Source organism: Vicia villosa, unplaced genomic scaffold (genome assembly GCF_029867415.1).
Source record: "Vicia villosa cultivar HV-30 ecotype Madison, WI unplaced genomic scaffold, Vvil1.0 ctg.000530F_1_1_3, whole genome shotgun sequence".
Classification (NCBI taxonomy): Eukaryota; Viridiplantae; Streptophyta; class Magnoliopsida; order Fabales; family Fabaceae; genus Vicia; species Vicia villosa.
In genome coordinates this window covers 263,573-335,661 of record NW_026705245.1, presented here as the reverse complement: position 1 = coordinate 335,661, position 72,089 = coordinate 263,573, and the positions used below count along the sequence as shown (strand labels likewise).

The 72,089-nt window shown below is 36.3% G+C and overlaps 3 protein-coding genes and 1 long non-coding RNA gene across 5 annotated transcripts; 1 reads left to right on the top strand and 3 right to left on the bottom strand.

Moving 5' to 3' along the window:
• The first annotated feature begins 14,207 nt into the window (after positions 1–14,207).
• LOC131629165 (uncharacterized) lies at positions 14,208–15,998 on the top strand. Its single transcript, XM_058899960.1, has one exon. It carries the CDS (start codon positions 14,208–14,210, stop codon positions 15,996–15,998), a length of 1,791 nt encoding a protein of 596 aa, XP_058755943.1.
• Positions 15,999–54,192: 38,194 nt separating this feature from the next.
• Positions 54,193–56,921, bottom strand: LOC131629170 (uncharacterized). The gene is made up of 6 exons (XR_009291986.1): positions 56,504–56,921; positions 56,234–56,370; positions 56,032–56,127; positions 55,020–55,419; positions 54,481–54,793; positions 54,193–54,393 (listed from the first exon to the last, which is right to left on the bottom strand). It is a non-coding gene; the product is annotated as an uncharacterized LOC131629170 (long non-coding RNA).
• Positions 56,922–57,003: 82 nt separating this feature from the next.
• Positions 57,004–59,088, bottom strand: LOC131629169 (phosphoenolpyruvate carboxylase 4-like). 2 transcript variants are annotated; one of them, XM_058899963.1, is made up of 6 exons: positions 58,717–59,088; positions 58,319–58,387; positions 58,152–58,230; positions 57,986–58,062; positions 57,666–57,896; positions 57,004–57,579 (listed from the first exon to the last, which is right to left on the bottom strand). In XM_058899963.1, exons 2-6 carry the CDS (start codon positions 58,334–58,336, stop codon positions 57,493–57,495), a joined length of 492 nt encoding a protein of 163 aa, XP_058755946.1. In that variant the 5' UTR covers positions 58,337–58,387; positions 58,717–59,088; the 3' UTR covers positions 57,004–57,492. The 2 variants fall into 2 exon arrangements, with proteins under 2 accessions (XP_058755946.1, XP_058755947.1); XM_058899964.1 differs by having other exon boundaries at positions 57,666–57,733.
• Positions 59,089–61,650: 2,562 nt separating this feature from the next.
• LOC131629164 (uncharacterized) lies at positions 61,651–63,231 on the bottom strand. The gene is made up of 3 exons (XM_058899958.1): positions 62,336–63,231; positions 61,993–62,236; positions 61,651–61,818 (listed from the first exon to the last, which is right to left on the bottom strand). The coding sequence occupies exons 1-3, from the start codon at positions 63,229–63,231 to the stop codon at positions 61,651–61,653; spliced, it is 1,308 nt and encodes a 435-aa protein (XP_058755941.1).
• Between the last annotated feature and the right edge of the window lie 8,858 nt (positions 63,232–72,089).

The window sequence follows — 72,089 nt, the reverse complement described above, 5'->3', positions numbered from 1 at the left end:
TGTCCTTTTGAAAAAAGTGTCTTTTTGTTGACTTTGAAAATGACCTGTAATGTCTTTGATCATATTTTTCAAATGGTGAATCCAATGACCATGGGATCAATGGCATTTGAAAGATAATTGAATTTCCTTCAAAATGAGCTTTGTTTTGAATTTTTTGGATGAAGGATGAGAGAGTTATGATCAGTCAAAGTTGAGTTGACTTTTCAGGCAAACACCCTAATTTTGAATCTTAGGGTTTTGTTGATTTTTGATCTTTCCTTGATGAATTATGATCATCCAATGATCAAATGATGAATCCTTTGACAAAATATGGACTTTGACAAAAAATTTCATTTTTGACTGTCTGTTGACTTTTTGGGTCAAACGGGTCGTCTGTTGACTGTTTGAGCTGCTGACGGTGCGTCTGAGTGAATTGAAGTTTGAAAATTTGTATGATGGTACTTTGAGATATATGGATGTGTATGAAAGCCATTTGAGCTCTCAAAAACTTGTTTCTCCTGTAAAAACAAGAAAACCCTAGTCAGGGACTGTTTGTGTAGGAGACAGTTAAGCGTACCTGATTTTTGTGCAGTGTTGAGTTTCTGCTAATCGCGTGATATTCAGAAGACTTCTAGAACAAAAATCTTGGAATTTGGAATTGTGAAAGATTGATTTGATTAATGGTACAAAACACTGAGAATTGTACTGCCAGCAGTTTGGCTGTCAACTGACTGTCTAGGTATTGACGTAGCAGTTAGAGTGAAAAATCAACAGTCAAAGTTAATTTTCTTTTTTGTTGTTTTTTGTTTTATGTTTTATGTGAAAAATGAAAGTTTATTTACATGACTTGTTAGAAAAACACAGACATAATAAATAACTAATATTTACTGTATGCAGGCAAAATTACCGATAATAACCCTGAAAATCATTTAATGCACAGAAATAGGAATATTTGACTGGCAGAAAACACACAAAATATTATCTTAGTAATTAAGCAATATTATGACAAATAGTACAACATTTAATACTGACAGTACAAATATTACATACTATATTGAACAGTACGACGAATAAACGGTACATTTAAGAAATAAGAAATACGGCAAATTTCAGGAATGACGATTAATGACCCATGCTATGAACAATAACATGTAGATGATTGGGAGTGCAACCATTGCAGGTCCACACTCTTCAGGACTATGCAGGCAGAAGAAAGTCATGATCACCGTAGCAATGGTGATGACTGTAAGAGACAGTGTCTCTATCCACTTTGCCATTCTTGTCAGGGAAGAAGAAAGGATGGATTATGAAGTGGAAATTTGAGAGATGAATTAGAATTTGATGTGAGATTTTATGGAAGAAAATGGGAGGTATTTATAGAATGGAAAGAAGGATAGAGACGTTGGGGAATGATGTGATTCCGTACAAAAGGAAAATTTGAGTGGAAGTAAGATTTGAAAGAAAGTGGAGATAGCGTTGGGAAAAAGAGAGATTTGATTTTTGAAAAAGAGATTTGAAAAGATTTTTGAAAATAATGGAATATAGTACAAAAATTAGTGGGAAACAAAAGATAATAATAATCTACTTGTTACCAGTACAGTCTGAGTTTCCTGATTCTGCGCCTGCAAAAAGATTTAACTCTGTACCAATTGTGTCAGTACTATTTATCTGTAAATAAATAAATAGCATGTGTGAAGTAATAAACAGCATTTGGCGTTTGCGTAAGAATAAATTCAACTGCAAGCCAAATTACTGTATAAGAAAAATTCTAAAAACTAAGTGTTTCATATGTCAGGATATTTGTTGAAATAAAAATCCATGATTATATGAGACTTTTAATTTTCAGATTGGAGTTTTCTTGAAAAAAGATGTGGGCAAATTTTGGGGTATAACAACATGGTTTCCTCATTCAAGGGTCTTTACCAAGAATGATTGTCTTTGATTAGACCAATTTCAAGGTCTCCTTGATGCTAAGTGTTGATTTGAGTGTGAAGCAGATGCTTTTCAAAATGAGTCATGCATTTCGGTCGCATCCTGACGGACAATGATTTGCTGAGTACTCAGAATGAGATGATGTCTTCTATAAGACTACCTGAAGAGGTCCTTGGAAAGAATGGGAAATTGTCTTAAACAAGATTGCGCTTCAAACAAAGCTCAAAGGGATGTGTTTGTGCAGAGGGTCAAAAATATTCCTATAGAGGATAAAGACTGTTTTAAGGAATGTGGGGTTTTACACAAAACTTAGGAAAAACATCTTGAAGAAGATCACCCTAGAAAGGATGGTGAACTGTCTTAGAAAAGACTCTGTACTTTAAACAAAGTTTGACAAGGTTCTTGAAAGCATAAGAGAAGTTTGAATATGTCTTAAAAAGACTAACTGAAAAAGTTAAGAGATATCTTACAGAAGACTACCTAGAAAAGGCTCTTAGAAAGGAAAATGTCTTAGAGAAGACTATCTGAAAGGGTTTGAAAATGGAAAGGATAAAAGGATGGGTCTTAAAAAGACTATCTGGAAAAGGCTCCTAGAAAGCGTAAGAAGTATTTGAACATGTCTTAAAGAAGACTATATGGACAGGTTGAGAAATATCCTATAAAGGTTCCTGGAAAGGATGTGAGAGTGGCATTAATGCCATCTGATACTGAGTGACCTTTGCAACATGCCCCCAGGTAATGGGCTTGCCCCATGGGCTATTCAGTGTCCTTGAGAGATTCCATGGATCTTGATTAGATTGCCCCATGTAAATGGGATAATGACGGGTTATGCCCCGTGTACACATTAGCCATCCCAGTCATGCGTAAGAGATGTTTCTTCTTTTGACAAACTTTTAAAGCTACTTCGTCAGTCAGTAGGATTTTTAGCCATTAGCCATGCCCCATGCAACTTCTCCCTGATGTTTAAACATCTGAATCCACATAGACAAGTGTACTTTGTAATGAAATTCATAAGATGCGAATGCATATGTCTGTCTTGAAAGTTTAAAAACATTTTTGAGTAAAAACGAAGTTTTTTTTTTGTAAGAAAGTGATATCAACTCAAGAGTTATAGTAGACCTTAAGGAGTCGGGATACCTTTAGTAACGATATGCTTTCGAACTAACAATGCTTCAGTTAGGACTTTTAAGGGTTGTAACGTGGCCTGGTTCACGGTTTAAAGAAACAAAAGATAGAGGCTCGAAGTTTATTTGTACCCATCCCCATCTTCGTGATGTTCTCCAGTCCTATGCTCAGTTGGCTATGTGTTTAAGCTCCAAAAAGACTTTGGGAATATTGATATTTTTGATGGTTCAAAAACCAAAGGTTTATCTGCAAAGGCAGTCATTCTCCTTTTTTGTAATATCTTCCTTTTGTCGAGGGTATGTGGTGACCTCTTTTCTACTTTGTTATCCCTAACTTTTGCCTGAACTGTTCGTTTTAAAACTACAGTCAGCGGGATGCCCCAATTTTATCTAAGTCTCCTTAATAGGTTTTGACTTAGCAGGCCCTTGTATTGCTTTTTCTTTGCGGACATTGACTGCCGGGCTTAATGATGACGGGGAACCATCGGTGATTATGTTCAAAGGAACAACTTGGAATAATTAAGTTAACTGAGCAACTACCCTACCCCAGGTTATGTATTAAGGGTTTTATTTTATATGAAGGAAAACTCCTACTTCTTTAGGCTCAAAGGGGTTGACAAGGGATTAACATCCTTATATCTCCGTTATTTAGGAATTAAAACAATGCATGTACATCGTCAACACGGTCTGTTCGAAAGCGTAGTGTATGAAATTGTGGTATCGTTTTCGTCATTCTCCCTCTAAAGGTGTACGACTCTTAACGAGAGTTGAATATCACAAATGAGAAAACCGAGTAAAAACACAGTTTTAAGTATAGTGAGAACACTAGGAGTAAATCAAGACAAACGTAAGCAATGCATTAATGATTATTGTAAAGTACACAGCACATGTCGTAAGACTAATGTTTAAACAAACGGAAAGAAATTGCGAATGAAAACAAAACTACTGATCTAAGAAATCCTCCTTCTAGCCACCTATGGCACTAGACTTGTGAGGATCTTCGAACTCAATGAGCCCTTCTTCAATCAAATCTTGGATCTTGTGCTTTAACGGCCCACAATCCTCTGTATCATGACCAGGACTATCTGAATGATAAGCGCACCTAGCATGATGCTTGTACCCAGGAGCGGGGTTAGTTGGAGCTGAGTATGGAGGTAGCAGAGTTACCAAGTTCTGACTGAGCAAACGTTGCAAAGCTTGAGACAGTGGCATGTACAACGGGGTGAACGATCGTTTTGGCTTGGGCCTCCAGGTACGTTGGCCACCCTGTTGCTTTTATTGATCCCTTTGCTGCGATACTGGGGTCTGATTACCCATGATTGCCCCCACAGTGTTGGATTCCTTTTTTCCGTCATACGACTTCTTTGTGTGATAGGAACTTGAGGGTGCCCCTTGTATCTTCCCATTTTTGATTCCATCTTCAATTCTCTCACCAATGACTACCAAGTCCGAGAATCCTGAAGATGTGCTTCCGACCATCTTGTCGTAGTACGGTCCTTGCAAAGTGCTCATAAATATGTCCACCAGTTCTTTTTCCATTAGGGGAGGTTGGACTCGAGAAGCCATTTCCCTCCACCTTTGGGCATACTCTTTGAATGATTCATCCTTCTTCTATGACATGTTTTGTAATTGCATCCGATTGGGTGCCATGTCCAAGTTGTACTTGTATTGCTTCAAGAATGTGTTAGCCAGATCATTCTAGCTTCTGATATAGGATTTCTCCAATTGCATATACCAGTCAATAGATGCTCCGCTTAAACTCTCTTGGAAGAAGTGTATCATCAGCTTTTGATCGTGAGCATAAGCAGCCATTTTTCGCACATACATGCGCAAGTGATTTCTCGGACACGTGAGCCCTTTGTATTTTTCGAAGTCTGGAATCTTGAATTTGTGTGGGATAGTCAAGTCTGAGACTAAGCTCATTTCGAAGGCATCCACATCGAAGACATCGTATCCTTCTACCACTTTTAGTCTCTCTTCCAGCGCCTTGATTTGTTCACTATCCTTGGAGTCTTCCCTAGAGTTGGGATTAGCCTGTTGTGTCTGAGGTGCTTGGTCTGTGTTGTCCACCTCTTGCACTCCGTATTGTAGATCCAGGTAATCATCATCCCTAGGGATATTGCTAGCAGGAATGCGAACTGTGCGGGTTGTCCCTTTCGTTTGTGGTGTGGCGACAAATCCTTCTTGGGAGGCCTCTCCTTTCTCTTGGAACTGGATAGCTCTCCTGACAGATCGGGCCTGAGATTTGTCCTTAGCTGGGCCAAAGCCTGAAACAAATCCTAGCAACGGGTTTTCATCGTTAGGGATCTCTTTTGCTGAAACCTTGTTTGATAAGACGATCGGGATGTTAGGTTATCCTTCCCAATGGTCCCTTGTTCTGGAGATAGAAGAGAAATCTTCTCTTAATGCCATGAAAATGATGTGTATGCCATGCATGATGTGCATGATATCCTTTTTTTCTTTCTTTTATTTTTTTGAATAAAATATGATGCAAGAATGCCCATGATGTATGATGAATGGAAAAAGAAATAATAAAAAATAATGATCAACACATATATATACATATATCACATAATCACATAAGTTCATAGGTTCGACGTAGCGGCTCTTGGGAGCCAACCTTTTTATAGGGGGTTCTAGAAGGTCTCATGGGGTCGTTCGTAGCCTCTGAGACTTTTTGTCTCTTCGGATTTTAGAACAACTCGTTTTATCCATGAGGTTCGAATTTTTGGGGTAGGTTCTCGGAGAGATCAGCCAAGTATCCAGTCCTGCCCTCAACAAAGTCAAGCCTCGTTATGGACATTTCCGAATACTCAACCCACTCCGAGTGGAGTTATCAATGAGACTCGTAGGCGATTCATGTCCCCTATTGATCTCAAAATTAACTCCCACACTTAGGGTTTTAACACGACATAATATCCAGCAGTGCATATAAAAATATAAATATATTCACATAAGCGATTAGATATAAACATATCCTAAATAATTAAATATTTTTAGATAAAAATAAATAAATAAATAAACAAAATTTAAAAAAAAAATAAAAATAATTACAAACCCTGAAAAAAAGCACGTTAGCCAAACCCTAAAAAAAAAGTTGTCAAACCTAAACCCTGCCAAAACCTAAAACCTATAGGAGCATAGTATTCACCATTTAAGTTATCCCCAGCAGAGTCGCCAGCTGTAGCAACCTGCCCTAAAAATTTAATGTTTAGAGTCGCCACCTATTCAGAAGGCGAATAGGAAACCTCGCGCAGTTAAGAGATCAGGGTAAGATACTATATTCAGGTCAAGGGAAGGTGTTAGGCACCCTCAACCCTTTCATATGGTTTGTATTTTAATGATCAGGGTTTGTGGCAAAAGATAAAGAAAGATGACAGACAGTAAATAGAGTTAAAGGCTAATTATTTGAACATGATTAGAGTTTGGAAGAGGGGGACTCGCCTTGTTGCCAAGTGCCTACGTACCTCCTTACGGAGGATCAGAGTCTACGTAGTTCGGGAAAGGGTTGTACGCCCTTAAGGTTTGAAATTTTATTTGAGATGGTTTGAAGGCTTTTGAGTAGCCTATCGTAGTTTTGAATGAGGATGAAAATCCGTAGTTTGATATTGAGGTTTTGAAAGGTTTGAAAAGTGTTTTGAGGTTTGGGCGTACAACCCTGATTTGATTTAGCACTATTAACCGCAACAATCGATTGATTCCATTACCATAGTTAACAGATTAATAGTTGTATCATTACCGATTCTAATCGATCGATTCGATTATCACTAATAATGAATTAAAATATTTTTTAATAATTTTATGAATTGATTTGCATTGTTACCCCTCGCAATCGATTGATTCGATTAAAAAGAATAACAAATTTGAAGTTAGAGAAAAAAAAGAAAGGATTAATCATCACAACTAATAAGATAGTTGCAACCATTTAACCAAATATAATTTAATTGCATTTTAATTAAATAGCATTTTAATTAAAATCATTGTTGACCATAGCGATTAATCGATTTAATCGGCACGAACAACAAATTGAAACTTTTAATATAAATATCATATAATAATTCATCTTTTAAAAAAACAATTGTTATTATATTAATAAATATATTTAAAAGTATTTTAATTTAAACAAATAAATAATTAAAATTATTTAGTTTAATATGGTTATGATTTAATAAGGTTGGTTTGAGGGTATATGGTATAGGGATTAAATCTGGGGCGTTAGATCTGGCTGGATGGATAATCAATGGTGAGATCTTGAGGGACTATGATGGTTTGACGCTAGGTACACGCACTGGATCCCTGAACAAGTAATTCACATAAAAAATATATGGGAGCGAGGGATCGAACCCTCGCCCCTTCTCTCAATCACGCCTTTTGGTTACTAACTCAACCAAGCAATCCATCTGAAATATACACGCGCCCCTAACAATATATAAAATAAGTAACCCTGAATGAAAGAAAACGCGCGCAATTTTAAACCCACGAACCAGATGATGACAGCACATCATCTTCCCCAAAACACCTGCAAAAACCCTGTAACTTTTGCTACGATTTAACTACAGAATCCATTCATGGCTACCAGACTTGGAAAATAGCGAATACAACATGCTCGCGTATAAATCCTTCGCGACCTATCTACCCTACTCGTATGAATCACACGAACCCAACCCTGTGGTTAATTTGCTCCAATTTTATCCCTAATTAAAACCCCCAATTTGAAACCCTAAAACTCAAAACAACCTCTAATGGCGGAATACGATTAAGACACCCAAACTCCAAACAATTAATTCAGCAACGATCAGAACAACAAGGCAAATCCAAATATGCATTCAAGTTTCTATGTAAGTGCATGAATCATTCAGATCGAACAAGTTTTTAGAATGACCAACCTGAGTTAAATGGAGAGAGTTCTGGGGTTGCTGATGACGCGTGAGTATCCAAACACGTTCAGAATTCTCCAAGGAAGAGTTTGCAATCTTCAAATCCTTTTGAAACGCCCTAAATCCTTGAAACCGAGTTTGAGCTTTGTGAGGAAATTTTTGTTCTCCAATGCCTTTGCTCTGCCCAGACTTTCTAACCCTTATTCATGTGCGTAGCTTCACTTACTTATAGACTTCTATTAGGTCACGAATTGGAGGCCCATTGATCAATAGAATCTCTTTTGCCAATCTTCCAAATTTGATTTATTTCTTGATCTTTAAGTTACTAAGCTTGGCATATATTGCATCAATTATTTCTATTTAATTATGCACGAAAATATGATTATATTTAATCATAAATTTTGATTGAAAACAATCAAAATATATCTTTCTACCAAAATATTTGATTTTCCACTTAATTAAATCATTAAAAATCAATTTTAAATGAAATAAAAATTATGTAAAATCAAATAAAATGATATAATTCGTGGCATATGTTTTGGATAACTTGTGGACCAAGTTTAAGTCATAAAAGTATGGGCCTATTTGCAAGAAATCCAATTTGAACCTTCTTTTTTCACATTTTGCCTCCAAAAATCACCCAACTTTGATCAATCATATCTCACTCAATTTTTAAGCTATGAGGGAGTTCTAGGACTTTTTGGAAACCTCAAGAGGTCCTCTACAAGCCACTTTGGAACATATTTTTCATTTGGAGCTTTTATCTTGATCATATCCTCGTTGACAAAAAAACAGCTTTTGAGGGATGCCTGAAAATGACCTGTAATCTTTTGCACCATACCTCTCAAATGAAGCACTTCTAGCCCTGGCTTGTGAGAGGCAAAGTTGTAGAGAATCCAATTTCCTTCAAAATAGGCTTTGAGTGGGGAATTTTTTATGTTCCATGTGAAAGTTATGCCCAGTCAAAGTTGGGTTGACTTTCTCCTAAGAAACCCTAATTTGAACCTTTTTGTATTTGTTCATCTCTGAGTTTCTATTAATGGAATCATGATCATTCTTTGATTAAATGATGGTTATGCACCTCTATACTTGATGTTTGACCAATGATCATAGGTTTGAATCATGCTTTGATTGTAGTAGGCCTTTAGGATTGGATCAGTTGACTGTGGATCTATGGATTGTTTGAGCAAAGCTTTGGAATTGAATCTTGAACTTTGAATCATTGTAAAAGGAATATGGAAGGCAAATTTTGGGGTATGACAGCCTGTTTTGTAGGTGATGATGAATGTGGACCGATGGGTGCTTTTAGTTGTGAGGATTTGCTTATAAGTGTTAACTTTGTTTCAATTTGTGTGTGTTTCGTTTGTTTAAATTGTGCAGGTATGGCATCTATTTTGAAAAGGAAGAAGGCTGGTTCTAGTGAGGGATCTTCCTCACAAGCTGCTAGGTTTGATAGGTCAAAATTTCAAGGACTGGATCAAGAGGCTAGGTACCATGAGCTTGAAAGCCGTGTCGTGTGGAGCGAGTGCATGGTAGTTCCTATTGACCACGGCCACTTCCAAAGGGCGTGGACTGCTTTGGCTGAAACTTGCTGGGACAAGTTGTTCCCTCCAGGGCAATTCTATCAGGTGGAAACTGTCAGAGAATTATATGCGAACACCTTGCCTCCTAGCAATTAGGTGGGCACTGAGGCTTACCCGTTTAAAACATGGGTGAGAGGTAAGGCTATTGACTTTAGCAAAGATGCAATTTTTTATTTTCTTGACAATCCTCTTGCTTTGGTGGAAGAATGTGAGTACCATCCCAAATTGAATAGAGGAAATTGGGATGTGGAGAGTATTAGGGAGAGGATTTGTCGTCCTGGTTTTACTTATACTCTGACTAGGGTTGGGCTACCGAAGACTTTTATTCGTAGTAAGTTGACGGAGGACGCTCAGTTGGTGACCTCGGTGGTCCTTTACAACATAAGGCCACGAAGTCACACTTCCTCCATCACCATTGATATTGCAGGCCTGGTTCAGTCTATCTTGAATGGCGATAATGTTGATGTGTCGAGGATTGTGGCGAATGAGCTGAAGAGAGTCGCCCTGAGTGGGACTCGTCATGGCGATGGGGTAAAGTGTAGATTGATTTTTCCTGGTCTGATAATGGGTTTGTGCAGGAAAGCTGGAGTCCGGTTTCCATCTGGGGGAATGATTCCCATGGATGGCATTATAGATGATATTTTTGCTAACATGTACTGTCTGCCTGGTGGCCGTCCTCATGGTGTTGCTGCAAATGCACCTGACCTTCCTGATGCTGCTCGAGCTGTTCCGGTTGTTGCTGCACCACCCGCTGGTCCTCAGTATGGTGATACAGGTGATTGGAACTATCAGATGCACATGGCACATCAAAGAGCATTTATGTTTTTACAGGATTCTATCCGGCAGTTGTCTCTGTAGCAGCCTATTGGTTCCAGGGATGATTTGTCTGCTTATGCTTCATGGCCTGAGGGCAGGCCAGATCCTGAGGAGGGGATGGAGCAGGATGATCCGGAGAGTTCCGATGAGGAGTAGATTTTATTGTTTTATGTTTTATTGTTTTTAGTTTTATGTTAGAACAAATTTTAGTTGCTTTTAGTTGCTTTGCTTTAATTTTGTTCCATCCTTTTGGATGAGGTACTTTGAAAGGCTAAGTTTACGCCTTTGGATAGTTAACACCGTTTGGTGTGGTTTTTTTTATATATATAAGTTCAGTTTATTTTATTATCGCATTTAAAGTTAAGTAGTTTTATTTTAGCGTTTATGTTGAAGAAATAATAATGGTTTTTGATAGTTGTCCTGATGATTAATTAGCTGGAACACGAATTTTTGATGTCACGATGAGTGTGAGTGATGCAATACAATTTGAGTGGTGATGATATAAGTTGAAAACTGTACGTGCAAGGTACATCCTTTATCATTTTATTTATCAAGTACCTCTGATTCTGATGCTTTTAATTGTACAAATTAGTTGTCATTAATTCCTGTTGGTAAAATTAGTTCAATTGTGAATCACTTTAGTCCAGATATAGTTGTGAGGAGACTTTCCACTGTATATATATAATTGTGCTGGATACCATAAATGTGCGTTTTAACTCGTTTTTCTTATGATTAATCTTACATTTTTATTAAATTGTGTAAAGCATGAAAGTGATCAAAGCATTTTGTTTCACATTACGAGTATAACTTCTCTACCAAATATAACCTACCCGGTGAGTGTGTGAGTATGCTAACCACTTTGAGCCGCTTTTCCAAGATTCAATCGGTATCATTTCCTTATTTATAATTGCCGAGTTTTGATCTGAATCTTGATGACTTTCTTTTAAACCTTAAAGAGTACCATGAAACGTGGTTAGGATTGATTCCTTTTCACCTTAGAATAGGGAGCATTCGTGATTATGTGGTGGTAATATTTAAGGTGGGGAGAATAAAAAATTTTGGTTGTATTGGTGTGGAGAAAAGAATGAGTGATTGCTCAAGAGAGAAAAGAAAAAGAAAAGAAAAAGAAAAAGAAAAAGAAAAGAGCTTTGTATATAGCTAGTTTCCCTTAAAATAAAAGGGTGAACTCTTGAGCAATAAAAGTGTGTGATCGGTTGATAGGGATGTGTGGATGCAAATGTGATATTGAATGCTCTCTTAGGTATTGACCCTTTCGTTTCAATGGCCTTGAGAAATGACACTTCCTTGTTAACCAAGCCAAGCTACAACCCTAAAGTCTTTGTGATTCTTGCTTTTACGCTTTTTATATATCTTTTGTTTAGATAAGTCATAATCAATTCTGGATGTTTGCGTCATTGTCTGGTGAGTGTTAGGATCCTCCATTTTTGTTCTCTCAGTAGAGAAGTGCGTAGGTGTGATTGATTCTTGAACTTCTTTTAAATGTGGAATTTCTGACATAGAATTTGTATATAGGATTAGCATTGTTATCATGGTACTTTGATTGAAATTGGTAAGGATTGATCTTTGTGTACTTTTGGAATTTGAACCATTCAATTGTTCTTGTTTCTACTTGGTTGTTTCATTTGTGATATTTTGTGTTCCCGGTAATTTATCATTGTTTTGTTTGAGGACAAACAAGAGATTAAATTGGGGAGAGTTGTTAGGTGCCAAATTGTGTTGATATTTAGTTTAATTAGTGGCACCTTTCGACCGTTTTAATCAAGTATTCGTACAATACCCTGAAGTTTTAGATAATTATTTATAGTTTATAATTTTTAGCTTTCATTTTATGTTAATATGTGTTTTAGTTATGATTTTCTAGGTTTTAGCTCATTTTGGGAAGTTATTGAGCAAGTTTTGGCCTTGATTGAAGCCTGCTGGGCAGATGTTTGCGCGCGTCGCGCGGTGATATGGGCGCGTCGCGCAGTGATATGGGCGCGTCGCGCAGTGATATGGGCGCGTCGCGCCCTGGGCAAGATATTTTGTGAAGCTTCCAGCAGAGTGTTGCACGCGTCACACGTTTGGGCGGTTTAACTTTTGAGTGTATTTGCGCGACGCGCCCTGGACAGAGAACAGAATTACTATATATAGTGCAAATCAGATATTTTACTTCTTCTTGATCATTTTAAGAGCTCAAGGAACCCTAACTACTGTAGCAAACTGAAGAATTGGAGAATCTAAGCTTTGATCATCGATTAATCGCCGTAGATGCTTGTCATTCTTCATCCTTACATTATTGAGCAAGCTACCATTTTCATGGATAGCTAAATCTCTTTTGTATCAAGATAAGATGTGATCCTCCTATACTTTTGTATGTTTTTCTTGTGAATATAGTATGTATGAACAAGTGATTATCAATATAGATGGTTTAATTTGTTTATAAAAGCTTTTCTATGGTATAAGTGTTTGAGACATCAATGTTTGTACCTTGATCTAATTTCATCATCTATCAAACTATAAGTTGTAGACATGGATTTAGCGTTTGATGTTTACTTAGTATCGGTTTTAAAACGTTATTTGTATTGTTTAAACGGTGGAGAAATCGTCGGTTAAACAATACGGTAAATCTAACTATATCGTTGCGGACACGGACGGTATAGACGTCGATACGTAATTATATTGATTGTTAACGAGTTCATATACATATATTTATAAGGAGACATACAAAGTTAGGTCGATGAAATCTAATCTTGATACATTTTCTTTAAATTAGAACTTTCATTAATTTACTCCTTGCTACTACAAGTATTGAATGAACTTTTGCAAACTCAAAACCAAAGTAACATTAACTCAAGACAAAATAGGCTATAGAACGGCGGTGATATCACAATAATCCCTGTGGATACGATATAAACGAAAAGTACTCCAGTATACTCTTTCAACAGTAGCACACACCTCTCTAAGAATGCCTTCCAAAAAAGATTGGTACCTTGACAGTGGTTGCTCAAATCATATGACTGGGAGAAAGAACTCACTAGTAAACCTCATACTTGAGGGAACCAACTATGTGACTTTTGGTGATGGAGAAATAAGAGAAGTCAAAGGTGTTGGCAAGACTGAAGGTCAAGGTGTTCCTAATCTACATAACGTTCTACTTGTACAAAGACTGGCTGCAAATCTTATAAGCATTATCCAACTATGTGATGAATGATTCAATGCCAGGTTCACTCAAGAGGAATGTATTGTCACTAATGAAGCAAATGAAGAAGTCATAAAGGGATTTAGGTCTAAAGATAATTGCTACCTATGGAAGCCTAACACTCTAAACTACCCCTCTGACTACTCCATGATCAGAGAGGAAATAAAAGTTGACTGCCAAGAATTTGATGAATCTTATGAATCTGATGAAGAATCATATGTTGGAGAACTCACCATAAGTAAACTAGCTGCTGGTTTTAATGAGACTTGTCTAATGAATGAGAAACTATGTGCTAAAGTAAGGGAGTACAGAAGTATCAATAGATTCCTGCTAGAAGAAAGAGTAAGCCTTATGATAGACATTACTGATCGGGAAAGAAAACTAAATAAGTCAAATATGAGCAAGGATTCTAAAAGTCTATCTGAAAGTAATGTCACAGAGAATGTTTTAACAACATCTGAAGATATTGTAAAGGTAAAGGGTATGTTAGGTATTTGTAACCTAAACATATTATAGCCATTAACCTATGTGGGGGAATATTTTTTGGGCTTTCTAAATATCCACGTTTTGAGACTTCCCTCACTCAGTGTGCATATAAAGCTCCCGCGCTCTCATATTCTTCTACAAACGGCAAACATACCTGTTGGTTCTTCTCGCTACTTGTTAAGATTGAATTTCTCGAATTCTTTTCACAAGCATGACACAAATTTTGTCTCAAGGAGTTCTAGTATGTCTCAGCAATCGGGTGATGCATCTCCCGTGTCTGACTCAGAAACACCGGAAGAGTCCTCTAACCCGGATTCTGAAGGCAGTACCTTTAAGGACGATTAGCTGTGACGAAGTAAAGGCCACAAAGCCTAAAACACCACATGCAAAACGGCCCAAGGAGGGTATTCGTAACAAGGGCGCCAAACCCTCTTCATCCAATACCTTAGAGGAACTTACTAAAGAAGGAACCAGATATGTCGATAAAGCAATTACCAGGACTGTTACATGCATTATAAAGGAAAATCATCAAATGCCTGGGATATTTGTTCCTCTTCAAACCATAATGCCTGATCCCATCAAGAACACCAGTAAATCTGAAGCTGCTCACACTTCTGGTTGTGATCCAGCTGCAGAGGAAATCAACAAGGATGGACAAGGAATTGCTGAGAATACCAATGTCATTGAGGGTGTCAATGACATCGAAGATAGTGAGCACACTAAGGTCAATACTAAAACAGGTACCAATGTGGTAGACTTAGATGAGTATTCTAACGACGAGTTACTTGTCTCCCTAAATCCAAGTGTAGCCAACAGGCTAATGACTAGAAGAAAAGGAAAAGCTGTTTCCCAAAGTTCTTCTAAAAAGAGTGCACAAGTGAAAAGCCCTGTCAAAGATGTTGTCAAGAAGAAAAGTACTTCTGCTGGTCCTATCAAGAGCAGAGTTGTGGCTAAGAGTACAGGGGTTGGTCCTTCAAAATCCTGGAGTAAGGTTGTTCCAAAGAAAAGAAAGGAGCGGGAAATTGTTGAATCTGAGTCTGATGTAGAAGTGAATGTTCATGATATTCCATCAAGGAAGAAGCCTACAACCAGCAAGCTTGCTACAAGTACTCCCGAAGTTCCTATTGACAATGTGTCATTCCACTATGCCTCTAGTTCCAGCAGGTGGAAATATGTGCTCCAAAAGAGACTAGATCTTGAAAGGGAATTGGCTCCGAATTCTCTTGAGAACAAGGAGATCTTAGAGCTAATTCAGGAAGCTGGACTATTGAAGACTATTTGCAATCTTCCCAAGTGTTATGAGAAGCTGGTCAAAGAATTTGTGGTGAACCTATCTGAAGATTGTGGAAATAGCAGGAGTGTGGACTTCAGAAAGGTGTTTGTGAGAGGTAAGTGTGTATCATTCTCTCCTTCTGTGATTAATAAATTCTTGGAAAGAACAGATGAAGCTCAACCTAAGCTTGAAGTGACAGATAACAAGGTTTGTCAAGTGATCACAGCCAAGCAGGTAAACAGCTGGCCCCTAAAAGAGAAACTAACTGCAAGTAAGCTGAGCATCAAGTATGCAATGCTTCACAAGATAGGAGCAGCTAATTGGGTACCAACGAATCACAAGTCCACTATTTCAACTATTCTTGGCAGATTTCTGTATGTTGTAGGAACAAAGGCAAAGTTTGACTATGGAACATATATTTTCGACCAAACTATGAAGCATGTTGGAAGCTTCAGTGTTAAGGGACCAATTGCCTTTCCATCTCTCTTATGTGGCATAATTCTGACTCAGTATCCCAACATTCTTAATGAGCATGATGTAGTATGCAAAAGAGAAAGCCCTTTGGCTTTCCACTATAAACTGTTTCAGGGTACGCATGTTCCAGACATTGTCATGACATCGACCGAAACATCTAAGTCTAGAGCATCGGCCAGCAAAGAAGAATTCATAGCAATGTTAAAAGAGACCTGCAAAGAGCTGGAAGCTAAGAAGATATCTCTTAAAAGATGATAAACACTTTGGAAATGGATAAGAATGAGGAATTTGCAGATGCTGTAGAGATGGCAGATGAAGATGTGGAAGAAGAGAGTACCAGTCCTACTGATGGCTATGAGGAAAGAAGCTATGCTGACACCTCAAGTGGGTATGACTCTGCGCAGTAAATGCAGTCGGAGTTCTGTTTGTTTTTGTTTTATTTGTTTTGTTTGTTGTTTTGCTCTCTTTCGGTTAGTTTTGTTTGCATTTTATTCTCTTTAGTTCAGTTTAAGTTTTATCTGAACCTATTTGAATTTGGTGAGAAGACAGTGGTTTGCTTTGGCAACTTTTGTGGCCAAAAAGGGGGAGAAGTAGTAATGTCACCCCAGAACAACAAGTATGGTGGTTGTGTGATCAACAAATCGTGATAGTCCATAGCCCTACAACCATGAGGATCGACCTGCTCTGATACCAACTGTAACACCCCACACATATATGTCTAGAATAATATGCATAAAGTATTAAATATGGTTCATAAGACAACGATTACATAATGTTTGCAGCGGAAATAGAAGTACACAAATACATAAGCCGAATGTATCATGGCCAAAATATAAGTACATCATAAGAGTACATGTCCAAAATATAAGAACTAGTAAGCACGATAAGGAACTAAAAGAAACATCCAAGCATCGCCAAAAGATCTAATCCATCTTTCCCTTACCACGATCTTGTCTCGAACCACCTGAAAAAAATATAATTGGAATGGGATGAGATTACTAAATCTCAGTGAGTCCGCCTATCCTATTAGTCCACTCGGGTCTAAAGGGAACATACAAAAATGAACGAATCCACCATTGATTCGGGGTTATTCTTACTTCCCGTACAAATACGGAGAAAATAATCAATTCATCCTCCATTGGATGAATAATGCAAATATACAATTATATAAGCAACCAAGTATGCAAAACCCGCATCCATATACGGGGAATCCAGAAACGCGTTAATGCCTCGACTAGGTTATAAAACACACCCTCGATGAATCACGCCCAAGCCTATTGTCAAGAGACTTGTACAAGCACACCGCAAGATGATTAGACGGGTTCGCACAAACCTAAATGGCCGCGAGATGACTTTATCCTAATTGGTGTCATTGTCCCATTAATCATCTTCACGCACGTGTGTTAACGCCGAGTACAATACGCCATCTTGACACATGGGTCCACCAGGCGAAAGCCTAGTGATGTAGCCTACATGGCATCACTAGAGATGGTTTACCTGTTATGCGTAGGCCTACTTAGCCGCATAACGCCACCATACCGAGCACGCAAGTGTGTTAACGCCAAGTGGGAAAATGCCTCAAGACCCTCACAAGCGCACTGCAACGGTAGCTCAGGTGTGAGCCCAAGATCACATGATCGGGGCTGTCCCATTGATCACAAATCCCGGGACATAACGCAACCTAGCCCCCGGACCGTTTCGATTCAAGCATACACACATATCAATCGCCAATCACACAGGCACACAATCCCAATTGTATAAACGAAACAACGGGCATGAACAATATATTCATGTCTCATCACAATATAGCATTCACATGTAAACATAATGTAACAATTATGTGCAATGAGATTAATTTATTCTAATCACATAATTCACATATTAAAATTACCACATCCATGATCATATATGACATTAGCATGTTTAAATACCAATTAAACAAGTCTCACATGACTAAGGAGACATTCGGTTCTCTTTACGGAACGAAACTGTTCTCAGGGGAAATAGCAACATTCAATTTCACTCGACGTGACACACTAAGTGGGGTTCAAATATAATTAAATCTAGCATTCTGGTTTGGGGACCAATTTTATTAGAAAGTACACGTCACTAGCTTTCCAACGATATAAAGTTTGCGCGAAACAGACTTACGACGCAAAAGTTACGAATTTCCGAAGTTTGCTGATTTTTTCCCTTGCGCCCAGGGTAACCAATTACCCAAACTCAGTAACCGATTACTGGCACTAAAAATAGTCCAAAGTTGCATTTTTAACAGAGTAATCGGTTACCCAAAGACCTGTAACCGAATACTCTGTAGCAGAATCAATTTTCTGCGTTTTAAAAGCTCTAAACAAGCTCCAAACACCCTATAATTGATTCCCTACACTTGCAAAACAGTCCCAACGAAATTGCATCATATAAATACATTTAGGAACATCAGCATTCAAGTATTATATCACAACAACATAGTTATCATCATTGATTCATGGTTTACTCACAATCCCTAAATCACAATTAAATTCCCATATGCAAAACCCCATGGTTGCTAACTAGGGACTCACCTTAGGAGGAGATGAAGATGATGATAGAGCTGAAAGCAAGATGGAGATGATGATAGGAGCAAGGCTTGGACAGAGTCTGCTGCATGCAAGTAGGAAGCTTGGACCAAGTTTGGAACTTTTCTACTCTTCCTCTCTTCCCACGTTTCCTTCTCTCTTCTATTCTTACCCAAAATTCTGTTTTTGATCTAAGGTTAGAGATATAGGAAAGCCAAATAATGCCCTAACTTATTCTAAGAGAGGAAAAGATTATAATTCCTTGACACACATACATTTAGTTTAATTTCTCAATATAACTAAATATTAACATAATCCCAAAAGCCCTCTACTTTTAAAATAAGTAATAGACTTTTAGGAAATATTAATACCGGGTATTACAAATTGACACTGTAGTGAATGCTAACTTAACCCTATTTTGACCCTAACTCTTATTTTCTAGCCAACCAAACTTTTCCTTCCCCTAAAAAAAATCTTTTTGACGGTACTCAAATAACCCTGTAATTTTTTCTCACAATCCTCACACATAGTACAGTACACAAACAAATACACATTCTAACACCACTTTTCTAGGCTTTGATTCAACTTATTATGTTGATATGAAAACGTGGATTGTTATTACCTTTTGTGTGTTTATATCAATTTTTAACTTGTACGTAATGGCAATTCATGATATTCTTATTAGAATTTTCTTGGTAAATATATGATGTCCCTATTTGTGTTACTGCTTTGCTTCAGTTCATACATCAGTATTACTCTAACTTTTGATTTTGATATACTATTAATGCTGTTGCAAACTAACATATTGAAGGAGTTTATTGTGAACAAGATGGATGCTATCTCTACTACGCTTTGATTCATACTTTACCCAACGATCACGCAAGCGGAAGCAACAACATTAGATTCGAAACCGAAGAAAACCGTAAAGAATAACAACTTCATCATCATCACATCAGAAACAATATTAATATAGGAAGTTTGTTTTTGCAGGAAAAAAGAGAAAAGAAGAAGCACACCATCAAATCCTAAACAAGTTCACAGATCCGAAACCACATCTTGAACGTGAGACACCGCCGGCGGCAAATTGAAGCTCCTAACGAAGAGCACGCAATCATGACTTGCATCCGCCGCCACCGCGAAACCGGCCACACCCTCCATCCGGTTCCGTCCGCCGCCCATTCACCACCGATCCCAGCTCCCTTCGATCACCTGCTTCATCTCTTCTGAGCGATCTCCGATTCTGTTCGGAAGTTAAACAACACAACAACCCAACAATCGAAAAACCTTTCTACGCCGCAAGAACGCCGTTCAGCTTCAACACGCGAGACGCAACCCGCTTCGACAACAACATCTCACCGGTTCCGCCGCTCGCGAACCAACACCATCAGCGTGAAGCATCACCTCGAAGCCATGCCCGATCGTGACCTCACTTCGCAATCCTCAAATCACCAACGTAAAAATCTTCTTCCGCCGTTCACGACTCCACATCAGCCACCGGCCAACCCCTCGAATCAGAGCCACCGCGTGCAGCCGTGATGCATCCATCACCTTCGAGATCTCCGGTCCACCTCGGCTCCACCCATCAACGTTGCCTCGTGATCCCAGGTATTCATGTGTACTTCATTATCTATGTGTGATTTGTGTTTGGCTTTGTGGATCTTTGGCAAATTTGAAAGAAAAGAAAGATGAAGGTTTGTTATGTTCACTGGAAGAAAATAAAGTTGTGAGGATCACGTTTTGGTACTATGCATATCTATCACTTGGGTTCTTAGTTTCTTATTTATTTATTATTTTACATATGCGTCGCCACTTGTCTTCATTATACTGGTTGGGAAAATGTTTGAAAAGTCAAAACATTTTTTATACTTTTACTTAAAGTGAATAAAAGGGGGCGCCCCCCACCTATAGCTTTTATGGATTTTTTTAATTTCATTTTATTTAGTTTAATTAAGTCTTAGTTTAATTAGGATTAGGTTTGCTCTGATCGGTTTCGTCAATCGTTTGATTACGATGATTAGCGACTAAGTAACCTATTTTAGCTAATTTAGGTTAGGATCAGAGTATTAGGGTTTGCCCAATCCCACTGACCACTTGGCCAAAGTTTTAGGATTTAATTTATTATTCGTTCCGACTAAATCTATTGGTCGCAATGGTTAATAATCGATTAATTTAATTAATAAAATCCGATGATAAAATACATTTATTTTGCTAAATGGTTCTAACCAAATCCATTGGTTACAATGATTAGTATACTCAATTCGTTATCGTGTAATAATCAAATCTATTGATTATGAGGGATAACGATAAATTAATAATTATTTAAAATACACTCATTTGCTATTCGTGATAATCGAATCTATCGATTAGAATGGTTAGCAATCCTTCTTTCAATCCGTTAACTATGGTGATCAAACCTATTGATCATCGCAACTAACGATAACATATTAAATCAGGGCTGTACGCCCAAATCTTAAAACACTCATTCAAACTATGGATTTTCATCACCTCGATCAGGCAACTCAAAATGCCTTTCAAATCACAAATTCAAAACTACGATAGGTCATTCAAAAAGCCTTCAAACCATATCATATCAAATTCAAAGGCGTACAACCCTGTCCCCGAACTACGTTGACTCTGATTCTCCCTAAGGAGATACGTAGGCACTTGGCAACAAGGCGAGTCCCCTTCCCCAAAATTCTAATTAGGTTCGAATCTTACCGTTCACCCTTTTCATTTCTTTAGCTATTAATCTAATTATTTTAACCATAAACCTCTGCCTCTAAATTCAGAACCTTAGGAAAGGGTTGAGGGTGCCTAACACCTTCCCTCGACCTGATTATAATAATCTTACCCCGATCTCTTAACTGCGTAGGGTTTCCTATTCGCCCTGGTAGAATAGGTGGCGACTCTAAATCTTTTATTTTTAGGGAAGGTTGCTACAGCTGGCGACTCTGCTGGGGACAAGTGATAACAAAATTGTAAATTATTATGCCCCTATAGGTTTTGGCAGGGTTTAGGTTTTTGGCAAACTATTTAGATTTTTGGCAAATTTTTTAGGGTTTGGCTAATTCGCCATTTTAGGGTTTATTTATTTTTATAAATATTTAAATTTTATTTATTTATTTATTTATAATTTCATCTATTTACATCAGTTTAAATAAATATCGGTTTATTTAAATATTTGCTGTTCTACTGTATTTTTTGAACTAGCGCCAGCCGGATTTCGAGGTTAGTTTTTAAATATTTAAATTTAATTTAATTTATTTATTTACTTATTTATAAGTTCATTTATTTCAAAGCAATTTAGTTAAATATTTGTTTATGTGAATATTTGCTATTTTATCGCATCTTTTGGGTTATATAAAATTTCGTTAAAACCTAAGTGTGGGAATTATCCTTAAGACCAGGGGGACTTGAATCGCCTACGAGTCTTATTGATAATTCCACTCAGAGTGGGTTGAATATCTGGAAGTATCCAATACGAGGCTTGACTTTGTTGAGGGCAGGACTTGGTATTTGGCTGATCTCTCTGGGAACCTACCCCAAAAACTCGAACCTCATGGATAAATGAGTTATTCTAAAATCCAAAGAGACAAAAAGTCTCGGAGGCTACGAACGACCCCATGAGACCCTTGTTTAGAACATACCAATGGGAAGGGTAGCCTCCCTGCGCCGTCATGCCGAACCTATGAACTTAGGACTTTTGTGCTTTTGTGCTTGTTATATGTTTGCGATTTATATGCTACGAATATATGCGTTTCAGTTTTCCAGGTATTCCTACGCGTTCCCTGGCCTGCAAGGACTCTATTTCTAAGACCACGTCCTTCCCACGAAGGAAATCTTTATTAATGCACGTCGATTGGCCTCTCGATGGCCATGAGACCTAGTGACTGTCTTGAACAGTCACCCCGCATCTGCATCTACGCACTCCCTAGCCTGTAAAGGGTTTCTTCTTATATCTTTGTATTCTTACAACTATGTGTCCTTCGTACGAAGGACATCTTCGTTTACGCACGTCAATTGGCCTCTCGATGACCATGAGACCTAGTGGCTGTCTTGAACGGTCACCCCGTGCTTGCTCCTACGAACTCCCTAGCCTATAGGGATTTTCTTTTACATCCATGTGTTTTTACAACGACTCCGTCCTTCCCCTGAAGGACATCCCCATTAACGCACGTCGATTGGCTTCACGATGGCCATGAGATCTAGTAACTGTCTTGAACGGTCACCCCGTGCTTATTCCCGCGCACCCTCTCACTTGTAGGGTTTGGATTTCCATTTATGCATCTTTCAATCCCTAGCCTGTAGGAATTCCACTTCGTCCGATATCGTCCTTAGATAGGTTGTGTTCCGCATAGAGAACCTTCCCACGAGGGACAACTTTATTGGTACACGTCGAACGGCCTCTCGATGGCCATGAGATTTGGTGACTTTTTTGAACGGTCACCAGCTTCTACCTTCTACTCCCAAATCTAAGGGATTTCCATTAGTGTGTCATAACATCTATCTTTCAAGGATTTCACTAAGGTCTAACGTCACCTCAAGATCCGCATAGGCTATCCTTAGGAATATATATGTCGCACGTCTGCATGGCATTACATACAAGGAGTTATAATACATAAAAAAGGGAGTTCTGTGCATACGTATGCATTCGCATTTTCATGCATTCATACATCTACATTGGCATTTCTATCTTCGCCCGCATCCATACTTACCGTGCTAGCCGGTTTCTCGAAACTCTCAAAGAAATTAAAAGGATCACGAGTTATGGAGAAAGGAGGATAAAATATTGAGAATGATCTTGGTCTTGCTAAAAAAAAGGATGTTTTTCACCATGCCGACTACATGTCCATGCCTTTTCGTAACGGGATTGAAAATTCAATATAAGTTATCATCGAGCAAGAATTAGTTCAGCAAAGAAGTTCCCTCATAGATACACTCAAGGGGTATCTAGTCATAAAGGGGTTCATCTACGAACATAGCAAACTTACAAGGACGCTCTACGATAATTTGGGGGCAAGAGTCAGTCCAGCTGGGGAAATACCCTGAACAAAGATGCATAGCTACGATGGAGGGAAGGCGACATGTGTTAACTCCATACCAAGGGGCAAAAGGGTCACAGGTTTTCTCTATCAATCTACAAACTCTGAAGGTTGCAAATGGGGTGGTATTATCCTTAAAAAAATGCAAAAGAGGTTCAGTCAAAGGAAACTCATGAAGTTCCAATACGACGAAAACCCACCGCTAACAATTTATTCCCGACAGGTTTGACATGCCCAAGGAGAATTCGAGATTACCCTTTTACTTCTACAAGTCCATGAACTAAGGAGTAAAACAAAGTCAACATATTTACCAAGGAGATTGTCCCTAGGATCAATGGGTTTTGTCATGATCAGAATTTCAACCCCTACAATCGCTAAGTGTCACTCAGGATAAAAGTTGTACCTTCGGATTAGCAATTCTAATGGGATGACCATGCAGGTTTTGGAGTCAATTCATTCACTCACTACTACGACTCCACTCGCACACTTCTATTTTGAATTTCAAATTATTAACAAACTTAAGGGAGAATGACGGATTCAATTAACTATATCTTGCTAAACGTATGCTTTCGAGGTAAGACCGAGCCGACGATGTACAGGCATTGTTTCAATTCCTAAAAAGTGGAGATATAAGGATGTTAATCCCTCGTCACCCCCTCCAGCCAGGAGTTGGAGTTTGTTTCTACTTTTCAAATAAACCTTGATTTCAACCAGGGGCAGAGTAGACTTCGATTAATTCAATGGTGTATTTTGGTTGTCAAGAGAATCAGTCAATCCAAGCAAGGATCAAGCAAAGGTTCAAGCATATCTTCAATAGAGATAACATTCACAACATCTTCTTCCTTAACACATCATTCAAGATCGAGGAAGTGTCAAAGGCGAAGCTTACAAATCAAAGCCAACATGGCAGTCACAATATTCAAAATCCAAGGATCAATGTTTCCAAAAGGAGCATTCAAAAAAAAGCGAAAAGCGCCCGCTAAGTCAAAATGGAAAATTTCATGAAAGAAAACAAAAACGACTTAGGCAAAAATAAGGGATAAAAACAAAACAAAGGAAAAATACAAAGGATAATCTTACGACTGCTAAATCATCGAAGCTTCCCATCAATGCTTGGATCTACGACATTTTTCATTGGTGCTTGGATCTTCACTAATGCTTCCGCTCAACATCAGAACTAAAACGATTCTCTTGCAAACAAAGCACAATCATTGGATTAGGCGAATTCTTAGGATTTGGAGAACATCAAGGAGAAAGGGATGGGTTAAATAAATTTTGAGCCTTATATCCGCTGTTTCTTGAACCATGAACCAAGCCAAGTTACAACATTTAAAAGTCCTAATTGAGGCAAGGTTAACCACGAAAGCACACTAAGTAGGATTTTGTTACACCGACTCCTAGGGTTGTTAAAACTATTTCTAACCACTGCGCTTCTTCAAGCATTCAATTCTAATCATCCAGTCCTACTTCATAACGAACTTCGATTTCAAAACTTGCGTACACATTGAATTGGAGTTACTTCTCAGAGGGTACAACATCATCTACGAACAAACACTTAACACTCAAGGAGATCTCAAAATTGGTTTAACCAAAGACGATCATTTCTGATAAAGACTCTTGAATGGGGAAACCACGTCCAGAGGGTTTTCCTAAACAGGGGAAAAATATCAAGGATTAAAAGGGCATACAATCAAAGATGCTATTTACTAGGGGCATTCTTCCTAAGGTCCCACCAACTTGGGTCATGTCTCGAAGCAATAATAATCAGGGGCATGTTAAACATGGGAGAAATTCAAAAGGATAGAACACTATGGATAGCCCTCCATGTCCTGGAGATCAAGAGCATACCCTTCAATCTAAAGTCGAAGCATATGACAAGGTTATTTCTCGGGGCATTTTCTTCATGGCTTGAAGATCATAGGCATCTTTTCCACTAAACATCGGGGCATTGGATATCAAATCCACAAAACGCACAACAAAAGGAAAAGGCATTCTCACACTTTACAACTTCGAACAAATCTTTCTCCTAACTACGATCTTCAAAGTTCAAAAAATAGGTATTGGGGAATCGCGCTAGCATCCAACAACCTTACGACATTAGCGAACTATATACGCTTTGGTTATCAACAACCTATTATTAAAGCATCGGGTAAATACATATAAATCATGCGTTACATACATTGGTTGATACGTAACACTAGAACCTTTTTAGGTAGTCTTTTTTAAGACATCTTTCAGCCTTTTCCAGGTAGTCTTCTTTAAGACATTCCTTATCCTTTGCTAAGAACTTTTTCAGGTAGTCTTCTTCAAGACGAATGTTCATATCCATTCCGGAAACCTTTTCAGGTAGTCTTATAGAAGACATTATTTCATTTCACTCGTTACATCAATCAACATATGCATGAGCATAAGCATTATCCCATACATCAAAACATCCAAGTCATTACTCTGGTGCTAAACCACATTGTCCGCCTGCTTCCCGGTAACCTTACCGATGACAGTAACCTTGCTGTTGGTTTATTTCCAATAACCTGATTGACGTATCCCGGTAACCTTATCGATGATAGTAACCTTATTGTCTGTTTATTTCCAATCACCTGATTGACGTATCCTGGTAACCTTACCGATGACAGTAACCTTGTTGTTGGGTTATTTCCAATCACCTGATTGACGTATCCCGGTAACCTTACCAATGACAGTAACCTTATTGCTTGTTTATTTCCAATCACCTGATTGACGTATCCCGGTAACCTTACCGATGGCGGTAACCTTACTGTTTGTTTATCCCCAATCACCTGATTGATGTATCCCGGTAACCTTACCGATGATAGCAACCTTGCAGTTGATTTCACTCATAAAACATATACATAGGCATTAGCATATACATATCATCTAGCGCATTCACATACTACAAAAAGCCCAGTTTCCAACCCCCGTGTTGTGATATGTGTGTTTTCCGACCCTCGAGTCGTGAGTTTCCAACCCTCGTGTTGTGATAGGTGTGTATTCCGACCCTCGAGTCATGAGTTTCCAGTCCACATGTTGTGATAGGTGTGTTTTCCGACCCTCGAGTCGTGATCTTCCAACCCTCGTGTTGTGATTGGTTAGTTTTCCGACCCCCGAGTCGTGAATATCCGACCCTCGAGTCGTGAGTTTCTAAACATATCGTTTTCTTTTCGACCCTCGAGTCGTGAATATTTGACATGATATTTTTTACGACCCTCGAGTCGTGAGTCCCCAAGTAAGTGAATTTTTTTTCATACAGGCAAACAATCTTCTATGCAGGTAAACTTGTCCCAACTGGGGCAAGTGGGTCCCATCGGTGCGGGTGAGCTTGCTAGAGCTATGGCAAGTGATCCTTTTGGGGATTAATCAAAACTACGATAGTAAGCAGGTATGGCTAACTGCGACGACTTACTAGAACTATAGTAAGTGGGTCATACCATCTACGATAAGCTTACTCCAACTACGATAATGAGTAGGTATGGCTAACTGCGACGAATTACTAGAGCGATAGTAAGTGGGTCATACCATCTACGATAAACTCACTCCAGCTACGATAGTAAGTGGGTCATACCATCTACGATAAACTCACTCCCGCTACGATAGTAAGTGGGTGTGACCGACCGCGACGACTTACCAGAGCTATGGTAAGTGGGCCACACCATCTACGATAAGCTTACTCTAACTACGATAGTAAGTAGGTGTGACTAACTGCGACGACTTACTAGAATGATAGTAAGTGGGCCACACCATCTACGATAAACTTACTGAAACTACGATAGTAAGTAGGTATGACCAACTGCGACGACTTACTAGAGCTATAGTAAGTGGGTCATACCATCTACGACAGACTTACTCTAACTACGATAGTGAGTAGGTATGACCAACTGCGACGACTTACTAGAGCTATAGTAAGTGGGTCATACCATCTGCGACAGACTTATTCAAACTACGATAGTGAGTGGGTATACCAACGGCGATGACTTACTAGAACTATAGTAAGTAGGTTACCTACAAACTGCAAGAGCTTGCTAGCACCATAGCAAGTTAACTATCTCCTACACAGCAAACGGCGAACCCTCGCTATTGCTAGCTACATTTATTCATCACGTGAGCCCCCTGGCAGTGATATAAAGCTACGTCTCTTTGCAAATAGGGATTTATTTTCCCTGATCACAAGGTTTTTCAAAGGGTTCCTCAATTGGGTTTATCGCGTTAGTCCCTTGGCAGTGATCTTCTTCAAAACTTCACCAACGCAAAGGTTTTATTTTTCTATTCCAAAGTTACTAACATACTTTGACTAACATAGTTAAAAGTCATGCATCATTCAACTGCATACCTCATTCATTCATGACGCATATATATACATTGCTCTCATTTATTTTGAGAAGCTCACCACATCATACATTACATGCATCATAACATTGAATAAAATAAAGGTTGCCTTTTTTGGCCAAGCTACAATCAAAACACGTGGTTCCTCCCAAAAAGCATCTGGTTCACATTCAAAAAAGAGGGGTATTTACCTTGGGTGGCATCTTTAAGCCCATTTCCCACAGAACTTTTTCCCGACAAATGCAAATTTCAGGGCATTTCAGTGTTCAATCGTCTTCTACCTTTAGATCACGATAGGCAGACGTGCCTATCTGACTCTTCAGGTTTAAGAAGATTGAACAGGGGCAACTGTCATACCCCTAAATCTGCCTGATTAAATCCGCGTCTTTTAATTCATCAAGGGCCGAATTAAGAGTCATGGAGTTTGACATCCCTATTGTCAAACCCACCCTCTTATAAAATACCCTGAGTTAAGACGCGGGCTAAGGTTAGAAGGTGCTTAAGCCCAGTCAGCTGACCCATCTGTTCCATTTTCGAGGTTTTTTATCCGTTTCACAATTGATCATATGACTTATGATTTTTTGTTTAATTATTAATTTCAATATTTGGTTTAATCATTTTTATTATTAACTATTATTATTTATAAATATTACTATTGTTAGGATTAATATTATTAGGATTATTAGTGTTAATTTAAATATCAATATTATTTTATAATTATTAAGTTAATTGGGTAATAGGCCCATTAGGTATAGAAAAAACCCAATTTAACTAATATAAATAGGACTAATTCTAACAATTAAGGGGGGACCAATTGACACTATACAGAATGCTAACTTAACCCTATTTTGACCCTAACTCTTATTTTCTGGCCGACCAAACTTTTCCTTCCCCTAAATAAAATCTTTTTGACGGTACTCAAATAACCCTGTAATTTTTTCTCACAATCCTCACACATGGTACAGTACACAAACAAATACACATTTTAACACCACTTTTCTAGGCTTTGATTCAACTTATTATGTTGATATGAAAACATGGATTGTTATTACCTTTTGTGTGTTTATATCAATTTTTAACTTGTACGTGATGGTAATTCATGATATTTTTATTAGAATTTTCTTGGTAAATATATGATGTCCCTATTTGTGTTACTGCTTTGCTTCAGTTCATACATCAGTATTACTCTAAATTTTGATTTTGATATACTATTCCTGCTGTTGCAAACTAACACATTGAAGGAGTTTATTGTGAACAAGGTGGATGCTATCTCTACTACGCTTTGATTCATACTTTACCCAACGATCACGCAAGCGGAAGCAACAACATTAGATTCGAAACCGAAGAAAACCGTAAAGAATAACAACTTCATCATCATCACATCAGAAATTACATTAACATAGGAAGTTTGTTTTTGCAGGAAAAAAAAGAAAAGAAGAAGCACACGATCAGATTCTAAACAAGTTCACAAATCCAAAACCACATCTTGAACGTGAGACACCGCCGGCGACAAATTGAAGCTCCTAACGAAGAGCACGCAATCATGACTTGCAACCGCTGCCACCACGAAACCGGCCACACCCTCCGTCTGGTTCCGTCTGCCGCTCTTTCACCACCGATCCCAGCTCCCTTTGATCACCTGCTTCATCTCTTCTGAGCAATCTCCAATTCTGTTCGGAAGTTGAAGAACACAACAACCCAACAATCGAAAAACCTTTCTCCGCCGCAAGAACGCCGTTTAGCTTCAACACGTGAGACGCAAACCCGCTTCGGCAACAACATCTCACCGGTTCCGCCGCTTGCGAACCAACACCATCAGCGTGAGGCATCACCTCGAAGCCACACCCGATCGTGACCTCACTTCGCAATCCTCAAATCACCAACGTAAAAATCTTCTTCCGCCATTCACGACTCCGCATCAGCCACCGGCCAACCCCTCGAATCAGAGCCACCGCGTGCAGCCGTGATGCATCCATCACCTTCGAGATCTGATAGAAGGGTAATTTATGAATTATTAGTAGTATTGTTATTGTTAGAAGGGTAATAATAGAACTTATATTATTAGTATGGTTATTGGGAATTTAGTAGTGTTTGGGCTTTTATATTATTAGTATCCATTTAGAATGTTATATAATGTAGTCTCATAGAGACATTGAGAATCAATCAAAGAAATCAAAGTTTATGTTTATCTTTTATTTTAAGTCCTTTAATTTTAGTGTTCTTCCCCTTTTCTATTACAAACCCTAGATTATAGTTTTGATAGGATTAACTTCCTATCAATTGGTGCTTTCATCCATGTACTCAATTTCTCCTATGGATTACCCTTATCTTACACCTTCATCTCAACAATGGAGCATTCCTCCTACCTATCCCACAAATCCCTCTTTCACAACTCCTACCACACCTTCATTTCCATCCTTTCCATGGGAAATTTTCTCATCTTATTCCTCAAATCCACATGTTACAACCCCATATTTGTATTTTAATCATGGGTATACACCACCTCCACCTAATCCATATGCATCCTATTCATCATCTCATTATCCTTTCTACTACAATAATCATCATCAACCACTGCAACTAACAAAAACCTTTTACACAGTTAGAAAAGATTTTGAGAAGCATTTACAAGTGTCTCATCCTTGTTTTAAGAAAAGAACCAAAAAAACCTCTCAAAAAGTCCAGTTCGGCAACTATTTGGAACATGATGTTGGGAATAGGAATCAAGTAAACAAAAACTTCGCTTACTCTCTTCTCTTTTCCGTTCCGCCTTCAGATTCATTCACCATGTACAGGAACGTTTCTTCGCGCCTCAGAACCATTAGGGCTAGTTCGTGCAATAAGGTGCCTTCTAGTCCTAGATTTGCGAGTTCGAGTTCTGTTGCGGCAAAACAATCTTCTTTTGTGCCGCTCGATTTCCGGCTTCCTGGTGTTGTACTTCCGTCTCCTTTGCCCGCTCATGTTGCGCCTGGGAAAACGATTATTCCTACACTCCCGAATGGAGCTAAAGTCGCGTCTGAAACATCACCGTCTCCTGTTGCTTCGATAGGGTTATATGTGGATTCTGGTTCAATCTATGAGACCCCGTTAACTTTTGGGGCTACACACCTGCTTGAACGGATGGCTTTCAAGAGTACTGTAAACAGGAGTCACTTTCGAGTGGTTCGTGAAGTAGAGGCGATTGGTGGCAATGTGCAGGCTTCGGCTTCTAGAGAGCAAATGGGTTACACTTTTGATGCTTTGAAGACTTATGTTCCTGAAATGGTGGAGTTGCTTGTTGATATTGTGAGGAACCCTGCGTTTCTTGATTGGGAGGTCAATGAGCAGCTTCTGAAAGTGAAGGTTGAGATTGGTGAAGCTTCCAAAAACCCTCATGACTTGCTATTGGAAGCAATTCATTCTGCTGGTTTTTCTGGTGCCTTGGCTAATCCTCTTTTAGCTTCAGAATCAGCACTGGGTAGACTAAATGGTGCACTTCTGGAAGAATTTGCATATAAGGTGTTTGATAAAATACCTCTCCATGTTTCTGATGAGCTTGCGTTGGAAGATAGTGGTTCCATTGTTTCTATTAAAGCTGAGAATGACGAGGAAAAGATTGTGGATGGACAAGGTCTTCAAATTAGAGTAGATTGTGATGGATACTCTACTGCTAGTTCAATTGATTATGAGGGTTTTAGTGACAGCGTGAGGCAGCACCGTTCCCAACAACCACCGTTCCAAGGGGAGTCAGATTTGGAGTTGCAGCAAGGTTTCACTTTGAAAATCATAGCGAAACCTCCACGACCTCCTGAACCTCTAGTTGAGTTGAATGCCTCAGTAGGCTCATATATTAGCGCCGAGACAAAATCTATATGTTGTGATTTTTCTGCAACATTATCACCAAAAGTCCCTTTGACTTCTCAAGAATTCACACCTTCACCAGCAGTAGAATCAAGTTTTGAACCCCCGGGTCAGATCAATTCACAAACAGAAATAGAAGAAGGCGAGGAATATCTTGAGGTTCAGAATTGTGGCGTGGAAACAAATGATCATCCACACGCAATCTCTTTGGAGTTGCACGACCCTACCGGTTCTACGACTAACAACAAAACCGAAATTATGAATTTTGATTCTGCGGCAATAGAAATAGTTATAGAATCACTGATATCAGCATGGCCAAATTTTATGATGAACACAAACGCACTGAGAAAGATACATTTTGTTATTTTGGCTCTGCTTAGTGCTTCTCTAGTTCAAGCTGAAGATGGTCTAAATGATTTTCAAAGCTACAAGATTTACATTGATGAAAAATTGCATGGAAAAGCTACTACTGTTCGATTCAACCATGGCGTGTTTCATGATGTTGCTGATCTTGCGATTCCACGTAAACCACCTGATTCACCACTTCCGAGCGTTTACAATACAGTTATTGGAATAACAGTTAGTGGCGACGTAAACTTCAGAATGTTGAAAGGAGCTGAAAGATATGATGAGGGACGAACAGAAAATAAGGGACACGTTGAATCGGAAATTGGAGTTGTTGCAGCTGATGATACTCAGTGTTCGGCTGTTGGTGTTTCAATGCTTAGGCTTGGTGGGCATGTTGTCCATGCTGAAGTGGCTGCTACGTTACGCGCTGGTGTTATTTTTCAGGCTTCAAGTGACATAGGAGGTGGTTCTTTCATGGTTGTGAAATCATCTTCTAGCTCTAATGCAGAAGCTTTTGATATGAGAGAAATTGCTCCTATTGTTGCTGCACAGAGTATGTATCAGAGCAATCCCGAGGCAAAGGTCTTTGGTGCCTTGTCAGTCGAAGTTTCTGGTGAGTTGGCCGACCTTCATGCATCATGGGTGAAACATGGAAGATTACCATGGATGACCTTATTACAACCAGCCATGGAAGCTTGGATAGTTACGATTTTTCAGTTTAAGCAATAGGATCCGGGAGTAATTTTGGAACCTTGAGGACAAGGTTCAAGTGAACCCCGCGGCAATGATAGAAGGGTAATTTATGAATTATTAGTAGTATTGTTATTGTTAGAAGGGTAATAATAGAACTTATATTATTAGTATGGTTATTGGGCATTTAGTAGTGTTTGGGCTTTTATATTATTAGTATACATTTAGAATGTTATATAATGTAGTCTCATAGAGACATTGAGAATCAATCAAAGAAATCAAAGTTTATGTTTATCTTTTATTTTAAGTCCTTTAATTTTAGTGTTCTTCCCCTTTTCTATTACAAACCCTAGATTATAGTTTTGATAGGATTAACTTCCTATCAATTGGTTTCTAGGGTTTGTAATAGAAAAGGGGAAGAACACTAAAATTAAATGACTTAAAATAAAAGATAAACATAAACTTTGATTTCTTTGATTGATTCTCAATGTCTCTATGAGACTACATTATATAACATTCTAAATGGATACTAATAATATAAAAGCCCAAACACTACTAAATGCCCAATAACCATACTAATAATATAAGTTCTATTATTACCCTTCTAACAATAACAATACTACTAATAATTCATAAATTACCCTTCTATCAAGATCTCCGGTCCACCTCGGCTCCACCCATCAAAGTTGCCTCTTGATCCCAGGTATTCATGTGTACTTCATTATCTTTGTGTGATTTGTGTTTGGCTTTGTGGATCTTTGGCAAATTTGAAAGAAAAGAAATATGAAGGTTTGTTATGTTCACTGGAAGAAAATACAGTTGTGAGGATCACATTTCGGTACTATGCATATCTATCACTTGGGTTCTTAGTTTCTTATTTATTTATTATTTTACATAAGCGTCGCCACTTGTCTTCATTATACTGGTAGGGAAAATGTTTGAAAAGTCAAAACATTTTTTATACTTTTACTGAAAGTAAATAAAAGGGGGCGCCCCCCACCTATAGATTTTATGGATTTTTTTAATTTCATTTTATTTAGTTTAATTAAGTCTTAGTTTAATTAGGATTAGGTTTTCTCTGATCGGTTTCGTCAATCGTTTGATTACGATGATTAGTGACTAAGTAACCTATTTTAGCTAATTTAGTGCATGTTTGGATTGGCTTCTACAAGCTCCAAAAGCACTTCTAGTCCACTTCAACTTTATAATTGGTTTTTTTTCTTGTTTGGATACTTTTTCAAAATCAATTCTCCTCCTCCAAAAGCAATTCTAGTAGAAGCTACAATTCCTAGCTTTTGAGTTTAGTAGAATCAATTCTACATTTATTATATATTATTTATTACAACTCTTTTAAATTTTCCTACTTTACCCTCTTTAATTTTCATCAATTACTTCTTTTCTTTTTGATTTGTACTAGAATTTATTACCAATTTGGTAATTATACAATTCAAAATCAATTTTGTTAAAACTATCCAAACAACATTAATTGATAACAATCACTTCTATATTATTGTATCCAAACATAAATCAATTCTTGTAAACTCAATTCTATTAAAATCAATTCTACCAAACTCAATTCTCTCAGAATCAATTCTATTCACCGCCAATCCAAACACACCCTTAGGCTAGGATCAGAGTATTAGGGTTTGCCCAATCCCATTGGCCACTTGGCCAAAGTTTTAGGATTTAATTTATTATTCGTTCCGACTAAATCTGTTGGTCGCAATGGTTAATAATCGATTAATTTAATTAATCAAATCCGATAATAAAATACATTTATTTTGCTAAATAGTTCTAACCAAATCCATTGGTTACAATGATTAGTATACTCAATTTGTTATCGTGTAATAATCAAATCTATTGATTATGAGGGATAACGATAAATTAATAATTATTTAAAACACACTCATTTGCTATTCGTGATAATCGAATCTATCGATTAGAATGGTTAGCAATCCTTCTTTCAATCCGTTAACTATGGTGATCAAACCTATTGATCATCGCAACTAACGGTAACATATTAAATCAGGGTTGTACGCCCAACTCTTAAAACACTCATTCAAACTACGGATTTTCATCACCTCGATCAGGCAACTCAAAATGCCTTTCAAATCACAAATTCAAAACTACGATAGGCCATTCAAAAAGCCTTCAAACCATATCATATCAAATTCAAAGGCGTACAACCCTGTCCCCGAACTACGTTGACTCTGATTCTCTCTAAGGAGATACATAGGCACTTGGCAACAAGGCGAGTCCCCTTCCCCAAAATTTTAATCAGGTTCGAATCTTACCGTTCACCTTTTTCATTTCTTTAGCTATTAATCTAATTGTTTTAACCATAAACCTCCGCCTCTAAATTCAGAACCTTAGGAAAGGGTTGAGGGTGCCTAACACCTTCCCTCGGCCTGATTATAATAATCTTACCCCGATCTCTTAACTGCGTAGGGTTTCCTATTCGCCCTGGTAGAATAGGTGGCGACTCTAAATCTTTTATTTTTAGGGCAGGTTGCTACACTTGTACTCAAAGCCATTGTATTTAATGATTGCGTTGGAATAGGTTGTTTGTGTTAATTGTCACTCTAAGCTTTTAATCACGAGTGTGTGTCTCTTTATTGAAGCTTTTAAGCAGATCAAGGTATGTTTTTGAAGTGTGTCTTCTCTCTGATTTTATGTAATGTTTATTTATAATCACTGCTGTGATTGAGGGGGAGTGACTGGAGATACTCAGGTCTAGGAATTGGTTGGAATTGCATTGGGTAGGTTTTAAGTTAGGAGTTGTAAACAGGGGAGTTTAACTCTGAATTAATTCTGCTTATATTGGATTCCCTCCCTGGCTTGGTAGCCCCCAGAGTAGGTTGTTTGAATCGAACTGGGTAAACAATTTCGTGTGTTATTTATTATTTTTATGCTGTTCTGTTTTAATTATTTGTGTTGTTTAATTGTGGATGTCATAACATCCAGCAAGACATCGAGCGTGTGTTACTAGAATTTTCAGTAAGGTCAAAATGCTTAATAAGCTGAATGCGTAGGTTATCAGAGGTATAATCTCATATTGGTGTGTAAGACCACATTTAACAAGTGAAAATAGTTTATGGCTCTCTGCATAGATTATGACGTCATGTGTTTTAAGGAAACATGGTATTCCTTGAGGCAGACACATCATTCACAAGTCACATGTCCTAACTCCACTGAAAAATGTGTTGGACAACTCACCCAAAAAAATGTTGGTTGTATAATTTGAATGAGAGTTTAAAATAAATCGACATTAATAAATTATTGTAGGTGGATGGTAGGGCAAAATTTCTATTATAATTCTACATTAAAAAACAATCCACCCTTCATGGACCACAAACATAATATAAAGTCTTATCTTCTTCATTGAATTAATGTCTGTTATCCAATCAACTCTACCCCATGGACATCTGCCAAATCAGTGACGTAGATGAAACATAAGATATGCAAGGGAAAAAAGGTTGTCATTGATGAATAAGTGAAAATTTATCCAACACCAAATTCATCGTTGAGATGAAGTACCTAATTTGGTTGGCCAACATAACCCTGGTACGAAAGGCCAACAACAAATAACGTATGTGCGTAGACTACACGGACCTGAATGTCGGCTTTCCTAGGGATCCATATACGCTGCTAGACATTAACCTTCTAATCGACGGAATGTCAGGCTACAATACTACAATATCATGTCCATCAACCTCCAGAATGATGCGCCACGTACCAACGACTCGTGGACACGGTTTTCGCCCATTAGATTGGGCAAAATCTAGAGGTATATATCGATGACATGATTATCAAAATGGTGGATGGGCATGTTGGAACAAAATTCGTTTGTACCATATCCCTTAGGTTTTAATGATAACAAAGTATTTAAGAAAAATTAGGTATACTAATGTTTATTCATGTGTGCAGGAACATAAATCAAAATTATGATTCAAAGTCAGTTCTAACACTATATTGAACATTCAAAGAGAAGCCTTAAGATGGAGATTCTAAATAGGTTAACTTCTGAAGACCATAGTCTGAAGAAAGTCAGCCTCCAAAGGATCAAAACCTGAAGACTCAGACTCTGAACCTGATTAAGGATCAGAACCTGAAGATCCCATATTCTGAATGAATTCTACTCATTACTATAAAAAGTTCTTTTAACCTCAGACGGAAAATAGATATAATCTTGATTATATAGACGAGGTAACGAATGGAGGCACAAAAAGTTTTCACTTATCACCTCAGTTATTTAAAAACGGAGGGAAAAAGTTGTATTGGTCATGGGTTTAATCCCTAGCAACTGCATTTTTTGAATTTTCAAAACTGGTCTAATAAGTGAAAAGAGGAGTTGAGAGAATTAGAAAATTTTGACCAGTACATGAAAAGGAAGAGAATAGGAAACAGGAGATTTTGGAAGGAGAGCTAGGTTTTGAAGGGATAATTCATAGGAGTTGCTTGTTTTGCCATTGCTTGCTGGAATTACAAGGTAAGAGGCGATTGTTTATCTATGGGTGCCATAACCATGAAGGGGTAGACAGGTTTTCCTTAACCTCCAATAAGTTTAAATTTCTCTATTGTTTGATGATGCATATGAAGAATGAGTTGGTATGAGAGTTGTCTTGTGTTGCCTATATATGAATGTGTGATGGTTTGTATTGAAATTGGGTGTTTTGGGTATGAATATAATTGACTAATTCATGATGAGATTAATGAAATTGTGTTAATTGGTGAATATTTGATATGTTAATCATTTTAGAATGTGAAATTGTTGATTTTTGTTGATGAAATAGGGATAAGTTTGGTAGGGAGGGAGGAGATAATCGTAACATGAAAACTGAGTTTTTTTTGGAAAAACATACAGTGACAATCGATTGTCCCCCGATGACAATCAATTGTACTAGTGCAATTTTTGGAAAATAATACTATCACAATCGATTGTAATTTTATAAATGTATTTTTTGGGTCTTGAAGTAGCTAAGCATCGTTGATGATAATCCATTCTCATCCTATGACAATCGATTGACGTAGGCCAAAATTTTGACAATTTTTCTGTTTTGATCTTTGTTGCATTGTCTGAAGTTTTTGGCTATAATGTTTGATCCGTAAGTCCAAATACCTCCCTGTTTGAAGTGTTAGAAAGATAACAATCAAATATATAGTATGGAAGTGCTTACTGAAAGAATATAGTGATAGTCTGGTTTCTAACAGAGGGATGTTTATGATGGTTTGTATGATCGATTATCAAACTGCTTAGTTATCATAAATTCATAATGAAATGTTGATGTTATAATGAATTGACATGACATAATATCTACGAATATATAATTTTTGAGTTGATGTTGATTGATGTTTTTTGTTGATTGTCATAATTTTAATTAATGGTTGCGTATGGTGTATGAAGTTATGTGATGAAGATGTTGTATTGAACGATTATGAGTTGTGATGAGTATGTGCTGCCGTTTGAGCATGATAGTTGATGATGTTCTGATGATGTTGATGATGGTTATTATGTTGTTGTGTATCATGATTATAATGATGATTATGATGTTGTTATGTTATGATGTTGAGAATAATATTGATGTTGTTGTTGTAATTGGTGAATAATAATCCGAGTAAGGAGGACTATTATTATAGGTCAATGCATGTTTTTGTTATTGTCAGGAGGGAACTTTAAAAATTATGTTGTTGTTGAATTGGCGTGTTTTGACATGCATTCATGATGTCATTGTTGTCGATGAAAGAGGCAAGTTACAATCCGAGTAGGGTGGATTGATAACTTGTCCCGAATCAAAGAAGGGAGGATTCAGGGTTCGAGTAGGGTGTACCCGGTTCACTAAGGAACTTTTTGATGATATGGTACCACATGCTTGTTGAGTTAAGTTGTTTTCATGAGTCACTTTTCATAAATATAATCTACGAATGAGTTTTGGGCACGATGATGAGATGCGAATATTATTATGAGTAACTTTGTATAAATTGTATGAGTTTGATTATGTTGTAGTTAAGATGTGAATACATGATATCGAGGTTCATGTTGAGTTGTATATGAATTTGTATTGTATGAATCTATCCTGACTGTATTACTGGAATTTCTAGTACATGCATAACATGTTAATACTGATGTCTTTACATCAAAACAATGTCAAGATAAATGTTATGACATCTGTCCCAAAATCGAATAGATTCATTAAGTTGTAATTGATACTGAAATAAAAATTGTATCTAAATATCTACCACGAGTATCAAGAGATACAAGGGTTATAAACACCTACCCGGGAGTCTCTCAAACCTGCAACTCTAAGCTTCCCCTGATTTACGAATGGTGTGAAAGGTACAAATCACATTAGGTTAGGTCTTCTCTTTAAATAAACGTTTGCAGTCCATAGGCTTTGATATCTGCATCCAAATATGTCTTGATCCACAAGTTGATTGATGCACCAAATGTGTAGATAAATCTCCTTAAATCTTGGAACACAAATATCAAGATTCCAAAATTTTCTTAGAATCCAATTTTGGTAACTTATACAGTTGGAGATACAAAAATATATTCAAAAATCCAATTTTGATAACTTGTAGTGTAACGAATGTTGGAACATCTACTAGAACATCAAGTTGGAAATAAAATGAGATATATCCAAAAAAATATCACATAATCAAATTAAATATTTAAAGATTTAAAAAGTAGCCTGTGCTAATGTCCTGGTATATAATGTCACAACATCTGTCAAGACATCTTTCCTGTGCCAATCCTAAAACCATTGTACTAACAATCTCCCCCTTTGGTAAATTTTGGCTAAAATAACCAAGGACCAGACTTACAGGAAGATTGACCCAATCATTATTAGCATCTGAGTCTACATCAAGTATTGATCATGTTTTTTTATTAAGGGACTTCATCTTAATTATAGATGTTTTCCCTGTTTTAGATGTTCCATTAGATGTTCCATCATCCGTTACAGTGTTTGACACTTGATTCTTTAACCAGAACACACTTGCCTCTTGAATCTCAGCAGACAAACTTACTTTGCATCAGCAAATTTGGATGATATACTCATGATGAAACGCTGCTTGTGAGGATAATGATGTAGTAAGGCTTTTATATACAAGAGGAGTTACTTAGTTTATAAAGACACCTTGTTTGTAACCATACTTAGTCAAAGAAAATATCAATTGTAGTAACAGTGCACCACTCGTCATGGGAGAGAGACACCTTCTTGTTTAATTTTCTCTTTTTCCAAGCTTTAACTGTTGGAAAATATTGCAACATTTGAAATGACATTCTTCATGCCATTGAAAATTATTTTTCTAAGATTTCATACAACCCTAGGTGAGGGAATATAGTTGACACAACCGTCCAAACAGTCACGAACATACTTCCTCAGTGAAGTAATTCCAGAATTACCCCTCATTTTCTCAATATAACTTGCACCTCAAGTTGTGATGAACAATTCTTCCCAAAGCTTCTTAGCCATACCAAGCATAGGAATGCCAATACTTGCCTGCAGCAAGACCCTGAAATAATGATGTCATAACCAATGACATTGTTCTGTAAGCAGAACATGATCCTTTTTCCTTAAAGGCAATAGTAAAATTCACTACAATATCATGACATGCAGTTTAACATTGTACTCTTTTAGTAACCAACTCAACTGTAAAAACTCATATTTGTTCAACAATGCACCTAATCTTAGAGACATACTAGGATTCAATTAATTCTAGTCCAAGTGACCAGAATATCCTCCAATAATACAATCTTCTTCAGACTTGGCTAATAGCTTTTGACTCCAAGACTCACAATCATTTAATATTTCATTTCTAAAACACTTAATGATCACAGTCCAAAATAGCTTCAAATAATGAAATCCCTCTTAAAATGCTTTCTTGAGAGCTTTCTTATTCAGTGTTTCCAAGGCCTTTAGAATCTCCACAAACACTAAAGTAAAAATCTGTTGTAATGATGTTCTAACATTTGGTTGAACATCAGTACCTTTCTATTGTACCCCAATTTTTTACCGTAAGATCCCACCTCATTTGCATTGAATCTTAAAGAGTTTGATCATCGCTATCATCATCATCATTTTCTAAATAAAAATATACAAAAAAGATTGTGTTTGCTTGTTGCTTGTTTCACAAGATTGGTGGCTGATCAAGGAGCTCAAGTAAGTTAGGGTTTTGAGGCTCATAAGGTGGCTAAAACTTTCTCATATGCTCAAGTGATTTTCCTCATCAATATCCAAGCCCAAGTGTGGTTCAAATAAAGATCAACAACTTTCAAATTCATCTCGTACACAATTAGGGTTTTTGACATAATTCTCAGGGAAGTTGACTTTTGGTAAAGGCAAGGTCTTAGGGCTCAAAACATGATTCAAGGATCTCCGATACCTTATCACAATCCATTCTTATCATTCATTTTTCTAGAAGAGCTTGATTCAATTGATGTTTGGAAGAATGCAATTCAATTGGAAAAAGTCAACTATCTAAGATCAACTTTGACTTTTGGGAAATTTAGTCAAACATGGACTTTTGAAGATCAAAATCATGAATATGAGATTATTGAAATCATTTGATTAATATTAAATATGAAAATAAACCAAAGAATCAAAAGTCAAAGTTAGGGTTTTGTGTTCCAAAGGCTTAACTGAAGAGGCAGTTATGATATATAATTTTGTCCTTTTGAAGGAAACTCCAAAAAGTGAAAGGATTTTAAGTTATGGAACCATAAAATTGTTAAGTATTTCAAACACTTAAAAAAATTTTACAAGTCAGATTTGATCCTAAAAAGTGCCCAACTTTGAAGCCAATATCCATCAAGATGATTTGAGAATTTGAGAAAAATCCAAACACCAAAGTTGTAAAGGATGTTTAGGGATTTTTAAAAAGTATAAGAAATCTTCCATAGCATTTTTTAGCAAGGAGAATCGAAGAGATAAAGTTAGGCATCCATGCTTAAATTATAGGTCCATTTTTATGAAGAACTAAGTTGCAACTTGAAGCAAATCAACATAATCTTTGTTGACAGACCATATTACTTGAAAATCTCCCTCTAATCAGAAGATTACACAAACTTTTAAGCCATCGTCCAAGTGTTTTGACCATTAACAATTGAACCATTCCATTTCAAGCATAAATGTCACACTTCCATTTTCATAAAGAAGCTTTAGTCAACAAAATTTTTTCCTTGAGCCCATGCCTTGTTGATTCTCCATAAAAAGCACCACAAATCCAAGAAACAACCATCTAAACTGTAGAAGAGCCTTTGTAAGTTCTATCGAAAGCATTGCAAAGCACATTGTAACCATAACTTTCACATTTCTTCACAAAGAAGCAAAGTAACACAATTTGAAATTGGTACAACCATTTGGTCTGATCCCCCCCCCACTAACCACAAATATTTCCTATAAATAGGAGGCCTTGCCTCTTGAATGAAACACATATAAAATCTCAAAGTCACTCCCTCACTTGAAAGCTCCAAAATTCCAACTTGCATAAACTTGTGATTTATGTGACAAGTAACCATTAAAACACTTGATCCCTCACATTACATCTGTAACACTCATATCATCATCCTCCATTTTCGCTTTTGCCATTTGGAAGTTGATTCATGCAAGAGGATTCATGTTATCTCAAGGTGATATAAGCATTCAGTTCGCATCACTAAGGTCCCAGGAAGTTGTCCAGATCATCAAAGCTCATCTAGAAGTTCTCTAATACACCTCTAGATCTCCATCTGTAGAGGTCAGCTCTTTAAACTCAAACTCTATCATTTATGCATCATTTTTGGAAAAACTTGATTATATTATGTTTGTTACAATGTGAGAATAAAAAGCAATCAACTGGTTTCCATTTATTTTTATTATATGTCATTTAATTTGATTTTGAAGTTTTATGGTACTTATGGTTTTCTGAAAAATTATCCAGTTATAGTTAAAATAAATTTGTGAGCGGTACATATTTGGAATCATGGTGAAAAATACAACAACTTTCATGTTTATAATTTTGAAAATGGTTGAGAAGTGAACATGATACAATTTATAGTTTTTTGTTTTTCTTGAGGTTGAAGATGAAGCTGAAACTGATTTTTGAAACTTCGTTTATATTTTGAATTCCGCTTGCCCAAGACTTTTATGTTTCTTTTTGTTTTATGTACGACTTGTTTTAATACTTTATTGATTGAAAGTGAGTTACCTATGATGCGCTACCTCAGTGCTAAAATTTTGACTTGGTAACCCCTGTGACCTGAATTCAAGTCCTCTTAGGTGAAAAAATAAATTTTTAGCACTTGTTTTATTTAATTTATTTTACAAACTTTGATTATTTGTTTACCTTAACAAAATTAATTATTTTGGCTAGATTTTTGGCACACTCCTTATTTATGTGATATATTTTGTGTATGTATTTTAAAAATTCAAAAATATTTTTTATTTTATCCTCTTTTAATTAAGTAAAAAAAATGATGTTTTATCATTTTAAAAATCCTTTTAAATCAAACCTTTTTTAAATGAGTTCTTCACCAAGTTGTTTTGATTAAATTTGTATGATTAGTTTAGAATTAAACTAAACTTCTTATGAAATTTATACCATGATCCTTTTAGTTGTTCACTTAGGTTTTTTTAACTTTTAAAATGATTAGGCTAGTATATATGTTAAAATCCTAATCTTGAATTTTTTTTATCTTTCCCTTTGATCCAATGCAATACCATGTTGATACTAGCTTGATTACCATGATCTCTACTTGTTTATCCACTTGTACAAATGCTTGTTGGTTTACATACTTTATTCTTCGGTTATGTTTTTATCTTTGTATATATTTACATTGTTTACTAACTCCACATACATGAGATATTTATCCAATTGATCATATACATCATACTCATACATACATGATATGATTGACTTTAAGGTATGTCATCCCTTTTATTCATAACACCTTTTATACTTGAGTTTATACATTGATATCTTTATTTATACTCACCTTCATTTGTGTCCTTGATACACATGCCATGTCTCACACACCACTTGAGATGCTTATCCTTGTATGCTTTCCTGAGATAGTCTTGAATAAAATTGTCAAGGTACTCGCTCTCTTTTCCTCCTCTTTTACTTATTGCTTTGTATTGTTAAAACTTAGCATTTTTCTTCCTGTTTTTAAATTTTATTTATATTATTAAAGCTCAACCTCTTTTAAATCAACTTTGATTTTGTATTGTTAAATCTTAACCACCACTTTTTGAAATCACCCTTGCCTTATACTGTTAAAGCTTGGCACCTTTTAAAACTTGTTAAGTATTGTTATACCCCAAAATTTGCCCACATCTTTTTTCAAGAAAACTCCAATCTGAAAATTAAGAGTCTCATATAATTATGGATTATTTCAACAAATATCCTAACATATGAAACACTTAGTTTTTAGAATTTTTCTTATACGGTAATTTGGCCTGCAGTTGAATTTATTCTTACGCAAACGCCAAATGCTGTTTATTACTTCACACATGCTATTTATTTATTTACAGATAAATAGTACTGACACAATTGGTACAGAGTTAAATCTTTTTGCAGGCGCAGAATCAGGAAACTCAGACTGTACTGGTAACAAGTAGATTATTATTATCTTTTGTTTCCCACTAATTTTTGTACTATATTCCATTATTTTCAAAAATCTTTTCAAATCTCTTTTTGAAAAATCAAATCCTAACTTTATTCTCCACATCTCTCTTTTTCCCAACACTATCATACACTTTCTTTCAAATCTTACTTCCACTCAAATTTTCCTTTTGTACGGAATCACATCGTTCGCCAACGTCTCTATCCTTCTTCCCATTCTATAAATACCTCTCATTTTCTTCCATAAAATCTCACATCAAATTCTAACTCATCTTTCAAATTCCTACCTCATATCTATTTTCTCTTCTTCCCTAACAAGAATGGCAAAGTGGATAGAGACACTGTCTCTTACAGTCATCACCATTGCTACGGTGATCATGACTTTCTTCTGCCTGCATAGTCCTGAAGAGTGTGGACCTGCAATGGTTGCACTCCTAATCATCTACATGTTATTGTTCATAGCATGGGTCATTAATCGTCAATCCTGAAATTTGCCGTATTTCTTATTTCTTAAATGTACCGTTTATTCGTCGTACTGTTCAATATAGTATGTAATATTTGTACTGTCAGTATTAAATGTTGTACTATTTGTCATAATATTGCTTAATTACTAAGATAATATTTTGTGTGTTTTCTGCCAGTCAAATATTCCTATTTCTGTGCATTAAATGATTTTCAGGGTTATTATCGGTAATTTTGCCCGCATACAGTAAATATTAGTTATTTATTATGTCTGTGTTTTTCTAACAAGTCATGTAAATAAACTTTCATTTTTCACATAAAACAAAAACAAAAACAACAAAAAAGAAAATTAACTTTGACTGTTGATTTTTCACTCTAACTGCTACGTCAATACCTGAACAGTCAGTTGACAGCCAAACTGCTGGCAGTACAATTCTCAGTGTTTTGTACCATCAATCAAATCAATCTTTCACAATTCAAAATTCCAAGATTTTTGTTCTAGAAGTCTTCTGAATATCACGCGATTAGCAGAGACTCAACACTGCACAAAAATCAGGTACGCTTAACTGTCTCCTACATAAACAGTCCCTGACTAGGGTTTTCTTGTTTTTACAGGAGAAAAAAGTTTTTGAGAGCTCAAATGGATTTTATGCACATCCATATATCTCAAAGTACCATCATACAAATTTTCAAACTTCAATTCACTCAGACGCACCGTCAGCAGCTCAAACAGTCAACAGACGACCCGTTTGACCAAAAAAGTCAACAGACAGTCAAAAATGAAATTTTTTGTCAAAGTCCATATTTTGTCAAAGGATTCATCATTTGATCATTGGATGATCATAATTCATCAAGGAAAGATAAAAAATCAACAAAACCCTAAGATTCAAAATTAGGGTTTTTACCTGAAAAGTCAACTCAACTTTGACTGATCATAACTCTCTCATCCTTCTTCCAAAAAATTCAAACCGAAGCTTATTTTGAAGGAAATTCAATTATCTTTCAAATGCCATTGATCCCATGGTCATTGGATTCACCATTTGAAAAATATGATCAAAGACATTACAGGTCATTTTCAAAGTTAACAAAAAGACACTTTTTTCAAAAGGACACACAAGGAGCTTCAAAAATCATTTTGACATGAGACCAAAGGCATTGGTTAGAGGACTCTTTGGGGTTTCCAAAAAGTGCAAGATCTCCTTCATATGACAAAAATTGAGGGATTTACACCTTGTTGAAGTTGGCTAAATTTTGGGAAAATGCATGAAATCAACATTGCTCAAAAATGTATTTTTTCCAAATGGGGCCAAGTTTTCATGGTTCAAACATCTTTGCCATGTTATTATGGGCCTCCCACGACCAAGACAAGGCCCACACCTTTTTTATCCATTTTTGGCATAATTTTATCTTATTTTAAGATTAAATTAAAAGGAAAATGGATGGATAATGGGTAGCTTGATTTCCAAGCATGACTCACCCAAGGAATCTTCATCTTTCTGCATAGAATTGAAGAGCAAGGCAGGTGCATTGAAGACAAGAAGACTTGGTCAATAATTCAAAGCTTTTTTAATATAAAAAATGCAAGAATTCCACAAAGGCAACTAGTTGCTTCTTAGCTTCAATTCTAAGCACTCAATGCTTATAAATAGGCTAGCATGCTTCAGTAACAAAAGAGACAGGAATCAGAAACAAAGCCTTGCTCATATACACTTGTAACCACTTGAAAAAATTCAAAGAAAATTCAAATTCGAGTTTTTAATTTCAGTCCATTTCAATACAAACTAAGCATTCAAACATCATCTCTGAGCTTCACTGAAACTATTCCAATCAATTGCAAGTCTTAAACATCACTGAATCGAGCTACACAGGTCACGATTTGTCCAAACTAAAACTGACTTGTATCTCATAACACAAGCATATCTAGCACGATGTAGACATATATTTGGACTTGGTGTGGTGTGTAGATCATTTCTGGAACTTTAATTAAGTTTTAGACGCTTACACACGAAGTTACCATTTTAGGGTTCATAACCTAAAATTTAGGGCTTTCTGAAATAGGCAAAATTAGAAGTTCTAAATAGCACCATTAAAATCGCATGAACAATACGAACTTAACCATGGCATCGCGCCAAATTTATACTCATGTTTGCTTGTAATCGCTATTATTAACAGGTGTAAAAGATTGGAGTTTTTACACCACCTGCAAATGAATGGTGTAAAAGCCCATCTGAAGGTTGAAGATGATGCGTGGCGTCCTCTGATTGGCTGGGAGGCGCGCGCGTGATTTTTTTTAAACTGACCTAGGATTCAGTGTTTTGCAGGTGTTCCTTGTGCTATGGTCCCTCACCATCTGGGCCTTCTGATCCACTTGCCAGCTCATCCAACGCGCCAGACAAAGCAGTCCTTACCATGGACTCTCAATCCAACCACACCTGATCAGTATCCTTTTATTTTCTATTTTTTTTAATTTGTTTGTTAAATTAATTTAAAATAGTTTTAAAAATCCAAAAAATACACAAAAAATATTTTTAGACTTCTAAAATAATATATTATTTTCTGAAATAAAAATATTTTATTTTCCTTCAAAATTTCAATATTTTGTATAATTAATTAGTATATATATTTATATATTTGCTTTTTAATTATTCTAACCAATCAAAAAAATCATAAAAAAAATTGTTCTTCATGTTAAATATTGTTTATATATTATAAACTAATTTTGTACATATTTTGAATAATTTTCTCTTTAAGTTTTAATTATTTGTATAATTATTTGTATAATTATGTATTAATTAGCTTAATCAATTTCAAATCAATTTCAAAAATTCCAAAAAAATTAGTTTTGTTTTAAAATTAATTGACAAATATTTTGTACATATTTTAAACTTAATTTCTAGGTTTAAATCTATTTTCATCTTTTTTCTTCATTTTAATTTAATTAATCATACATTAATTATAATTAAAATCAAATCATAAAAAAATCAAAAAACATGCCTTTTATTTTTCTTGCAATTTAAATTCCTAGATAAATGTATAGGATGTCAAATTCATGTAAATAGGCTAGTTTACATTTCCTGCACAATCGATGTAATAGCGTAGATTTACTTTCCGCACTTTACATTTCCGCATTTTAATTTCCAGCAAATATAAACTGCGTGTATGTCAAAGATAAAATTGAACCGTTAGATCACTAACTTCAAAGATAAAATATCTGAATACAAACACAATCACATTTGCACCTCTTAAGGTAAATCCCTTCTCATTCTTTTCAAAATCAAAGTCAAAATTATACTGTTTCGAGTACAAAATCGAACCTTGCGTTTATATCCGGTGAAAGGATAGATTTTTAAAGGAAATAGGATAAAGACCTTACAACTCAGGGTAGACCTCCTAGTTTGCTTGCTCAAATCAAAACAAACAAAGTTCTCATACACTGTTGTTTTTCAAAACAAAACTTTCAAAAAAGACAATACTTTGTATACATCCAAACACGGATTATTACAAAGTTAACGTTCTTTCCAAAACATCTTTCGAAAGATAAACAAGCATTTTGTATACATCCACACACGGATCATTACAAAATTCAAATTACAAAGGTATTTGAAACCACATATGAGCAATTTCAGAGCAATTGAAAAGTGATCGAAAAACAAGTGAGCAAAGCAAACTTAAGAGCCCATGGATAACCATGGATACAAAGGGTGCTAACACCTTCCCTTTGTATAACCTACCCCCTTACCCAGAATTTCTTAAAGGTCTTTTTTCTGTTTCTTTTATAAACCTTTCCTTAATTGGATAAAATAAAAGGTCGGTGGCGACTCTGTGAATTTTCAAAATGCGAAAGCATTAAGCGATAAAAAAGAGTCAGTTCACGTATCTCTACAGATCAGAGGTATGGCCCGGAATTAAAAAACGGAGGTCCACAAGTATTATTAAAGCTTAACATTCTAAAAACCCGTTGAGTATTGTTAAAACTCAACATCCAAAAAGATTTTTCCACTTGGCTCTTTATTTTCCTTTTAAGAGGAACTACAAATGCGTTGACTTCCTTATTGTTAAAGGGGTATGTAGGCCCAAGATGTGATGTCATGAAGAGCACACTTTAAAAGTTTCTCTTCTCACTATCCCACTCTATTTAAACAAAAAACACATAAACAATAACAATAACACATATATATTTTTAAAGAGGTTCCTGTAGAGTACTATAGATGTGAGGGGTGCTAATACATTCCCCTTGCATAACCAACCCCCGAACCTAAGATCTCTATTTATTTTATTAGTTTTGATTTTAAAAACTCATTTGGGTTTTATTTCGCTCTTTTTCCCATTTCCTTTGGAAACAATAAAGCGCGGTGGCAATTTTCACTAAAATAACGAGTTGGGTCAATCCATTGGCCCCAGTTTCAATTTTTCACTGCTGCGTTTTCTCAATGAACACATTACTGATTTTGGTCTTGAGGTTAACATTACTAAAATAACTCCTCTCAATAGTGTAACTCAGAACCATACCTTATTTTCGTTCAAGGATTATATAAGACCTTTTTGATTTGCACCTTTGGTGTCTCATCTTGACATCATCTTCATAAACACCAAGTAAGAGAATGAACAATTAAATACTTTTAGAGGCCATAAACAACAATTATTTTTAAATCCTCACAAGAACTTCATACATCTTATTAGAGATGACTCATTCTTCTTGATGACATAAACCTTCAGACCTTGCATACACAAATGATTTATGTTTAACACAAAAGCCATCAGTCTTTAAGTTAAGAAGAACATTACCTAAACTTTTAGATAATCCATCTTAAATTCTTAAGTTTCCCGACTCCCTTAATCTTCTCTTATAGTATCACCAACACAGATAACTGCTGATAAAATGAGACTAAGCAACCACCAGTTAAACACCTTTAGAGGAATTCAACAAAAAATAGTATGTGAAAATCAACAATAGAGCTAGAGCTTTCTGATGTTTTAGAAAAATGTTGACACATTTAGATAGAAATCATTGACTCATCTTATCTTTTGACAGAAACAAACTTTTGTCAATTGAGTTTCTTCATTGCTTGTTAAAACTTGAAAACTCAACCTCCTTTTTGACTTCTAATTTACTTTCCACCAAAAAAAACTTCCTTTAACTCAGATCAACTATTCTTACAAGCTTGATTAGAATATCAAGTATGCAAGTTAATAGAGTTACCTCACCCAGTAGAATATAGATGGTAGACATACATTCCTTCTCTTAAACCATTAGTTAAGAAACAATCACCTCATGCCTTCTTCATGGTTGACAACCTTTCAAGCTAGATAAATAGATCTTTGAATGAATCGTTTATCTTGTTAAGAGAAAAATCTTCAATATAGGAAGAAACATAATCAGAATCACCTTCCTGATTAGACCAAGAATTAGAAAACCTATACAATTGTTCTTGAGATAAGTAGGTCATTTTGCTCCATACAGATCCAAGGTCTTTACACCCATATACATGAATATTCTGACATTGATTAATCTAAACTCCAGTTCCAGCCTTTTCCGAAGTATAGTAGACTTAATGAACTAAACACATATTTCCTAGACATTCTGGCATATATCCTCAACACCAGGTTAGATTACTTTTCAAGGAGCATAATAAGAAAGCCATCATTTGAGACCAAGGCATAAGATCCCAGAATTTGAAAACAACCAAAAATTATACTATTGATCTTCAAATATTTGTCACTTTCATGCCAAACCTCTTGAGTAAAGACCACATAATCCCTTTTTAATCATATTTTCTTTTGAACTCTTTTCCCCTGAACACTCTTTTGTGTTCCTTTATGAGTAGATGTGAGAAATTCTCAAGTATCTTAGGTCATAACACAAGTAATGCAGAGTGCTCGCAAATTCCATAGATAATGAATTTGATGATATCAGAGTGATAAAAAGCCAACTCAAATATTTCCCTTTCATCTCTTCAACTCCAGGATTCTTCTATCCTGAAAGTTCTTCAAGATCTATTGTTCATAGATAGCTAGAAAGATAATATTTTATCCTTCCAACAAAAAAATACTCCTTGAAGCTCACCCAATGGATCAGAGTGCCTGCTCTGATACCAATTGAAATTTTTGGTACAAGCATAACATGTTACTATGATGTCTTTACATTAGAACAATGTCAAGACAGATGTTACGACACCTGTCTCAAAACTGAACAGATTGATCAAGCTGTAATTAATAGTGAAATAAAAATTGTAGAATGGTAAATAACACATAAAGTTGTTAGCCCAGTTAAGTGCAATAACACCTAATCTAGGGGCTACCAAGCCAGGAAAGAAGTCCACTACCAGTAGTATTAGTTCAAATTTAAACAGTCCCAGTTTACAACTACTCTCCTAATCATTATCCAATGCTACTTCTACCTAGAGGTCAACATCTAGACTTGGGAAGTCGATATCCCACAGCCTAAATCACCGCAGTGATATCTAACTGTCTCAATCCAAGTGACTGCATCAAGAAACAATTCAACAAGAAGATTACTCTTCCAAAATACAAAACTCAACTCTTTTGCTTAAAAGCTTCAAGTGTGAGAACAAACTCAACTCATTACCTAAAGGCTTCTGTGTGAGAACAAAAACTTCTACCATAAGTATAAAAAGATACAAGGGTAACAAACACCTACACGAGAGACTCTCAAAACTACAACTCTAAGCTTCCCCTAATTTACAAATTATATGAAAGTTACAAATTGCATTAGGTTGGGTCTTCTCTTTAAATACACCTCTGCAGTCCATGGCTTTGATATCTGCATCTAGATATTTCTTGATCCATAAGCTGAATGATGCACCAAATGTGTAGATAAATCTCTTTAAATCTTTGAACGCAAATGTCAAATTTCCTAAATTGTCTTAGCAGTCATCCTCCTATACGATCCTTCAAACTCTTTAATTTTTCATATAACACGAAATCTCCTCTACCTTGTACCCTTAACATAATTGTTTTGATTATTATATAAATTAAATTTTTTATTTTGTAAATGTCGTTACAATGATTTAAAAGGTATTAAAATTAAGCTTAATGTCAGAATGAATTTATCTCTCACAAACCTCACTAATGAAGGAATATTACTTTATTGTCAAGCAAGTACAATGTACGATATATTGTTCCATTACAATTGATTTATAAAAGGGTACTATATGAACATGGCACTAGAATTTATTGTTATTTACAAATTGATTAAATAGAAAGGCATACTCTGCTTGATTCTTTTTTCATATAATTGAGACGCACTTGGCATTATCATACAAAGGAATTTTTTTAATAATATTTTTTTTTAGTTTCACTTATAATTACTACCTTAAATTAATTTCCCATTACAACATATTTCCTCTTTAACAACAATTGAAAAGTATTATCAGAACTATGAAAAATATTGCCTATAGGGGACGTTTTTCAACTGTCCTCTGAGCGAGCGTTGCCCAAGACAGGGACGTTTTTTATCGCTTTTTGGCCATACTTTCCTGAAACGTCCCCTAAACTATAGAAATAGGGGACGTTTTTACGAGTCATCTTAGACAAAGATTTTAAATGTTGCTATAACTTGCATCGAGTTCAAAATATTCCCTAAAAGTGGTAGAGTGAGAGCACTCTATGGAGACGGTTTTCAAATGTTGTCATATCCGACAATAATTATAAATTGTTCCCTTAAAGTGAAATAGTGAGAAAACGTAAATGTAACTATAGGTTACCAAAAATATTTTGTATTATATTTTTCATAAAATAAACAACTGAAATAAAAATTGCACCAAACAACAAATTGCATGTACCAAGAAAATTGTGAGACTTAAATTTTCAAATATTAACTCAAATACACATAATAGACACAAAATGTCTAACATTACTTAATATTATAAATTTAATACTTAGAAGTATAAGTCAATCAAAATGAAAAAAATACATAGTTTCTTTAAGTTTAATGCTTAAATACAAGTTTAAAAGAAGATCATCCAACTCATTAAAGTTTCTCGAACTCATCATCATATCCATCGTCCTCTTCATCATCTATGACATCCTCTTGAATTTCACCACCTATGTCTTTCTATGGAAGTTCATCACCTATGTCATCCTCATCACCTAGTTCAATAAGACTCTTAATTAAATATTATTAACATAACAAAATCCTAGAAAGTTCTTGTCAAATATGGAATGAGAGTCACAAATCAGACAAAGAATTTTCAGACACCATTTCTCTTTTTCCCTTTGTCACTAAATTGTATCTAACTAGCCACTAATATCAATAGATATGTAGTATCCAATTCAATTGATAAAATAAAACATATAGTAAATGCCGACAATGACAATACCTCTTTCAGTGTGGGAATAGTGTACAAAGTTTCAAAATTTAAGTTGTTTTGTTGCTTTTTCTCTCTAAGAATTCTTGTCAAATAAAGCAGGACAAATGGCTTCTTTAAGTTGTTATCTAGATGCTCTGGCTGATTTGGTATCTGCAATGAAGTTTTTTCAACTAGGTCGGGAAGATTTTGCTTCTCAACTTGCTTATAGAACTCATGGGCTAACACCGACAGCAAAAGATTAAGAAACAAAACTATGCTAACTAATATTGTGTAAAATTTCAATAAAAGATAAAAGTAATAAGAAAATAGGAAGACCTAGTATGGCATAGAGGATCTAGTTTATCCCTTTTGTGCTACTGTACTATAAAAGAAGTTAGTGCTAAGAATTAATGAACAAAATTTTTGTGACTTGGACTCTATAAGTACTAGTGATAACTTCAAGTTAGACTTCCACCTCTTTTAAATAAGAGGCCATTCTTAAAGTGGCTTTAAGATATTGGTTTCACAAGACATACATAAAGGTATAAGCAGTAGAAAACAACTATCTTTTCTACAATATCATTATTACGATTAAATATTTATCATCCCTGGAAAAAATTCCTTCCCCAACCACTAGTACAAAAATGTTAATTTACACCCGTTTTTTATTAAATTTACACCCTTTATCTTTAATAAAAATCGGGTGTATATCCACAGGGTGAGAAATGTCTAACGAATTTACACCCGTTTTACACCCGTTTAAAACGGGTGTAAATACGTTCGTAATTACTCCCTATTTTAAAAATATCGGGTGTAAATACGTTCTACGTTACACCCTATTTTAACAAAAACCGGGTGTAATTGGGCGTAATTACATTTTTAATTACACCCTGTTTTAATAAAAATCGGGTGTAGTTGGGCGTGATTACGTTTTTAATTACACCCTGTTTTAATAAAAATCGGATGTAATTGGACGTAATTACGTTTTAATTACACCCTGTTTTAATAAAAATCGGGTGTAATTTGCCGTAATTACGTTTTAATTATACCCTATTTTAATAAAAATCGGGTGTAAATACGCCATTTATGAATGAACAATTATATCTATTTACACCCTATTTCATATACACCATTTAGTTATATTTCATTTTCAATCATAATATTGCAAATAGTATAAAATCATACACATAAAAATCATATTTTAACTAAGTCAAAATATTTTTAATATTAACCAAAAAGTATACAAAATCATGTACAGTCATAATATTTCAAGTATTATAAAATCATACACATAAAAATTATATTTTAACTAAGTTATAACACTTTCTTCATATATAATTTTACGCCATGCTTGACGGTTAGCTTCGGTGTTCTCTAGTCCAATTGAATCCAACCGCTTTCCACATGTAGCATTGAATTCATCCATGGCCAAAATACCACGCCCTGGAGAAGCAATTGTTTTCTGTATGCAAAAAAAACAAGACACAAGAAATTATTACAAGAAAGTGTTATTACAAGAAAGAGCCACATGTATCGATGGTAACCATACCGCGGTTTTGACGAGTCTAACCATGACTCTGATACCACTTGTTGGGCAGTTCGAAATGCGTCGAAAGTGTCAATGATGATAAACATTCAGGTTCTAAGTGACTTTTATACTGCATATCCCCAAAAAAAACATTTATTTATTTCATGCCATACACATCTTTCATATCCATATGGGACTTGGCCTCCATGACTTCAAGTTCACGAGCAAGAGCTAGATATCATTCACTTAACTTAGAACTGTATAAAATATCCTGCAACATTTCTCTGTCGTCTTCATTTCCAGCCATTTCTATGTCGAGTGCAAAAGCAATTCCCTACACACATCACAAAAATCATCAAAAGAGAGTCTCAATAAAGTTGATAGTGAAATCTTCTTCTTCTCAGTCCCTTTGATTCCCTGTAGCTTTGTCACTTGCCAACATAAAGCTAAAGAGAGACTAGCACATAACTCCACTCCACAGTTAAACAACTGATGTGTAACAATACACTTATTATCACTCAGAGAAACATTCAGAGCACAACACAGAATCCAGGACTTACATGACGTACAATAATGTAACAGAATTGCTTCTTTTGATGCACATCATTGCAAGAAGTAAACACCTTCTTTGCATAATATCAACAATAATGCAACTCATCAGTTCCAAACCACAAGCATTTGCGGAACAAAATATAGAAATTACTTTTCTTAAGGCCTCGTAGAATTGACAAAAAAACAAGATTTTAAAAGAATCACATACCACAGTTAAAGAAATACTTTTAAAGACAGACTGACAAAATTCCAGTGTCACACCTGCAGCTTATCCATGAACAATGCAATTCGAAGAGCATTGGGATATTCTTCAAACTTCAAATAAATTGAATAGGCAAGATCCAGAACTTTGATGTCATTCGGTTCAGGAAGGTATTTGTATAAATACAAAATTAAAAATAATATTTCCTACACATAAGATTTAATTCATCAGGAAAGTACAAGGTTTTGCATTTATAACTAAACAATTCATGAATGATTATAAATAACAAAGATAGTAAGCTATTGAAAGAGAATACATACACCAGGATCAACAAATTTGGAACCAAGCAATGGCTTCATAACATGAAGAACAAATAGCTGGCTTACAATTTCATTATCATTATGAGCATCTCAAGGTATATAGTTACATATATTTGGATTGATGAAACTATTATATATATCATTATCAGCTCAGGTGTAAGTTATGTTAGTGGAACATTGATTTAAAAAATTATGATTTGCTGCAGTATTGAGGCTAAAAAGGTGAAAGCAGAATCGACTATAATCAGGGAATATTGCAGGACAGGGAATATTTTTTAACTAGCTAGGCAAGCTGGACCATTGGAGAGAGCATGTCGCCCAAAGTACAGACCTTATAGAGATATATAGATATATTAATACACTAAAATAGATACTTTTATTTTAGTGTATTGTTAGCAAGGTCAGACATATGTGACTTTTCGATATGTAAAATAATAAGTTCACGAGTTAGATGAAAAGTAGAAGTCCATAGTGTATACAAATCATTGAAAATCTTACACGTAATGCCATCTTCTTAAGTTTATTCATCGCCAAGAAATACTTTAAGCATGTCAAAACAGCATAGGACAAAGGCATCAACAATCCAAGGATGACCTGATTATACATAAACTCTGTTGTTGTTAGATATTCTACAAGGCTGCGATATTAGAACAACTTAGCACGTAAAAATGCAGTAAAAATCAGTATCAAAGGAACTCACATAAGACATTATGAGCAGAGATTCTATTCTTAGGGTCTCTATCCAACATCAGTTTTACCAAATCTTTAGCACTGTCAGAGATTGTTGGCCATGGATCCGACTCAAAGTCAAGATCTGACTAATGTTTACGGAATAAACTGCCATTTCGTAAATTTGAAAGACTAAATTAATGGACACTTAGAATTTGGAGGGCAAAAATGAAGAAATTTCTAACTACATTTTCATTGAGAAACTGAAACATTTGTAAGCATTAAAATATAATTCAACCACCTTTCCTTCTCCGGTGCTGGCTACAATATCAATTGCATAAACTTCATTTTCTTCAAACTCCGCATCATCAACCCTAGTATCCGGATTAGATACATTTAGCACAACCTTATTTGCATCAATCACAAACTACTTCATTTGGTGGCTACGAACACCCTCAACAATCCTACAATCATAGGCAGCAACAATATTCTGAATGGCATCGGTTACATCTTGGTTCTGTCAGGGGGGAAATTGTAACACCTAGTTAAATGCATAACTGAAACAAAAAAATTTATAACTTAAATTCATTTAACTAAAATTTTCTAGAATAGAACTTGTTTTAACATGAAAAGAAACAAGGCATGCACTAAGTCATTTAACAATTGTTAATAAGCTCAGAGAAAAACCAAGGGCATTTACATAATAACTAATTTGAATAATAAAGAATGTCACTTTCTAGATATAAATCAGCATATAACATTAAAACAATTTCTAACCAATATCAAATCAATAACCTCGCCTAAGTTAATTAATGTTATACAATTTCTTGTGCACACATATTTCGATATTGATTAGAATATTGTATTATGTTGGCTGCAATAGACAAGTACTAAGTGTAATGTCAGAACAACAATAAATTAATTAGTCAGCCATTTTGAGTTTAGACAACATGGAAAAGAGGAAGCCAAAACAGATTTGATAACCTCGGCAAACTTGCCATTTCAACAATCACTTCACATACATTTACAGTCATTCATTACATAATAGTGTATAATGTGGCAGCAATATACAAGTGTCCTAATATATCCCTTTAACTAAAAATAGAAAATTGGAAATTATAATGATGTATTATGTTGGCATTGATAGACAAGTGTACTGACTACAAAAATCAGCCTAACCACTAAGTACTAAAGCCAAAGCAATATAGACAACAGGGAAAAGAGGAAAACCAATACAAACTTGACTGCCTCAACAAAGTTGTCGTGAACAATTTTCTACATGTGTATTATCTACAAAGTTGTCAGTGAACAAAGTTGTCGTGAATGGCTATTGGAACTTCCAGCATTACTCACATTTGTAGTTGAAGTCTTACCATCCTACAAATGAAAATGTGCACAATATATTATATTCTCTAAGGTTCAAAGGAAAATTCGAAAGCTCTAAAATTACTAAATTGATCTACCTTGTGATTGAGTTGTTTGTAATCAGGTCCCGGAATGTCGAGTCTTGGATGATCAGATTCACCATTTGCTTCACAAAAAAAACATGTCATTAAAAACATGATATGCAAATAAATGAATAGACATAAATAAACATGATTTGCTGTCACATTTGGGTTTCCATCTCTATCACCTCCCATCCAAGACCCAAACTTTATGGGAGTACAAGTCAATGGAAGTGGTTTCCCTGTGTGCTGCAAGGAAAGCCGATAAACTGTATTGAAAATCTTCTGAAAGGGAAAGGATATACAAGCAGATTGACATAAAATAAAGACAAACAGACCTTCTTTAAAGCATTGCTGACTCGACGTAAATAATGAGGAACAGCTTTCCACAGCGACTGCTCCACAATATTCAATCCTGCGAGAATTGAAAATCAATCTGGTGACTACTCAATCACAAAGGGCCATAAACTATTTGTTGGCGAAGGACTGTATATAATAATCAACCAGCTCTAGCTTCATCAACTGGAGTAGGTTTCTGACGTCTAAGCTCATCTGTCTGCCATATTGAAGTTATCTCTCTTACCTACGAAGCCGAATAATAAGAATTATGGGAATAGAACTAAGTGGACTATAAACACTATTGATTTATTTCAGTCGAAAATGAATCATACCAGATCTTCAATCACCATTTCTCGATCTTCATGGCCAAGATCAGGTCGGTCATTATAATCTAAAAGATGCTGCATGCATGAAGGGTAATAATTTGGTGTTTGAGATTCAAAGTTCACAAGTCTCAAAGAAAGGAAATAGAACTTGCATACAAAATGAGGTATATATACATTTTCAGATGAATTTTAGTAACATTTCAATATGTGATTAAACATTGATGTGAATTGCAGAGCTAAACCACAGTGTCAAAGACTTCATTTCAAACAAATTCATTTCAAACAAAATTACACATTCCAAACAAATTCATTTCAAACAATAGGAACTAATTTGTGAGTATAAAACCCTAATTCTTCAGCTACCAATGTCGCTCAAAGTATAAAACCCTAACTATTCAGCTTACCAATGTCGCCACTGTGAAATGGTTTCCTCTCAGCTTGTTATCGTCAGTACGAATTGGTTTCCTCTTAGCTTCGGTGAAGTGAGAGTGAGCGAGTGAGCAAATGAGCGGTGATGGAGAAGAAGAGAGCTTCGTCACAGAAGGGTGTCTGAACGAGTGTGGAGAAGAAGAGAGCTTCGTCACGGAAGGGTGTCAAAACACTTGGATTTAGTTCGAACTTCGTCACAGGAGAGAGCTTCAAACTTCGAAATGCATGCGATGGAAACCCTCGAAACGCGAAATGCAGTGGAAAAGGATTTCTTGAAATGCATGCGATGAAAACTTGTTGATTGAAAAATGGGTTTTGTGAAAAAGTTGAAGAGAAATTTTTTTCATCCTGTTGAATGAAAAATGGGTTTTGTGAAAAAGTTGAAGATAATTTTTTTTATTATCTTAATGTTTAAAGTATAATGTTTGATCTAATAAAGAGTTTTAATATAATGTTTAATGAATTTTATTTGCCTAATAAATTTAGACCTATTAATATTCATTTTATTTCTATGTCACATAGATTACATATTTTTAGTTATAAAATAAAAAAAATTATATAAATTTACACCCGTTTTTTTAGTTTAAAGGGTGTAATTGATATTTGATTATAATAATATTTTTAATTTAAACCCGTATTTAGAAAATAGGGTGTATATTGTCACCTGATAATACTTAAATTGACATTTTATTTACAAAATTGCCACTGTATTTCTCATTTACACCCGTTTTTAGTATATCAGGTGTAAATTTTAAAATTATATTGTTATATTTGTACTAGTGAACAAGAAGGAAAAACCCAAAATGAATCACCTGTCATAGACGCCCCCAAATAAATATAATTGAAAGTCTTACTTGTATTTTAGATTGTATTATAGCAAGTGACTAAACAAAAAAAATCTTAGATAGCTTCAAATAACAACTTAGAATTTGGATTTAACTCTAACTTAACTTATCAAACACTAGAATCAAATAAATATGGTAGGTAGCAGATACGATTTCTTACCATATAAAACTACTTTAAACATGTGCATTAATTGACAATGTGGCTGAAGTTTATCTACAAATATATATAAATACTAATCTTATCCTTTATCTAATTACTTGATTTCTAAATATTGTGTTATTCATGACTCTTCTCCTTTACTCAAAGAATATTCTTAAGAGGACTAGGGATTAATTACAAGTGTTATCAAACTAGTACTGCTTACTAATATTTTACTGAATACTAAAAACTATTAGTTGATAAATTTCCACAACAATAAAAAAATTACTGAGGCAACAAACTACTCGTGGTATTTATTTTATGCAACTAATTCAAATATAAAATTATGCCAACATCATAAGCAAATATGATCTATGATGATTAAATCTAAAATAAGCACACCCTTTTGTATACTTAAATATGTAGTTATTTCATCAAATATATATATCTAGGCATATATTAGAAATAAAAGAGAAAATATCAGGAAATAACTTCAATACACATATAGAATCGAGTTTTACCTTTTTTTTAAGAAAACAATACTTCATTAATAGGAGAATTAGGGGTTCCCCAACCCGTATACAGGAGCGAAGAGGCGCCCCAAAAAGAAAAATTACCAACCAATTACATTACAATCGTAAAAAGAGTAATTGGGGTGGGTAATTTTTCCACAAAAAGACCATCTCCAAACTAAAGTCTTAATATTCCAAACAATGTTATTCACACTCCACGCCTCCTTGCGGAAACACACACCGTTTCTAACCAACCAAAGACTCCATGTTGAAGCTAGCCAAACTAAATCCAACTTTCTATCCAAAACCTTTTGACTATCAAAGAAACGATGCCAATCCAAAAAATTTGATAAACATCCCTCTTCTAAAAAAGCCCCTTTACCCACCCAACACGCTATTTCTCTCCAAATATTTCCAACCACCAAACAACCAAAAAAGAAGTGGTCCCTTGATTCTACACAATGGCCACAAAAAATACACATTAAATCTTCCAAAGAAAAAGACATACCGCGAGAAACCAAAAGATCTTTCAATGGAAGCCTATTGTGAAAAAGTCTCCAACCAAATGTCTTTATTTTGAACGGGACCTCCAACTTCCACAACAAACCAAATGCTTCCATATGATTAACAAGGGGACCATATGAAGAGTTTATCTTCTCGCAATATTCATAACAAGAACCAACCGTGAATTCCCTCTCCACGTTACCGGACCAAACCACCTTGTCCTTACCTAAATCCCACCCATTAAAAGCCTCCAAATGCTCCTTAAAAGTCAAAATAGAAGCGGATAAGTCCGGATCTTCCACAACACCCGCCGGAAAACCAAAATCTCCCCACTTCCACACCTCGTCCACCCAACCCCCCATAGCCGCCACCGACACATTCTTTAAGCGGGAAACGAAAAATAAATCCGGAAATTCCACAAGTAAAGGGTTTTCTCCCAACCAAATTGCATGCCAAAAAGGGTTATTATGACCATTGCAGATAATAAACCTACCACACCCTACAATAGGATCACTCAAAGAAGAGAAAGGAGTAGAAGAAGAGTTAATCTTAATAATATCTTTCCACCAAACGGAGCAAGACTTAGAAACAATTACCTTACAATTCATACCGAGGGCTTTGGAAGACAAATCCCCATAACGCGATTTTAACACATTATACCACAAAGAGTTTTGGCCTTGAAGTATCCGCCACCTCCATTTATTGAGAAGAGCCAAATTAAACGTTGCCACATTCTTGATTCCTAAACCTCCTTTAGAAAATGGTAGATTAATGTCTCTCCAATTTTTCCAATGAATGCACCTTCTATCTTCCACCCCTCCCCACAAAAATTTACTTTGCACACTAGTAATTTCTTTTACCACTTTCTTAGGCATCTTGTAGAAGGACATTGTAAAGATACACAAGGAGCTAAGAACGGATTTGAGAAGAGTGATACAGCCTCCCAAATTTAGAAAATGATTCGTCCATCCTTCCAAGCGATTTCTCATTTTTTGGAGAAGAGGATTCCAAGAAGCTTCCTTCCTCGGATTGAAACCGGTTGGAATTCCCAAGAAGTGGAAATTTCTCTCTTCCAACCTACAAGAAAGAAAATGAGAAGCCGCCTCTAAAAAATGGGGGTTAGTGTTAATACCAATCAATTTACTTTTGTGATAATTTATTCCTAAACCCAACTCTAGTTCAAAGACCTTCCACCACTAAGACAAACAAAAAAGGTGAAAGGGGGTCACCTTGTCTTAGACCTTTTGAAACCTTGAATTCCTTTGTGGGGCTTCCGTTCACAAGGACCGATATATTGCAAGAGAAAACCAAAAGCTCCATCCATCTTTTCCACTTTTCCCCAAATACCATTCTTTGAAGCATGTATCGTAAGAAACTCCACCCTACATTGTCGTAAGCCTTTTCAAAATCTACCTTGAAGAGAATACAATTGCATCCCTCCTTCCTCGCAAAATCCACCACCTCATTTGCCACTACAACCCCATCTAGTAATTGCCTACTTGGAACAAAATCATTTTGGCATGGAGTTTAGCTACTCGCCAAGAGTTTAGCTACCGCCTTGTATAAGAAACCCACCAAGCAAATCGATCTATACCCGTCCAAACCAATCGGATTTTTTGACTTCGGAATAAGAGTAAAAAAAGAGGAAGTGATACCCTTGGCAATAGAACCTCCCGTAAAGAAATGATTGAAAAAATTGATAACGTCTTCTTTAATACTATGCCAACACTTCTTAAAGAAGAGAAAAGAGTAACCATCGGGCCCCTGGCTCTTCGATCCTCCACACTCCCAAACCGCCTTCTTAATCTCTGCCTCAAGAAACAGTTCCTCCAATTCCTCCGCTTCCTCCCCATTAATAGCCTTAAAAGGGACCCCATCCAGCAAAGGTCTAATACCGTACGGATCGGTAAATTTTCTCTCAAAATGAGAAAAAACATCCTCCCTCACATCTTCCACTGTTTCCACCAAACCTCTCGAAGAAAGAATCGGGCCAATATGATTGCTTCTTCTTCTTTGTTTCATTACTTTGTGAAAGAAACCACTATTCGAATCACCCTCCTTAAGCCAATTCAAACGAGATCTTTGCAAAAGCATATTTTCTTTAATTCTAAGATTCTTCCAAAAGCAACAAGAAGCTTCTTTCCTACGGATCACGTCATCATCAAAAAAAGATGGAAAAGATTTGAAATCTAACCTTTCATCGACGACATTAATATCATGAACAACATCTTCAACTTCCAAGTCGATCTTACCAAACACCTCCTTATTCCATCGCTTGGGAATCTCTTTGAAAAGTCTAAGTTTATCCTTTAAGATGAAATCTCCTCTACTTTGAACATCCAAACTATTCCACTCCTTCTCCACAAACGGAATAAAAGCCTCCGAAGAAAACCATTCATTGTTGAATTTGAACGGTTTCGGTCCCCAATTTTTGTTATCCAACATGATCCAAATCGGACAATGATCCGAGATATCCCTATCCCCGATCATTTGACCAATAACATCCCACCTTTATACCACCGCGCTTGAAAGAAGAAAACGGTCAATCCGACTCTTCGATTTACCATCACCACTAAACCAAGAGAACTTTTTCCCTTTACACAGAACATCCACCAAACCACTCAAAAGAATAAACTCCTCAAAAAGCTCGGTTTCTCTATTATTGCTCATGACCGCCCTTCCTTTCCTCTCCCTACCGTTCTTGATTGCGTTAAAGTCACCTCCCATAATCCATTCACCGTCACCCATCTTCGACTTCAAAGCAAGCAATTCGGTTTATCATGATTTCTTCTTGGAAAAAACGCAAGAAGAATAAATGTTCACAACATAATAAATATTTTCCATCCATATCACCTTTATTCCCAAGAAACCTTCACCCTTGAAACTATTTAAAACCTCCATCCTATCCTTTTTCCATAAGGTGATTATCCCCCTTGATCTTCCTTCCGAATTTGAATAAGAAAATCCAATTTCGGATGATCTCCAAAAACTATTGGCCATTTCATCAGTCATATTAGTCACCTTAGTTTCTTGTAAAAGAAAGATGTCCGCCTTCCCTTTCAAAATGATAGAACGTATCCTCCTTCTTTTGAGTGCACTCACTCCCCCCCTAATGTTTAATGATCCTAAAATCATTTTACATTAAGAATATTCTCCTTTCGACCTTCCTCCTCGGTATCCTTACTATGATTCGAAAATCCAATCCTTCTATCAAGATTAAAACGACCCTCCACATCGACCACCCCCAAAGCCACAATAGCCTCCCATAATCTATCTCCCATATCCCTTTTTAAAAAGTCCCATTGCCTACCATTATTTCTTCTAATATCGGAATCTTCAAATTGATCTCCATAACACGCCGAAAAGCTACCGCTAACGTTATTCCCTGCCTCATGAGATAAGCCCTGCACCAATTTCCATTTAATACTGTGATTTAACCCCTTCCCTCTAAGAGAAGCATGGTGAGTTTTAACACTGCCCTTAACCACCATTTTCTTTCCAGCTGCTGTTGAGAAACAGCCCCCCACATTACCTCCCTTCTTTTCATTAATGTCAATCATTCTCAGTTTCTTAACACCGCCACTGGTACCATTCCTAACCCCTTCGCCGTTCACAGCCATGATACTAGAATTCTCGATGGCTTCCTTCAAAATATCGCCTGCACCATGACAACACTTCCTGTAAGCCTTACCTCCGCACTTCTAAATGCTAAATCCGGTATCTCTTACCGGGCCAGCAGCTACAATCGAATGACTTGGGCAAGGGTCTGAGCTACTTTCTATAGTCGAACTTTTGAGAATAGCTGGAGAATTATCAAACATGCCACTCTTATTTTTCCTTTGCTTCGAATCCAAACCAGAAGTATCGTCTATCCCATCCGCCTTCAGGCCTTTAAAACCGCCTCCTTCTTTATTCAGTTCAGGTTCGGCAGAGTATTGCTCCAAGATATCTACCGAGCCAATCGAGTCCGCAACCTTTTTCGGGTCTGACATGAATTCTTTCCAATCTGTCCCAGATTCAGAAGAGTCCCCCGTAGAATACAGAGACTGCTATTTTGCATCAACCATTCGGTACATTCCTTCCATATCTTCCCTTACATACAGTTGACACGGTGCTCCATCTATGTTCACCGTGACGCAATCCGGAATAATTGTTGATATAGGAATGTTCAGCATTATCCTAGCAACATCTAAGACTTCCCCCTTGGAGGTGTTTTTATCAACACAAATGAACCGGCCCCAAATTTCCGCCAAAGCGACAAAAAAGTCGGAACACCAAACATGGGCAGGGATGCCGTAAATTCTAAGCCACGCATCCCTATTGTAATATACTTTTCCCGCATCCCACTTCTCCACCTCAGAAAACCACGACTTCCACCACAATTCACCTTCATTTACGAGATCGCTAATAAAGCCCTCCTCTTTCTCCTCTAATAAACAACAATTGCCACCGAGCGGAGTTACATTAATCGCATACACACCTTGCATTTCTAAGTACGTCTGAATGTTGTGAGTAGATCCCGGGATACTCACCTTGGCCACATACGCTTTCTCAAATCTACGCCTGATACTGATATCGAATTGGAAATTGAGGAGATTAATCTCCTGATCCCTTCTATCGTACCCTGCTGACTTAGAAATTACTGCCTTAGCATAAGAAACCGACGAACTCCTATGAGCGGCCACCTCCCTGAAATTGTTTTTCCCAACACCGTGAATAACCTTCCTAACAAAAGAATTGAAACCCCCTGCTCCCTGCTTCCCTTTCTAACCACTGCTAGCACTCTTAAACCTAGGTAAGTTGACATGAATCTTCCTACCCGCGATAATGATGTTATCCAGACGAACAGCCAACGTCCTCGCATCACCCACTTCCTTAAACCTCGCGAAACCAAAACGCTTTTCGAATCTGTTTCTCCTGAGAGAGATTGCAACCTCTACAATGTTTCCATTGCAGCCAAACAGCTCGAAAAGGTTCCTCGCGGAATACTCCTCAGGAAACTCAGAGACATACAATGACGTTACTGTATCTATCACGACATTCCGATTCCTACCGTCGTAAGGGAATGTGTCCCACCTTGCCCCTACTCGTTTGGAATACGAAACCTTCATCCAACCTTCCTTCAGCATACGCGCCACCTTGAAGAGACCACACCTAAGAAGAGGAAAAACACAGAAGACACAGAGCTGGATCTGAAAGCGCAAACGATGAAAATCCCAATCAACCCATGAGATCACTGGGCGTACACCACGTTCCCGACAAGGTCCCTGACCCTAATACCAGGAATTTAAATCGAAATCGAGTAAATGGTGTTTCCCAATGTCGTGAGCTAAGAGAGAATCCACGAAGAAGAAGCAGCTCCGGAGATCCAAGGTGGAGATGAAGCTGAAGCTAGCGAGAAAACCCCAAATCGCCTGGGGCCTCCGCACACTCTCTCTCCTCTCTCTAGAATTTAAAAAACAATACTTGAAGGTAAAAATCAATTTCAATGGTGAAAGTTGAAATTGATTTGGGTTTAGAAGGTGAAAATCGATTTGGGTTCCCAGGTTAAAAACAAAATTGAATTTGAGTTCTGAGGTTAAAAAAGAATTTTCATTCTAAAGAAAAATCGATTTCCCTTTGGTGAAAATCGATTTGGGTTTTCAGGTTGAAAACAAAATTGGACTTAAGATCTGAGGTTAAACAAGAATTTGGGTTCAGAAGTTATTTCCTTCGGTGAAAATCGATTTGGGTTCTAAGATTGAAAACAAGATTGGTTTTGAGTTATAAGGTTAAACAAGAACGAAATATGAAATCAATTTGGGTTTGAAAGTGAAATCAATTTCGAAAGGGAAGGTTAAAATTAAACGAGAATAAAAAATAAAAATCAAATATGGGTTCAATGAAAAGATATAGGAAAGGGTAACGATGGCTTCATTAGTTTTAGGAAGGAGTTTATAATAAAGATACTGTCTCTAAATATTATTAATATTTTCGTTCATTATTATATTATTTTATTATTATTATTCTGTTTTGTAAAAGTATTTATATAATATTAATTATATAAATTCTTATGCAACATCTAAATTATTAATTTTAATTTATAAAATAAATTATTATTGTTATATTTTTAATCAAACATACTAACTTTTATAAATAAATAAATAAGAGTAAATAAATTTTGATATTTTTTTTTAAAAATTGTTATCACAATTTTCATTAATATTTTCTTTATGACAAGAAAAAATAATAGCTTTTTGTTAAAATATTTTATTTAAATAATATATATGTTTAAAGGAAAGAGTGCAGTCTAGATCTTTATTAGTATTAAAATTTTATGCAACTTTTTTAGGAAGTAATGCAACCATTCAAAAATGTCTCCATAAGTGTTTAAAACAATTATTAAATATTGCCAAAACAATAACAGAAGTACATTTAAAAAATCGTCTCTAAAAATGTTTAGGGGACATTTCTAAGTTGTTGTAAAAATATTGTTAGCATTGCGCACAAAATGTTGCCAGAAATATGTTGCCAGAAATATACTTTTGGCAACAATTTTTATATGTTGCCTTAAAAAGTGTTGTAGACAATATATGTTATCTACTTTAAATTCAAAAAATAGACAAAAATTTATAAGTTTTTTTTTTGCCAAAGCAAATTCAACTTCTTTCATTCAACAATTGGACCAAAAAACAAATGGAACTAGAATGAGAGAGAAAGACACTTCTTTCCTCTCCCTTCTCTCTTGAGTTCGCTTTTACTATTTCATCGGAGTTGGCTCTAGTATCGTACTGTGAGGGTTTGTATCATGGACTGGAAGCTAGCGCAGACGAAGATCTTTCGGGCAGTTAATCCAAGGTGGGATTGCTTCCCTTTCAACGGTGGTAGGAAGTTAAGAGAGTCAGAAGTCCTTGTTTCTATCTTCTTTTCCGACATTCCCAATAGAGTTAATGCCAAGGATGTTTTTGACCTTTTCGGTTGTCATGGCGATGTGGTGGAGGTGGTGATTCCACCTAGGAAGAACAATCTAGGGAAGAGGTTTGGATTTGCCCGCTTTGTCGGTGTGGAGGAGGCAAGACTTTTGGCGGTTAGGTTGGACAACATTATTATTGACGGCAAGAAGATCCATGCAAATGTCCCTAGGTTCGAGAGGACTCTTATGTATCGAGACAAGGACACGGTGAGGGGTAAGGTAGCGGAGGCTTCGGGGGCAAGGGCGAAGAAGTATAGTGACTCTTCGAAGGTGACAGAGAGAAGAAACAACAATCCCAGATTTCGTAAAGGGTGGAGTTATGCGGAAGTTGTAAGGAAGGTGAAGGTTGATTCTGTAGGGGTTGAGGTTCCGGTTCCGTCTCCGGTTCCGGTTCCGGTTCTGAACTTTGTGACAAGGGAGGAGGATAAGGAAAGACTTAGAAAGGCCTTCGTGGGGGTGGTTCTCAATCCTGGCTCAGCATACAATATTCAAACACATTTTGAGGTGGAAGGGGTTTTCTCTATCAAGGTGTCACCTATGGGGGGCAACTTACGTTTACACGAAGAGACAGAAAGGGGTTTTATCAGGGAGTTGATCGGTGAAGGTCAAACGTGGTGGAAACAGTGGTTTAAAGAGGTTCGACCCTGGGAGGAGACAAACGTAGACTCAGAAAGGGTGGTTTGGTTCCGGATCTACGGTGTCCCTTGCCATGCATTGAACGCGGATTTTTTCGTTGCGCTGGCTAACTCTTTAGGCTCTTTGATTTGTTTAGATGAAAACACTGCAAGCAAATCTTGTATGGATATAGCCAGGGTCATGATGAAGGTTCATGACGTTTCCTTCGTATTGCCTGGATTCATAACGGTGGACATAGACGGTGTGGCTTTTCGTCTGGTGCTTAGAGAAGATTCTTGGGGACCTATGCGCTTAAACAAAACATCATCGGCTTCGAAAAAAATCCAGGTGAAAGAGTCAAGTTCGGAGGATATGGGAATTGATCGCGACTTTACGTGTCTATAAATCTGATAACTGCAAGTGCACAGTCGTGTCGTGTAGTTTTAAAAGATATCGAATCCACAGGGACTATGAATCGATCTACCGTTATCTAAGGTTACTATGTAAAGCTAGGAGTACTAAAATTTCGATTGTTCCTAAGGGAAAGTGATTGTGAGAGAATAAAGAATAATAATAAAAGACAGGTATCAGTATGTATTTTGTTTAACTAGAGGTAATCCGAAGGTTCATTGGCTTTTGCATAATTAAATTAAAAATCTTTACTAATTCCGATTGATTAAAAATCCTCGTCTCAAACTTTCGCTCTGTTGATTCAGACTACTATCCTAATCCTAATGTACGCTTTCGCCATCCCATTAGATTTTAGAAGAGCTTTTTGGAAACAATGTAATTAATAAAATGCCTATTTTACGAGGTTGTTATCTATTTAAATCTCCTAATCTCAAACTTTCGCTCTGTTGACTCGGAGCAAGCTAATACCCCTAACGTACGCTTTCGCCATCCCGCTCGAGTGTAAAAACAATTTTTGAAAATAAATAAGTTCCAATTAGTTTTAATACGCTTTCGCCATCCTTAAAACTAATGTCCTATGTCTACTATCCAGTTAAAGATCTCAAACTTTCGCTCTATTGATTTTAACCTTTGACCGTCCTAATCCCTCAAACTTTCGCTCTATTGGTTTTAAGACTTACTAATTAAACTAGACATATAAACCAAAAATAAGTGATAATTAATAAAACATAATTTAAGCCAATTTATTTCGGATCCCTACGGTTAACTTACTTTACATACCGACACCTTTAGTAATTTAGCCAGACATATTAATACGATTAAACATGCATAAATCGGTTCGGTTCATAATAATAAGCATATTAAATGGCATATAATATATCATGCAAATAAATAATATAAATAAGGCGGTAAATAAAAACCTGAATTAAAATAAATCTGAATTGAATTGAATCTTGAAGTACTTGAACTTCCACCACAGGTTGGCTGGATCGTTCTTCGGAATTTAAATGGCAGAAAATAAAAACAAGGAAATAAAGCGATAAATCTAACGTAAGGCTAGATCTATGAAAAGTTCACAACAATTTCCAGTGTAGAAATCGTTGTGAGAAAATAAACGGTTAAATGAAAACAGAATAAGGAAAAGCAGTTCGCGGTACAATTTCGGCAGCACTTCGTTGGCAGGAAATCGGACCGATTGAAGTGAAGTGACAGGTCCTATTTATAGGAGGAGGTATGCAGTTGCTTTGCGTGAAAAGAGGAGCTTTTTGCAGACCAGGACGTGGAGACGTGCGTCTCCGATTCTTCAGGGAGTGGCCTTGACTGACTTGAGACGTGCGTCTCAAGTGGAGATTCTTTAGGGAGGTGGAGACGTGCGTCTCCCCTTTGCTGAGGTGGCAGAGACGTGCGTCTCTGCTTACTAGCGTGGCCTGGGTTGCTTCCTTCGTGGGCTGGATTGCTCTTTTGGGCCTTTTGGGTCCTAATTGCACCCCTCTTTCGTTTCAGCACCCCTTTTCGTCTTTTAAGCATAAATATTGGTCATTTAAGCTCGATTTTCTTTCCTTTTCGCAAATAGTCGTAATTGAAGTGTAAAACCTGAAACAAAGCAAATACACGCGTAATATCATAATAAATTAACATAATAAACGGAAAATGCTATAAATATCTATGGATTTTAGGCTAAATATACGATATAAAATCGTGTTATCAAATTCCCCCAGACTTGAACCTTTGCTTGTCCTCAAGCAAAATAAGAAGATAAAGATAAATGAAACACACTTCCACCACGTCGTTCAGTCATACTTAGCTACATAGTGTTCTTATTCGGAAATAACGAATCTTAGCAATAAACCTATAGTAACAACACTAAACAACTCCCAGTATGCATACCAATCCGAATCATGCCATTATAGCTCGACCTATTTGACTTGTCGTCATGTTTCACCCTTTTCATTCGCGCGCAATCACATTAAGCCCATTATCTTGACACGCACATAGCAGAGTAGTCGGTTAGTGACTATGATCCTTCTCATGGAGTTCTGGCACAATATGTGGTATACTCCTTAGCATTCACTTGTAGATTGTGGGGAATCGGACAATAGTCCTTCCTACCAAGTTCATTACCAGATGACTTCTGAACCAATCGACAGTGAGTTTTTAAATTCTTTGTATATGAGATTTGCGACCGTTAGGTTAAATGATCTTGTGAGGATCACCTTACTTAGTAGGCACATTTCTTTTTACGGCTGAACACATAATTATTATGAGGATCATACACTTATATTCATCGACTCTCTGCGTAGTTTGTATCTAAGACGGTGCCGACTGCTAGAATAAACTACTAAGGGTTATTTCAAAACTTAAAGTCGATGGTTTTGGTATAGCGGGTATTCAAATCGGTTATGCATACTCGGGGGTTTTAGAGTGTTGCGACAATAAGGATATTGACTAATTCAGTTTCGGTGCGTTGAGTGATTGAGTAGCTTTGTATTTCTCGAACGTGTGGGGTTTGCGTTTATCGTTTAGGAGCAAAATTTTTGTTATGGCTCAAGAAAATGGAAGAAATTGAAATAACTACGGAATTATACATATAAGACTTAAATTCCATAAATATTCTTTATTGAATTAGAAAAACATTACAAGGAAGGGAAATAACTGAAGGGAAAAATAAAACTAAAGGAAATAGAAATAATACGACTCCCCCAGACTTAGATGATGCAATGTCCTCAGTGCATAAGAACTACTCCTCATTGTTGCGGTTTCGAGAACTGCTCGCGCCTCTTGTACGAACACGGCGACGTCTATCAGGAGAGTCATTAACACGAATGTCAAGATCATGCAAATATGTGGCAATTTCAGCGTATTAACTTTCGTTCCTAATAGCATAGTCACGGTGCTCCTGTTGCATCTCTCGGATGAGCCTAATTGTTTCAGTTTGGATTGTCTGCATAGTTTGAACGAGTTGATCTTGGCGTTGAATAGCAGCATACATGGCTTCAAGAGTGATAGGCGGAGGGTTGTTTGGAGGAGGTTGGTTGACATCAGCTTGCCCTTGGTTGAGTTCTTCTTCATTTGCATCCATAGGTTCATTAGGATGTTCTTGTTGGTCATCTTGAGGGTTGTCTTCAATAAGCCTCCAACGTTGAACATAACGAATGTTAATTCTTTCAGGACAAGGAAGGATGACATAAGGAATAGGAACTTTGTTGACGACCAAAGTGTATCGGCCATCATGGCGGGGTGAAACCAAGTGGGAATCGCGGCAGTAAGTGAGATCGAGTGACTGAGCAGGCTTCATGAGATGAGAGAGTGATAGGAGCTCGTCACCAAGACCTAAAGCACAGGCCAAGGTAGTAATAATGCCTCCAAACAA

What these genes read in the sequence shown, in the direction of transcription:
- LOC131629165 (XM_058899960.1), top strand. Translation starts at nt 14,208, where the DNA reads ATGACACAAATTTTGTCTCAAGGAGTTCTAGTATGTCTCAGCAATCGG.
- LOC131629169 (XM_058899963.1), bottom strand. An exon ending in TCAGCAATGCTTTAAAGAAG is followed by an intron (nt 57,897 to 57,985) that starts GTCTGTTTGTCT and finishes CTTTCCTTGCAG; the next exon opens with CACACAGGGAAACCACTTCC. An exon ending in ACAAACAACTCAATCACAAG is followed by an intron (nt 57,580 to 57,665) that starts GTAGATCAATTT and finishes TTTCATTTGTAG; the next exon opens with GATGGTAAGACTTCAACTAC.
- LOC131629164 (XM_058899958.1), bottom strand. Translation starts at nt 63,231, where the DNA reads ATGATCGGGGATAGGGATATCTCGGATCATTGTCCGATTTGGATCATG. An exon ending in AATCCGATTGGTTTGGACGG is followed by an intron (nt 62,237 to 62,335) that starts GTATAGATCGAT and finishes TGTTCCAAGTAG; the next exon opens with GCAATTACTAGATGGGGTTG. An exon ending in GCCCCACAAAGGAATTCAAG is followed by an intron (nt 61,819 to 61,992) that starts GTTTCAAAAGGT and finishes TCTTTCTTGTAG; the next exon opens with GTTGGAAGAGAGAAATTTCC.